General features: G+C 33.3%; 4 protein-coding genes across 4 annotated transcripts; all 4 read right to left on the bottom strand.

Moving 5' to 3' along the window:
* Nucleotides 1-6,984: 6,984 nt before the first annotated feature.
* LOC137810898 (L-ascorbate oxidase homolog) lies at nucleotides 6,985-8,875 on the bottom strand. The gene has a single exon (XM_068612391.1). The coding sequence runs from the start codon at nucleotides 8,788-8,790 to the stop codon at nucleotides 7,147-7,149; it is 1,644 nt and encodes a 547-aa protein (XP_068468492.1). The 5' UTR covers nucleotides 8,791-8,875; the 3' UTR covers nucleotides 6,985-7,146.
* Nucleotides 8,876-27,841: 18,966 nt separating this feature from the next.
* On the bottom strand, nucleotides 27,842-28,453 carry LOC137809185 (uncharacterized). Its single transcript, XM_068610322.1, has one exon. It carries the CDS (start codon nucleotides 28,451-28,453, stop codon nucleotides 27,842-27,844), a length of 612 nt encoding a protein of 203 aa, XP_068466423.1.
* Nucleotides 28,454-39,014: 10,561 nt separating this feature from the next.
* LOC137810897 (transcription factor Pur-alpha 1) lies at nucleotides 39,015-44,548 on the bottom strand. Its single transcript, XM_068612390.1, has 5 exons — nucleotides 43,749-44,548; nucleotides 43,629-43,676; nucleotides 39,930-40,070; nucleotides 39,580-39,822; nucleotides 39,015-39,487 (listed from the first exon to the last, which is right to left on the bottom strand). The coding sequence occupies exons 1-5, from the start codon at nucleotides 44,016-44,018 to the stop codon at nucleotides 39,335-39,337; spliced, it is 855 nt and encodes a 284-aa protein (XP_068468491.1). The 5' UTR covers nucleotides 44,019-44,548; the 3' UTR covers nucleotides 39,015-39,334.
* A 15,893-nt stretch (nucleotides 44,549-60,441) lies between these two features.
* LOC137810896 (RGS1-HXK1-interacting protein 1) lies at nucleotides 60,442-66,169 on the bottom strand. Its single transcript, XM_068612388.1, has 8 exons — nucleotides 65,935-66,169; nucleotides 64,155-64,221; nucleotides 63,500-63,577; nucleotides 61,715-61,767; nucleotides 61,395-61,531; nucleotides 61,239-61,303; nucleotides 60,851-60,909; nucleotides 60,442-60,764 (listed from the first exon to the last, which is right to left on the bottom strand). Exons 1-8 carry the CDS (start codon nucleotides 66,088-66,090, stop codon nucleotides 60,675-60,677), a joined length of 705 nt encoding a protein of 234 aa, XP_068468489.1. The 5' UTR covers nucleotides 66,091-66,169; the 3' UTR covers nucleotides 60,442-60,674.
* Between the last annotated feature and the right edge of the window lie 5,920 nt (nucleotides 66,170-72,089).

Here is a 72,089-nt window from a genome sequence, read left to right as displayed (position 1 = left end):
AGTACTTACATCTATTTTTGAACCTTTCTCGGTTATTATTTGAAAATCTCAATCTGTCAAAATGCTGCAGAAAAACAACTGTTTGTTTCCTCCTTGACAGCACTGTGAAAGAATTGATTTAATTCCTCTAATCTTTCTTATTGTTACAGATCTCAATTATGAAAGGATTATGAGTCAATAAAGCTGTGTTAAAAGCCTGATAATGTTTCTGGAGGAAGTTACAACATGTCATAAAGGAATATATTCCATAATCTTGAAAATTCAAGAGCCTTTATGACTAGTCAAAGATCACATGTGATGACCATGTGGTTTTATGCTTTTTCTGACATTTTCTGTGCAGGTCTTGATCTAGTCTTTTCTTCTTGAAGACTGAAACCCACTCATATCAATTGATTACAGTAGGGTTCAGTTATTCTATAAAATCTGGTGCAGTTGTTCTCTCACACAAAAACAATCAATTGAGTCATCTCTTGCAACATCTCTTGCTCTCCTTGTGTGAGATCTTTTTCCTCTTCTTTCTGTTATCATGGAGTCCACTCCTCCTACATCAAAGAGGATCAAAACAAGAGTTGTGAGGTCTGGACGGAGACTTGAGGGCTGGTTTTCAAGGGATAATGAGCTCATTGAGAGATATCATTTTGAGACACGCACAAAGGTGATCAACAACCCAAAATTTGTCTCCTTTGATTGGCTGAAAAGTCAAAAGCTTGACAATGTGAGAAAGCTTCTCAAAGATCAGTTGCTGAGAAGATTCTTGGAGATGAAGGGAAACATATACCCTGATTTAATTCGGGTATTCTACACCAACCTTAAGTTTGAAGGAAACAACCTTGTTTCTCATGTGAAAGGTGTAGACATGGAGATTACCCATGATGTGTGGGCTGCAGTAACGGGTTTAAAGTATGTTGGTCTAAGGATTAACAAAGGAAATCTTGGAGTAGTGGAAGATTTCAACAAAGTCCAGTACTACAAGAGCTGTTTAAAGAATCAACAAGCCCAAGTGAGAACTTGTTCTGTTGGAGGCTTGAAGTTAGATGAAAGGGTGCTTGCTCTTATTGTTACTTGGATTCTAACTCCAAGGGGGAGCAATCATTCTGTCTTAATAGAGGAAGATCTTGTATACATCTACTGCATCATGAAGAAGATCAAGATCAACTGGATTCATATCATCAAAGAAGATATGCAAAAATCCATGAGGTTAAGTGACTACCACTATCCCTATGTTGTTTTAATCTCTAAATTCTTGCTCTATTTTGAAGTGAATCCTAAAGATGAGACCTCTGAGTTGGTTAAATCAACACAAGAAATGAATAATGGCTCTCTAAGCAAGATGGGATTCACCAAAATAAGTGAAAGATGGGTGATCAAAGATGGTGATCATGGTGGTTCATCAAGTGCTGCAGCTACTGATTTTGATGAAGAAGATCAAGTTGCTGATATGGAAATGCACAATGAAGAACAACCTGCAACTAACTTTGAAGCTGGAACAAGTGCAGGACATCAAGGAGATGAAATTCCTTCCATGTCTTCTTTTGAAAGATACATGGTGAATAGGCTTGATGGCTTTGCTAAAAATCAAAGAAATCTCCATGATCTTTGTGTGACCAATTTCCAGAGCATTGACAACAGATTCCAGAGCATGGATACTCGCTTTATGACCCTAGATGAACAGATTGAAGTTGTTCAGAACCAGATCTTTGAGCTTCAATATGGAAAGGATGATTGAAGGAAAAACAACCGGTTGAATGCTCGAAACAACCGATTGTTTATGCTCTGTATCAGTTTAAGTGCCTTTGCTTTTAAATTCTGTTTTAACTGGAACAATTTATGGTTTATCTCTTCTTATAGTCTTTTTGTGAAGACAAATAGGGGGAGATTTTTATGTTGTGTTGTCTTTATTTCTGCAAACTCTCTTTTGGTTTAAGTGATTACTGTTCTGCTGCCTTGTTGTTGATATGCTGTTATTTCTGCTAGTTTTGGTTACTGTTTTGGTTAAGCAAAACATAAGTTTTGTTTTACTGCTCTAACCTACTGCCATAGATATTGTACATTGCTTAAACCTTGTTTTGCAAGAACTGCTTCAGACTCAATCAAATCCAACACAAGCAACCAGGGATTTGTCTTCATCAAATAGGGGGAGATTGTTGAATCAAGTGTGTTCAAGCTTTGAAGAATCCAAATCCTAAGTGTTTGATGGAAGGCTGGAGTTGCTTGTAATCCACTCTTTGTTGAATCTAAAACTTAAGTGTTTTCAAATCTTTTAAGTTTAAAGTGTTTTTCAAACTAAGTGAAAAACAACTTGTTGTTTTGTCGAAACAACCGATTGTTTTATACTTAGGTGTTTTTGAAAGAATTTGAAAACTGTTTTGGATGGTTGACTTGTTGTCAAACCAAAACAACCGATTGATTTGCTATTTCAACCAATTGTTTGTTTGGAATCCTAACAGAAACAGTTTTGTTAGTTAAATGAGCTTTCATTGATTTCATAACTGAATACACTCCTGCTTTAAATGCTTTGACCAAGATTTGAATACTATAAATATTTTGTTAATGTCTTATAACAAAAACAAAAACAAAAAAGAAAAATAGATTTGAGTTTTTCAAAGAGCTTTCAAGCATTTGAGTTTTCACTTTGAGCTTTGGTTATTCAAGAGAGAAGTGGAATATGATTACTCTGTATTGATTTCAGTTGATTCTGTAACAGTGTAATTCGTTCTGTAATTTGTGTACATTCTAGTGTTGTAAAGCCAAGAAGGGTTGTGTGCTCTTGAGGTTGTCAAGATCAACATTTTTGGTGTGTGAGTGCTGAGCCAAAGGAAGTGTGTTTCTTGAGGGGATCAAGGTCACTTCTTTGGTGGTGTGTGTATGTAATCTGGATTTGATTACCTAGTGGATTCCCTAGTGGATTCCCCAGTGGTTTCTGGGAAACAGGATGTAGCTCTTGGTTTAAGAGTGAATTAGTATAAATTGTTTGTGCATCTCTCTTTTCTTTGAACTCTTTAATTTCAGTTTTTTCTATTTTTTTTTACTGGTATAAACAACCGATTGTTTCTGTGAAACAACCGTTTGTTTTTCTGGTGCTTTATTGTTTTGAGCTTTGTTCTTGGCAAACTGAATTCCTAAATCTGGTTTCTTGCAAAGAATTTCATTCTATCTTAAAAAGTTTGTGAAAACTCCCTTTAAACCATTCACCCCCCCCCCCCCTCTAGTTTAAAGTCATACATTCTAACAAGTTGAAATATGAATGCACTCAATTTGTCTTTGTTTCATGGATTCAAAATTTTCATATTCTTTTTTCTTCATGCATATTTTTTTTTTAATTCACTTTTCAATTTTCGAAAAAAAAATGGGGTTGTGATTCAATTCATATGAACAGTTGCATTTTATTTTTAGAATTAAATGAACCACTATTCAAACAACTTTTAAATTGACACATTTTAGAGGTTTCACTTTTGATTAAGCTTTTTGAGATTAACAAAGGTGAGAACCCAAAGAAGATTCCCATTGGACACAAACTTAACCAAGTAGTTAAGTAAGTGTGGAGGTTCACTTCTAGAGAACAAAGAGAAAAACACAATATGGTGATTACGATGATGAAAGTAAATTTCAAAAATGGAAGGAACATAAAATGAAGAAAGACAAGTTATAACCAAAATTAAAAGACAAGCATGATATCATAAAGAGTAATGGAATGGATGGCGCAGAAAGAAAGATAAAAAGAGGAAGGGATGAAGAAAGATTATGGAAGAAGAAGGGTTGTCACGCCACTTGGAGAAAGGAGGCACTCCAAGATGAGTGATGAAAGAGACGCCACTTGAAGTGCTCACACACTCAAGATAAGACCCACTATGAGAACTCTCAAGTCTCACAAAAACACTCCTGCAGAGTTTCTTTACTATCCAAATTCAATGTGTGAAATACAAGAGGTAAGACACTCTATTTATAGGAGAGAGTGTCTTGGAGAATAAGATAGGATATGAGTGTCATTTGTGAGAAGCCTTCTAGAAGGTAGGTCAAAGAAACCCTAAACCTATAAGCAATTGTCATGAAAGGTGGGCTTGGCACAAGCCCAAATTACTAAGCACAACATACTCAAATTATTAAGCATACCCTACTCAAATTACTGAGAACACCCTACTCAAAATACTAAGCACACCCTACTCTAGTTTATTCTTCTATTTGTACCCCAAATTGAACCCAATTTATTTACAAACATTTTTTTCTTGTGAGAAAACCAGAAGAAAGAACATTTCATGCTCTGGTTTATGCCCAATTCTTCTTCTGCTGAGGTCCTTTCGAAATTTGATGGGCCTTGTCTTGGATGCTGAGATGACTGATCAAAGTGTGAAGTGTATCTTGTGTCCTTTGTCATCTTCTTGGCTATTTGGCTTGTATCACCTTGATCAAAATATTCCTTCCCCACAAAAACATTATTTTTTTTCAGATTCAAATGACACTTTAACCTCAACTTTGTCCAGTAATGTTACAAAGATCAAATTAACTCTAATTGATGGCACATGTAGCATATCACTTAAAGGTAGAGTTTTACCATATGTGATCTTTAGAAGAACCTTTCATTTTCCAATGACAAAAGTTGTCCTAGAATCACCGAGATTAACTTGTTCTTCTCCATCCCCTACACTTGTGTAGGAGATAAACATGTTTCTGTTTGCACGGATATGTCTGGTAGCCCCAAAGTCTACTACTCCCATTGGTCACAAGGCTCACTTGTGAAACGACTGCAACAATGGTATCTTCCCCTTTGACTATATTTTCCTTAGGAGGATTGTCGTTTTCGGTCGTTCTAGAAGATTTTGGAGTAACCGCCAGAAAAAAGGTGGAGACCGTTGGAAAAGGAAGAAGACCACTAAAATCGGAGGAGGAACGTGGAACAAGGACTTGTAATGTTTTAGAGATTTGTTCTGATCTCAAAGGCACCAGATCTGCAACCGAATCTAAAGGTAAACGGAAAACCAAAGTCACCAGAAAACTCACATTCTTCCACGACGATATTTTGCATCATTAGGAGATTTCTGCAACTTCTTCTTCGAATTGTACAAAAAAAAAAAAAAATATATATATATATATATACCGTGTTCTATTTACAACACCAAGTATCCAAAATATACAGGACACACATAAGAAAAACGTGGTTTAATGATCACGATAAAATAGTCATTTTATTGGACCTCTGTCTAGGCCTAAGACTCTATAAATACATTCATTCTCTGAGGAAGTACATCTAATCGTTCATTTATTTACTCACTTACAAAATCAGTTATATTCTTACTGATTTAAGCGTCAGAAAATCTTTTGCAGAGATCCCACCACTCAATAGAACAGTTTGAAGAGCTCACAAAACTCACACAAACACCTAAAAAAACGACAACTCATCTTCGGTAATAACTGTATCCAATAACAACTCTCAAAATATACTGCTTCGTGGAATTATGCACTTCATCAATTCACCATAACAACGATATATTCTAAAAATAGTTCAGTTTACCAAATATGTAAAATACATATATACTCTATTTTGTTTTCGTCCAAACATTGCTTTTGGTAAGACACTTATGTAAGTTTCGGCCCACTGGCTGCTTTGAAAGTTACCTTGATAATCAAAAGTCTACTTTCGATAATCTTCACGATGGTAGAAGAAGCTATATTGTGTAGAGTGTTAAACAAACTCTTATAGCTGCCTCTAATAAATGAAGCATAATATATAACTCTTTTCGTGCTAGCCAAAAAAATATATATAACTTTTTTCGTGGTCACTCCTCAGACAATATGGCTTAAAAAGTTTATTTCTTGTTTTCACATATGGTTGAAAATATTTCCGGTCCACTTTTACTATATATGTGTCAATTAAAGATACAAATATTATTGTATCATTGTCTCTTTTATATAATGAGATTATAATAGATTGACTGATGTGTTGGGCCAATTACTAATAAATAGACAATTGAAAGAATAATAAATTGTCATCCCATTAAACAAATTAATGCACATTCTCTCCAGTAATGAAGTATTCTACTTGTTTTCACATTTCATAATCTGTTAATGAATATTATGTTTTTAAAATTCCATCATGTGTATTAAGTTGTGAATGGTTTTGGTTAATTATGGTTTTGACATAGTAGAGATTACTTTGTTTTACTTGGTTTTGTTTGTGCAATGTAACATTTTTTTTTTGTATATCATAAGCATAAATATAAAAATACATTGGTAACTTAGAAATCAAACTCTTTTAATAATGTAGCGATTACGATAGAAAAATGTTTTCTATTATAAGAGAAAAAAAAACATTTTCTATTATATAAAAATGTGATAATTTATAGTTTGCTGAAAGATTATGAATTGTATTTTTTTTTCTTGCTTGATTTCTAATGCTGTATAAGAGAGAACTAGATGAGATGACACTAAGTCCTGATGCTAATTTAATAAACTTATACAGTTTATAAAAATGGAAGGAGGGCTCTATCAATAATAATATCTTTGGTTAAATATATGTATAGACAAATTTTTTTTACATTTACCATACAACCGTATAAATTATTATTTTATCGTTATAATATTTTTATAAAGTAGTGTCAAGATATATTTTATATATGCTTAATGAAACAATGACAGGTTAACATTTTTAGATGACATCCAATTCAATTAGACAATATATTAGTCTTTATTTAAAAAATTATTTATATTATTTTTTATTAAGAAAATATAATATTTGATTATTAAAAGGATCGTAAAGTGACAGAAAAAATATTGTAATAAACTTTTTCCGTTCTTAATTGAAGAGCTGGAGCCATGGAAATAACCTTTGATTTTACCGTACCATTATCTTTTTTTAGTGGTTCTTCTCCTTAATTTGAATTTAGCAAGCAAATAAGAACTAAGTGATTAACAGGCAGTTAAGTTTATTTTTGTAGATTTATTTGTGGAATCGTGAAAAAGAAAAAAGAAAGTAGGGTGGAATGAACAATATTATAATGTTAAAGGAAGGAGCATATATTTATGTATTTTTGTGAAAACATATTGGGAAAAGTAATAGGAAAGGGTTGATAGGTGAGTGACGAGAAAGATAGAAATGAATGCATGTCGTCTGAGCCTCTGATGATGAAGCGATGATCTGATAAGAAAACAAATTTAGGAAGAGTAAGGTGGTGGCTCAGGAAGATCCGTGACTATGCCGCAAAGAACCTGGGTATCTGGCATGTTGTACTCATCCCTGAGGGACCTGTTAGGAGACAAAACACTCACGTACAACTGCTGTCCTAGGTAACGGTTTTCGCCCAGCTCCGACCTCAAGTTCCACATCCCAGCGTTGTCGAATGTCAACATGATAGCAGACCAAGACTTGGGGAACACCTGTATGGTGTGTCTGCTCACACCATCAAGATTGTTGTAGTTCTTCCTCTTCTCTGGTGACCACTTCCCTGGCTCCATGCCCACTGCAAAGAAAGAATAGCCATCCAAGTTGTAAGACTGGGGAACCTTTGTGGGGTTCTCGAAGATGATTTCGATGAAGTCACGGAAGGTGGCGTTGATCACGTTGGGAGCACAGGCAAGGTCGCCAATGGGGGAAGCAGGGTCGTCGGAGATGATGTTGTACTTGAAGACCTGGTCGCTTACACCGTAGTACTCGGCGAGTTTGAGTGGGGTCTCGGGGTCAACGTGGGAGACACCATTAAGTCCGTAACGGAGTTTTCCACCGGTTCTGCTGAGGGTGTTAACGAGCTTGATGGTGCGAGTGATATTGATCTGACCGTAGTGGTAAGAGCCCTGAGGGTTGGGCCTGGCGGCGCTGGCAGTTAGGTTCCAACGGAAGGAGCGGAACTGGTTGAGAGACCAAGCCCAGCCTTCGGGTGCTGGGGGAAGCTCAGGGGAGGCGGGGCCTACACCGTTGGAGTAACGGATAATGCGCGTGGCACCGAGGGTCTTCTTGGCGAAGCGGGTGGAGGCGACCATGTAGTAGTCCTTGGGCTCCTGGTCGGCGGTTACGAGGACAGAGAAGCACTGTCCAACGTGGACGTCGAGAGAGTCGTACTGGTTCTGAACAACGTGTGAGCCTTCCATCTCAACGAGCTTCAAAGAGTGGCCTTGGATTCTGAAGTTGAGGGAGTCCTTGAGCCCCACATTACAGATTCTGTATTTGTAAGTCTTCCCGGGCTCCATGGTGTAAGCGGGCTCAAGCCCACCGTTCTTACCGTTGATGTGAACCCCGCTGGGCCTGCCAATGCTGCGTCCACTGTCCAAGAACTGCTTGAGGGTCTGGTGGCTTTTGCCGAACCAATCACCGATGAGGACCCAGAACTCGTCAGCGGGATCAGCATAGGGCACTGGGATCAACAAGCGGCTGTAGATTCTCAAACCACCGAAGCCTCCGACGGCGCGTTGCATGCCGATGGTGGGGTAGTAGAAGTAGCTGCCGATCTGGTCCTTAACTTGGAAGTGGTAGGTGTAGTTGGTACCTGGCTGGATGGGGCATTGGGTGCCCAAGGTGCCATCTTGCCATGAGTTTTTCCTGTGTTGGATACCATTCCAGGTGAAGAGAAGGGGCTCGTCGAGGAAGTTAAAGACGTTGATGACAACGTTGTTGTTGCTGGTGGAGTTGATTTCAGGCCCTGGGAACTGGCCGTTGATGAGGATGCCCTGTTGTTCCACACCCAATGGTGCAACGGTGCCATAGGTGACGTTCCAGGTGTAGTAGATGTAAGGATCTTCCCCACGAACTGAAGCTGCCATGAGGCATGCCATGAAAGCAATAAGCACACTGCTTACTCGACCCATTTTTTGTTTTTTTATTCAACCCTTTCCTATCTCCTTCCTTTATTTATTTTATTGGAGGAAGAAGAAGGATTGTTATTGGCTTCTTGCTTTCATCTGCTCCTCCATCTTCCCCTTTTATAACCCTACCTCTCCAACCATCTCCACCCACCTCCTTTCATCTCGCTCTATTTCCTTCCGCTTCTCATGCTTCGGCTTTAATTAGACTTTTTCTCCCCTTATCTTTCGCACTTTTCTTCCCATTCCCCCTTTCTCTCAGAAAAAACAAAACAAAACTCTTCAACACATCATTATTATTTCTACAATAAAGTTCATTTCAAATACTTTAATGTCATTTAATTCAACTATTCAAATAATATTTTTTATTTATTTAACAAATGGTCTTTTAAATAAACCAAATTCAGTTGAAACAAATAAATATCCCTCAATCTAATTTCCTGAAATTATATACGCCATTGATGTGAATACAAAACTAAATTTAAAACTTTCGCTGAAGTTTATTATTTACTGGTACGATTTAAAATTTTAAAAACTATACATATTTTAAGAAACTGTGTTGGTTTTAATTTTACAGCATCAAGTTAAAAATGAAATATAATATGCCTACCCGAGATCAGATAATAATAGTTATAAATGGATAGTCAACCAATGGAATACATATTTTAACGGTTTGGTTGTTATTATTTCTAAGAAAAATCTACCTTCACAATCTTCATCTTCTTTTACTTCCATTTCATATATATTTCTAATATATAACCTAATGTCGGAGACCAAAGGGCCGAATAGTCGATAAGACCAAGTAAACTTGAAAGCAGACGATAAACCACGATTAACTATAATTAAGTCAGTTTAATCATAAATCATAATTAAGGTACAAATGGACCTTCGCCTGAGTTCAAAAGAAGGTCCATGACAGCTGAAGCCCAATACAAGGCTATAAATATTTCTAATATATAACTCTACTGCCAGAGAGCAAAGGGCCGAACAGTCGATAAGACCAAGTAAACTTGAAAGCAGACGATAAACCACGATTAACTATAATTAAGTCAGTTTAATCATAAATTATAATTAAGGCACAAATGAACCTTCGCCTGAGTTCAAAAGAAGGTCCATGACAGCTGAAGCCCAATACAAGGCTATAAATATCTAAGGGACCCTGTGCCAGAGATAAGTTTTTGATCTCTAATACACCTACATATTATACCCGGACTGACTTGAGTGTCGGAGCACCTTCGCAGGTACCCCACCCCAGCGTTCTTGGAGAAGGAATTGCAAAACTGAGAGACGTCGAACATAGGAGCTGCGAGGACAAGAAGACGGAAGCTACAAGAATCATTCTAAGAGGAACCCGACCTTTGTAAGAACATTTTTTGCGCCCACCATGGGGCCGGGAAGAAACCCCTTTAGAGTGACCACATGGTAACAACAAGAAACATGACAGGAAACGACAGGAATGTGCACGTAGGAGAAACCAGCCAACCAGATCCCATGGCAATGATTTTGCAAATGAGGAAGGAGATGGATCTTTTAAAGAAGAAGAATGAAGAAGAGGTTCAAGCTATGAGGAGAGAGAACGAAGAAGAGCTGGCGGCGTTAAGAAGAGAGAATACACGGATGAAACAAAAACTCAATGAACCAACAGTTCTAGACACTATAGAAGGGGAACGTCCTCCGACTAAGAGCACCCATCTTAGAACTGAGGAGGTCGGCAGTTCCCATCAAGAGAACACCCGGTTAATTTCAATAAGCACCTTGGGAGCAGTCTCACAATGGAGTCCTTTTATGGAGTCCATTATTGAAGTGCCCTTGCCGAGTACCTGGAAGAATCCAACTCTTGACAAGTATGACGAAACCACTGATCCTGATGAGCATGTAGATGCATATGTAACGCAAGTCAGTTTATACACCGCCGAAGATGCACTGTTATGCCGAGTATTTCCAACCTCCCTCAAGGGAGCTGCTTTGAGTTGTTTTACCCGATTACCAACGCACTCCATTGAGTGTTTTGACACTTTGGTTAGGAAGTTTGGTGCACATTTTGCTACAAGTCGCCCCCACCATCTCACGTCCATCGCCTTGGTTAATATTCGGCAAGAAAAGACTCAATCATTGCGAACTTTTATGGAAAGGTTTGGCAAGATAGTGTTGAACATACGCAATCTAAGTTTGAGGTAGTCACGCATCACATGGTAACCGCTCTCAAACCTGGTTCGTTCTCGGACAGCTTGTGTAAGAAACCAGTTATGAATCTGGATGAGTTACGACAGAGATCTGCCAAATTTATGCAGCTAGAAGAATTGAGAGAATTTCACGCCAAAACTCGAGCGCCTGAAAAGGCCGAAAGAAGAATTGATAAGAACCGACCTATGACATCTGCAAGGCCGAGAGAATTCCCTAAGCCGGCACGATTTACTCGTTACACTCCCTTGACCACTGACAGGTCGAGGATCCTAGAGGAAGCTCTCAATGTCGACCTCTTGACAACGTTGAAAAGAACCAACACACCTCCATGCGGATCAAACTAAGCATTGTCGCTATCACCGAAATTTCGGTCATACTACGGAGGATTGTTGGGCCTTGAAAGATAAGACCGAGGAGCTTGTACAAGCTAACCATCTTCGTCGTTTTGTGCAGGGTAATCAAGAGGACAGAAGACCAAGGGTTGATGAAAGGAGGACAAACCGCCGAGAGAACAGAAGTAGGGATGACCGAGAAGACAGGGAACCACACAGTCACCGAGAGGGCAGACCCGTGCGTGGCGTAATCAACACCATCGCAGGAGGCTTTGCCAGGGGAGGGACGACTTACTCATCCCGGAAGAGACACCTTAGAGCCATCAGCTCTGTATACTCTATCCATAGGCGGCCAAGAAGAAGCATGCCGCCTATTCTTTTCACTGATGATGTGATAGCTGTCGTTTTGCTGTCAAATTAATATGATTCTAGCGTAGACTTGTCTAACACTAGAGAGATGATAGTATAATTGTGGTAAGATGACCCCAAGTCGTCTCCCAACGAATCCAATAGTAAAATCAGTTGATCAGGGTTTAAAATCTATCTGCAAGCAATAAAAGTTAGCAATAACAATAAAGATAAAAAGGGGGTTTGAGATAGTTGTGCAAAAAATATAAAAGAGATTAAAATAGAAAATAAAAAGCGGTTGATCCCAAGTTCTTCCACCATTGAATTCTTCACAGGTTCTCTAAAGATTAATCTTTTCTCAATCCTCCAACAGAGCTAAACCAGATTGAACATGCGCCGATCTGATTCAACTGAAACTCACCAGTAAAGCATGCATCTACTAGTTTAATCAATACCCATTTTGTTCCATGCGTATACTCCATGGGAATGCTTACCTTCTCTCTCTTGAATCATGCGCCCAAGAAATTAATTAGAACAATGCGAACTAACTAAGAAACCAAAGTTTAAGACAAGGAAGACTCTCAATCATGCGTTCAAGTACAACCTCTCACAAAAACTAGTTTTCCAGGAGATTAGACAATAAAAACAACTGCTATAGAGAATTAAAAATCGAAACTTTTATTGAACAAAACCTCAGAACTCAATGGGGAATTACAAAAGAATCAACCAAAAAGGTTTAGCCTTCCATGCGGAGGCAAAACAAAAGAATTACTAAGAAGAAAATAAACTAAGAAAACCCTATGAAGCTCTCTCTTTTCTCCTTGATGCTTGTGTCCTTTTATAGGCTTTTCTGCTCCAAGGATCTTGAGAGAATATTGTAGTTTATATTTTGTTAACCGTTTCTAAGTTTCCATCTTTCCAGAATTCTTGTATTTTGCATAAGATTTGCTTCCAATTCTGTTTCTGAGATATTGTAGATTTTATTTTCTCTTTCTTCTCCTCAGAATTTGTTTTCTGTTTTGGTTCAAGAAGCAACTTGGACTTTTGCATATTTGGCCCATTCACAAAGGTAGATGCTTCCTCCGGATAATTTACTCTAAAAACACAAAATTAACAATAATAATAGTTAAGGCCCAAATAAACCCAATTTTAAGAATATTAATTAAAACAATAGATTTATTTATTATTATAGTCCAATAACCTATGAATAAGGCTAATGAGTGTGAATAAATATATGCTCATCAAATACCCCCACACTTATCCTTTTGCACTCCCGGGCAAAACACTCTAAGGTTTAAAAAGAAAAGAAAAACAATGCAAATAACAAATAGCAAATTCTAAGGATGCATAATGATAAACATGATATAATTTCAAGAAATCAAGGAATCAAGAAAAATGTGAATGGAAATTCCTATATTTTAATATACAAGCAGGTAATTGAAGTTAAATGTTGAATCAAAATTGACAGAACTTCACTGGACACTCTCCAACTCTCAAGTGTTTAATAGGGTTTGTATTTACACTCAGCACCCATGCAGACAAACACTACCATATGCTTAGCAAGACTCTAATATTCATAACAATCGGAAAAAAAAACATGCAATCAAAGATCAAGAGGTCTTCATAAGGGATGTAATTAGGCTAAGGTAAAGGTAGGTAAAAGTGGGAAAATAGGCTTAAAAACCATAGAAAAACAAAGGAGCAATGAAGGATAGGTCTAAAAATAAGTGTAAGTATTATGACAATTCAACTCCTCTTTTTATTTCAAGATATAATTTTTTTTTCATATAATAGACAGTCAATCCAATGTATTAGAGGATTCACTCTTATTTTCTTTATTTTGCTTTGCTTTTCTTTTTCTTGTTGTATTCTTTTTTTTCTATCCCTTTTTTTTCTTTTTTTTTCTTTAAAACCGAAGAGGTAAACTATGGAAATGACATACACCCCCACACTTATTCAAAAATCTATTCCCAAATAATTTCAAAGCTCCTTTATCTTCTAATGTAGAGACAAACATGGTTTTTCTTGTTTTGAGGCTTGTAATGAGGGTTAAAAATAAGAAAAAGGCTATAGGCTCAAAGGGCTAACAAATGGATTATCATAAAGGTAGGCTAATATGGCTAGTGGATTAATTTAAACAAAGAATGCCTCTATCATATCAATTCATGCACGTAAATCACAATTGTAAAACAAAGAATCAAGCTAAGTTCTAGAGTATAAGCAAACATGAGTGAAAACACACTAAAAAGAGTATTAAATGATATATCAATTAAGGCTCAAAACTCACTAGGGACATTCTATCAAAAGATTCAACCCAAAATTTCTCATAACCAACTCATTTATCAATTTTTAAGAAAATCCAAACAAAAAATATCAAGAAACCAAGATTTTCAAGAATTATACAACATGTCAGCCATTAGTCAATCCTAAAGAACTTATTTATTTAAAAAAACAAAAATAAATTCAAATAAATAAAAGAAAAACAAAAAACACAAAAACAAATCAACAAAAGATAAATCCTAAACTATCATTCTCCTCCCCCACACTTAAATCATACATTGTCCTTAATGTAAAATCAACAAATAAATGTGTATAATAAAAGTGAGAGAAGAAGTACTCCCTCATTCAGCTTGAGGGAAGTGGCAGTTGCAGCTGTTTCAACCATCCCCTCTACAGTATAAGCCAAGACTCTTCATCCACAGTGGTGTAGAAACACTATTAGCTGGAGCATCTAACCAAAGCATGCAGTACCTTGGTAAACTATGTAACAAAAATATTATGATGAAGAAGCCTTTTAATAGTGGATGGAACTGGGGTAGGTCTGGAGGGCGTGTGAAATGGTACAGTTTCTTCCATGAATGGATGATGGTACTTTCTAGAGTATAGATGGAAGACAAAAATTTATTCATCATAGACGATCTGATATGGTTAGCTGTTTGGGGATCGTCTAAGGGTGGTGGTCTAAGGCTAGACAGTCTAGCTAGGGTAGACGATCTAGTTGGGGTGGGAGATGGAATGAAATGTAAGTTAGAAGGTGGTGGTGGCTGGTAAATGCTGCTTTCAAACGTTCCAATTATGGTAGAAGGTGTAGCCAGTGGAGATGATGGAATGAGTGATATGGGCTTCACCTTAAATAATGGAGGTTGTACTCTTTGAAGCTTTAAGGATGGAAGAATAATATCATCTTCTTCTCCACTAGCAGTGTCTACTTGAAGGATGGGTAATGTCTGCTCTTCCTCTTCTTGTATTACCTCCAAAACTATGTCAGAGCCATCTGCTAGTGCGCAATCTTTTTCAGTAGATTCGGCAAGTATAGCAGCATCAACAACTTCTTTATCAAGACCTGCATCACAAGAGTTAGTGCATTCTATCTCAACATCTGTACATTTAATTGGATTGGAGAAGTTAAAATCTCCTAAAAACTCAAACACATTTTCATCCTCAGTATTTATGTGATGCACTAAATGATCTTCACATGTCACAACTTTTAATTCCTCATGATTTAGCAATGATTTCTCCTCCATCAGTAGAGGTTGGACAATAGCATTCAATGGTGTAGCAATCTTAGGTTCAGCTAGCTCAGCTTCATGCAAATCATTCGGATTAACTTTAAAAACAGTTGATATGCCTCACTTCTTTTCGAGAGTGTCTATGGCAGAGGTAGGTGCTTCAAGGTTAGACATTCCATCAGTGTCTGGATCAAGAGTTATATCTGGATCATGAAGTGATTTCATCTCTTGAACATAATCTGCAATCTCTCCAATCATTTGATCAGTTTTCTCTCTTCTTGCTCAACATCAGCCTCCTTTTGCATTAGAATTTTTTTAGCCTCCCATTCTTGATCATATTTCATGTTCATCTCTTCCATCCGCTTCACCAACTCTTCTAAAGTTGGTTCTTCCTTTTGAATTGCAATTTTTTTAGTCGCCCATTCTTGATCATATTTCATGTTGACCTCCTTTATTTGCCTTGGTTCTTCCTTTTGAATTGCAAATTTTTCAGCCGTCCATTCTTGAAATTTTGTGTTACTCTCCGTCATTTTCCTCATCAACTCCTCTAAAGTTGGTTCTTCAAGATTACGAGGAGTATTATCAGTTTGCACAAATGGTTGAAAAGATGTTTGACTTTCATCAAAATAGTTTTGCTGATAATATGATTGTTGTTGAGGTTGCTCATAAGGCGGTTGACAATATGGATTATAACGTTGAGGCTGCTGAAAGTGAGGTTCGCATTGCTACAGAGGTTGTTCATATTGCTGATAATATGAATTATAATGTTGAGGCTGTTGAAAGTAGGGTTCACATTGCTGCAAAGGCTGCTCACATTGTTGATAATATGAATTATAATTTTGAGGCTGTTGAAAGTAGGGTTCACATTGTTGTAAAAGCTGCTTATAAAACTGTGAAGATTGCTGCAAATATGGCTCACAATGATTATCATAATTGTAAATTTGTTCAGCTAATTTTCGTTCCATTTTAGAATTGAAAATAGGGGAGATATGTAATGGACACCAACACCTATTAGACGCCTTAGAGCAAACTCTTTTTTTGTTTAAATTGAAAAGCAAACCAAGTAAACTCCCAAGAAAGAGAGGTGAGTCACAAGTAGACAAACTTAGAAACCAAGTCTTTCCTAGCCAGAGTCTTCCCTGAATTGCTTTCAATATTAAAAAATCAAAGAGTAGCAATTGAAGTGTCTACCCTAAATGCAAGATCCTATAAAAATAAAAACTAATGCAAATGCTACACTTAATGCTTAAAAAATAGTTAAAGAAAAAAAAAGATTATGTAAAAATAAATAAATAAATAAATAAAATATAGAAAATAAAAACAGTAAACAAAAACAAAAATAAATAAAGATGACAAAACAAAGTAAAAGAAATAACTAAAAACATAAAAGATATAAAATAAAGTCAAAATAAGATAAAGATAAAAGATATAAAGGAATAAAATAAAATAAAAACAAAATCAAAACAAAATAAAGATAAAGATAAAAGATATAAAGAAAGAAAATAAAAACAAATCAAAACAAAATAAAGATAACAGATATAAAGAAAGAAAATAAAACAAATCAAAACAAAATAAAGATAAAAGATATAAAGAAAGAAAATAAAACAAATCAAAACAAAATAAAGATAAAAATATAAAGAAAGAAAATAAAATAAAACAAATCAAAATAAAATAAAGATAAAAGATATAAAGAAAGAAAATAAAAACAAATCAAAATAAAATAAAGATAAGAGATATCCTAAATATTAGATTTTTTATTTTTATTTTTATTTTTTATTTCATTTTTTTATTGCTATACTAAATAAATAAAAACTAATAGGAAGAAAATACAGGTTAAATATTCAGAAAAAAAAAATTAGGAAAAAAAATTATGCAGATAAGAAAGAAAAACCTAATAACCAAAATCAAATTGGATTCCCCGGCAACGGCGCCAAATTTGATAGCTGTTGTTTTGCTGTCAAATTAATATGATTCTAGCGTAGAGTTGTCTAACACTAGAGAGATGATAGTATATTTGTGGTCAGATGACCCCAAGTCGTCTCCCAACGAATCCAATAGTAAAATCAGTTGATCAGGGTTTAAAATCTATCTACAAGCAATAAAAGTTAGCAATAACAATAAAGATAAAAAGGGGGTTTGAGATAGTTGTGCAAAAAATATAAAAGAGATTAAAATAGCAAATAAAAAGCGGTTGATCCCAAGTTCTTCCACCATTGAATTCTTCACAAGTTCTCTAAAGATTAATCTTTTCTCAATCCTCCAACAGAGCTAAACCAGATTGAACATGCGCCGATCTGATTCAACTGAAACTCACCAGTAAAGCATGCGTCTACTAGTTTAATCAATACCCATTTTGTTCCATGCGTATACTCCATGGGAATTGATGAGAATCAAATAAAGGAGGCTTTTATTAATGGAGGAAGAGGACATCCACCCTCACATTTGAAGTTCTTCCTTCTAGTCTTCTCAAAATTAAAAGAAGACATAAAATAAAGATGAGGCCCAAGCCCAAAGCCCAAGCCCAAGCCCAAGAAGGCCAAAGCCCAAAGAGCCCAAAGCCCAAAGAGCCCAAGTCCATCCCATGAGGGGCAAGGCCAAGCTTTGAAATACTCTTGTATAGTTTTAGGAGGTGTGGTTATTAAATAAAGGAGTGTGAAAATGTAAAATAAAGTCACATTACCCATGTGACTTAGGAGAGTGGTGTAGGTGTAGTTTTTGGGAGGTGTCATAGTAGAAAAAGGTCACACCTCCCATGTGACTTGTTTTTTGTGGGAATTTCAAATGAGTTTATTTGAAATTTCCCACCTATTTTTCAGCACCTTAGGCTATAAATAGAGGTGCTTCCTTTGTAAAATTCAGATTGGAATTAATCTAAGAAAACTCTACTCAAATTTTGAGAGAACTTTGGAGAGCTTTTGGAGCCTTCTTCTCTAGTCTTATCTTGATGGATCATTGGAGTCCTCAAGTGGCGGCATCACTCTCATCTAGGAGCATTCCACACTTCTAGTGGCGAGATCATCCAACATTCTTCCATCTTCATGAGCACTCTCTTCTCCTTCCTTTCTTCTCTTTCAATTGTTCATGTTGTCTTGTGTTCTTGAGTTGTTTGGTTCGGCTTTTCTAATTTTCCAGCACCTATGTTTTGTTCTTTGCCTTTTAATTTCATTTTGTTCGGTTGAAATGTGTTCTTATGCAATTCTGTTCGGTACTTCTTAATTCTACCTCTTTTGTTTGGTTCAATTTGACTATAATTGGTTCATCCAAATGAGTTTGGGATTTGGTACTAGTTTTTGGTGAGTTCTTGTCTTAGAACAATGATCCAACTCTAAGAAAAGTGCCTCTATAATGTCCAACTCAAGGTGATTCCTAAGAAGGTCAAGAACCTTTCTCTTTATGGCTAGTGGAATCACTTCATGTGGTATCATGAGTCTTAGGTTCTTCTTGTTTAATTGTTGAGTTGTGTGCACTTTAATTTCAAGAGCTCTTTAATTTTCTTGCAATTTAAGTTTCTGTTTTAGAATTTTAATTGAGTATTCTTGCTGTTTTTCTTTTACACCAAGTGCTTGTGAAAAGGTTTATGGCACTCATAATTCTTATGAGTATGGTTGCTCTTTTGGAATGGCATTATCCTTCCTAGAGTTTACCTTAAGCTTCCTTTCACTTGTTAAAATTTGTGATGTGTCTTTTAATTTTGTAATCATGTCAAGTTTTGTCTTAGTCATGTTATTCCATATTTGTCATTACTTCTAGTAGTACTTTTATTGCTTTGATTATTTCTTGCTTTGGTGTCATATAATTTTCTGAATTGATGTTGATCCTTTGTGCATTTTCTTTTTAGAATTGAGTTCATACTTGTATTCTAGACCTATACAAGTTCCAATACATCATTTTCTATTATGTCTTTGCTAGTTCATCATCCTGTTTTTTATTCCTATTAGGAGTCCTCTGTTTCTGAAAAAAAAGTGCTTACTGTTTTTCCTTATTGCAATTGATTTACTTACAGGAAAATTCTGAAATTCTGGATTTGAGATATTCAAAGTGTTAGAAAAGAATAGAAAAAAGAATCATTCAAAAATACGAAGTACACAAAAATGATAAATAAAATAAAAAAAGTGTACAATTCTGCCGAAAAAAATACAGTAATCTGGCAGCGATTTTGAAAAATTTATTTCTCTCAATTGGCTTACTGTTTTTAATTGATTCCAGTGCCATTATTGAGTTAACATCTTGAAGTTTCTGTGGTTTAAATTTCATAATCCAGTTCGCTCTACATCATTCCAGTTAAATCAGTGAATATCAAGCACAGTTTGCCTTTTAAAAAAAAAAATTTCCAGTAGCTAATTTTTTTGTTTTCTTCATCTACTCTAGAACTTTTCCTTAAGTATTCTTTTGTGTGCCTACTTTTCTCATTGAGTTCTTTATTTTCTTGATTGTCTTTCATTCTTACTCTTTGAGTTTGTCTCACATATAGTATTCCTTTTGCAATTACCTTTCCTTGCTTATACCTTTTCTTGTTTGTCTTTATTGTTTCATTGGTTTTGTGGTGGTTGCTCTTGAGATTGGTGTGCTTGCTTTGACATCTTTCATTTGAGGATTCCAAGGCCTCAAGATCAGATTGGTGCAAGGACATTATTTCTTTGAGAGTGACCTATTTTCTGCCTCAATTCACTTTGGCAATTTCATTGCCAAGCTCACTGTTTTTTGCTAATTTTGTTTCTTAACTTGTTTGCTGTTTTTGTGAGTTTGCTGTTTTTCATTTGCAAAATGGCTGGCTATTCAAGTGGTGCATATTACAAGCAGCATTCTCCTTCCAAAGTTTCAGTCCTTGGTGAAGAAGAACATAGAAGAAGGTGGCATCACCATCATTCTCATGAAGAGAGCTATAACCGTGACCAAAGATATCACCAAGTGTTCAACATTGCTTGTAAAAAAGTCCCTAGTTTTAATGGTGATAGTGATCCTAATGTGTATTTAGATTGGGAGACTAAGGTTGACCATTATTTTCATGTGTATAGGGTCCAAGATGACGATAAACTTAGGATAGTTTCTTCATCCTTTTTGGGCTATGCCAAAGAATGGTGGCATAAAATTGTAATGGACATTATATATCGCAAGAAACCTCCCGTGGTTTCTTGGAATGCTTTGAAAGAGTGTATGCGCGTGAGGTTTGTTCCTCCTTCTAAGAAGGAACACTTGTTGAAGTTCCAAAGGCTTCCTCAAGGACATAGGATGGTAGAAGAATACATTAAAGATTTTGAAACAACTTTGACTAAAATGAATATGCATGCTAATGAAGAGTCAAAGCTAAAATGGTTTGTACGTGGTTTGAGAAGAGATATTAGAGAAATTGTAGAATTAAATGAGTACTCTTCTTTAAAGAAAGTGTTTCGCCAAGCCATCAAGGTAGAATCCTATCTTTTGAAAACAACTTTCAAAAATACTCATGATTATAATTTCTACAACTCTTCTAGGAAGGATGCCAACAAAATGTCTACTCAAAATTGTCCTTCCAATTTTTCCAAACAAACCATGTTTCCAAAGAAAGTTTCTACTACAAATCCTTCTAATCCTAAGTCACCTACCCAACCTTCAAATATCAAATGTTTTAAATGTTTAGGTTTTGGGCACATAGCTCTTCATTGTCCACAAAAGCAAATCTTAATGATAAAAAAGGAATAATCACAAGGATTTTGGCCAAGAACTCTGATCTATTTACCTAGACGGCTGCTGACATGCTGGGAATAGACCCCAAGATTTTTTCTCATAAGCTCTCGGTCTGTAAAGAGGCAAGGCCGATAGCTCAGAAGAAGAGAAGGCTTGTAGGAGAAAGAAGGAAGATTGCAGAAGAGGAGGTGCACAAGCTTCTGGAGGCAAGATTTATCCGAGAAATACACTACACTACTTGGTTGGCAAATATAGTGTTGGTCCAGAAGAAGAGTGGGAAAGGGCGGATGTGTACAAATTATACTAATCTTAACAAGGCTAGCCCAAAAGATGCATACCCCCTACCCAGTATTGACTGACTAGTAGATGGAGCAGTTGGACACAAATTGTTAAGTTTCCTTGACGCGTACTCTGGGTACAACCAAATACCCATGTATCCGACAAATCGGGAGAAGAGAGCCTTCCAAACCAAAAAAGCTAATTTTTGCAATAAAGTCATGCCTTTCGTATTAAAAAATGCGGGTGCAACTTATCCGAGGTTGATGGATCGGATGTTTCAAGAGCAGATAGGAAGAACAATAGAGGGATATGTTGATGATGTGATCGTGAAGTCTGATAGTGTCCAACAAAACACAATAGATTTAGCCAAGGTCTTTGATCGATTAAGACAATATGACATGCGTCTTAACCGAGGATTTGGTGTGGAAGGAGGAAAATTTTAGTATTCATGCTAACTAGCCGAGGCATTGAAGCAAACCCAGATAAATGTCAAGCCTTGGAAAATATGAGAAGCCCGCATGACCTGAAAGAGGTACAACGACTGGTGGGAAGGCTGACATCCTTGGCTAGATTCATCTCAAGGTTAGCAGATAAGATAAGATCAATCCTTAAGCTCATGAAGAAGGTCGAAAATTTTTTATGGAACGCAACATGTGAGGAGGCCTTTTCGGATGTCAAACAGGCCTTGTCGACGTCGAACTTCCCCTCGTCCAAAGGGATGTTATAAAAATAGGCAGCCTGGTCAAGAGTCTTTTGAAAGCCGAGTTCATGTTGATCTATGACGTTGTTCTCAGCAATCACCAGATCCTTCAAAAGCTTGTCGATCTTTTCCTCAGACCGATAGTTTGTAAGGGCCATGTTCGAAAGGCTTTCTTTGAGCCCTCGGATCTCATCATCTGCTTTATCGGCCACTTCCCTCCCAGTCCTCTCAGCCTCGGCACAAAGACTTTTCGATTAATGTTGGCCTCAAGGTCTTTGTTCTTGGCCAACAAGTTGTTGTTCTCTTCAAAGGCCGATTGAAGTTTGGCAGCCGAATCTTCTAACTGAGAGCGCAAGCTTTCCACCTCAGCTGCGCTCTCATCCCTCTTCATCAAATCGAAGGTCATACGTTTGCCGAGGACAAGAGTCCGCGAGTAAAGCTCCATGAAAGCATCATGGACTTGAGAAGGTCGAGCCGACAAAAAGGAGTCCTGCTCATAAGGGCTGAGAGTCACCCTCACTCCCTCGGAAACTCGAAGGTCATGGCTGAAAAAATCAAGGTCGCTTGAACTCGAACCTCCGACACCTCGGCCTCTTTTTGGGAACTTGCCCAAAGATGAGTGTTCCCCGTGACGCCGAGAAGAACGACCTCGGTCCTTCCCGTGATCATCATTTGTTCTCTTCTTCGGGTTGACGGGAGGACAAGAGGTATCTGGTCCCAACACCACAGCTGTTGGAACAACCGCCTTTGCAGCAAGCGTGGAGCTCCCGGCACCTGCCTCAGCAGCCTGAGCCCTTTGTTGTCGCTTCAAGCGCAACTCCTTGAAATAGTCCTTGTTCCCACCTGTCAGCGTCAAGCCCACCATGATATCTGCAAGTAACCAGGATTAAGTTGAATCTCAAAGTAAAAAAGAATCGAGACGAGTAAAAGGCACATACCATCAACATCAGCAATTTTACCAAAGGACAAGTAGGCACGGACGAGAGCCCGAGTTGGGATCTGGCAGGGAAGCCCATCCAGGACTGATAGTACCTCCAGGTCGTCCTCGGTCATCAGGCTTCTCGACCACATATAAAAATGTGTCAGATCTTTGTCCAATAGAAAGGGAACCTAGGAGTCTCACCATAAAAAAAAAAATGATTGACCTTCCTCCTCAATCCCAACCTTACAGAAACCTTCTTTAAATCTCTTATAGGAAGTGGTAAAAGGATGAAGGAAGCTATTCTTTGTTTGGTCGACTAAAGATACCGAACCTATCCGGTCTCCCGGCCTTGTACCGAAAAAATGTAAAAATGACCTAGAAGTGGGCTTAGGACTAAGAACCTCACAGAGCAACCGAAAAGCCTAGAGTGCAACCCAACTATTTGAATGCAACTACGTGGGAGCTACGTTTAAGACATGCAAAACCTCCATGGTAAACTCATCAAAGGGAAAGCAGACATGAATTTCCGAAATCAAACAAGAATAAAAATAGAAAAAATCTTTGGCTTCTTTCCCTCTACCCAGACAAACGGTTTCAAATTCTCGACACCTATGCAATGCAAACGCACCATTCGGCACACCCTCTAAAACAATATCAAAACTCTCTACAAAATCATGAAACATTGAAACATCAGTATACTTAGAAAAAACCTCACGAACCCTATTGTCCACCCACACGTATTCGGCCTCTCGAGTTTCCTCTCCATGATATGCACTCAGGGATGATAACGTAACAGGTTCAGGATTATCTCGGCTTGAAGAGCCGAGAGCCCGAGTAGAATCCTCAGTACTCTCGGCATCACAAGGCACAACATCTATAGCCAGTGGCCTTTCCCTACTCGAACTCCCAGAATCCGAATAAAATAAAGTGGTTACAAAAGGAGAAAACATGGTTACCTCAGAGAAACTCTTCAAACGAGTACACACAATCAATGAAAGGAGTATTCGGTTCTCAGATTCTCGGAGCTAATTCACGGTTAACACGTGAGAAATGGAACCCACCACCACCACTATTTATAGGGGAAGGAAAAGGCGAATACGAACCGTCACACACGAACTCCACCGTTGGATCAACTCAATATAAACAAACCAGATCACGCGAACTCATGCCACCTGACATCACGTCACATCCACATGCCTCGAGTAAACAAAATTTTCCATTAGGCTTTCAGAACATAAACAGATTACACAAACGGATTATGAAGAACACACTCAAAACTAGCTCACGACCTCTTAGCTTCTCGGCTTCTAGGCTATCTAAGGCTCTACGGTACATTTCCATAAATTCACTCGAGCCTGGGGGCATATGACTTAGGAGAAACGTGTTGAATCAAGTGTGATCAAAAGCTTTGAAGAATCAAAATCCTTGTGTTTGATGGAAGGCTGAAGTTGCTTGAAGTTGCTGCTGTGTTTTAAAGTAGGATCTGGGTAGTTTATCTGTGTAATCCACTCTTTGTTGAATCTAAAGCTAAAGTGTTTTCAAATCTTTTAAGTTTAAAGTGTTTTTCAAACTAAGTGAAAAACAACCTGTTGTTTTATTGAAATAACCAATTGTTTTACTCTTAGGTGTTTTTGAAAAGGTTGAAAACTGTTTTGGTTGGTTGACTTGTTGTCAAACCAAAACAATCGATTGTTTCGTGCAATCAATCGATTGTTTGTTTGAAAATCCTAACAAAATCTGTTTTGTTAGTTGAGTGTGCTTTAAATGTTTTTCAAACTGAATGCGCTCCTATTTTAAATGTTTTAACCAATATTTGAAAGCTACAAATAGTTTGTTAATGTTTTATAACAAAAAAATAAGAAAAGAGAAAAACATATTTGAGTTTTTCAAAGATTGCTTTCAAGATTTGATATTCCACAATTCAACTTTGGTTTTCTCAAGAGAGAGTGGAATAGGATTATATCTGTATTGATTTCAGTTCATTCTGTAACAAGTGTAATTCGTTCTGAATACTTTGTAAATTCTAGTGTTGTAAAGCCAAGAAGGGTTGTGTGCTCTTGAGGTTGTCAAGATCAACATTCTTGGTGTGTGCTGAGCCAAAGGAAGTGTGTTTCTTAAGGTCACTTCTTTGGTGGTTTTGTGTGTAATCTGTAATTGATTGCTTAGTGGATTGCCCAGTGGATTCTGGGGACTGGATGTAGCTCTTGGTTTAAGAGTGAACCAGTATAAATTGTTTGTGTATCTCTTTCTTCCCTTAAACTCATTTAAATTCAGTTGTTTTTGTTTTGCTGGTATAAACAACCGATTGTTTTTCTGGTGCTTTGCTGTTTTGTGCTTTGTTTCTTGGTTAACTGAATTCCTAAACTGGTTTCTTGCAAAGAATTTCATTATAGCTTAAAAAGTTTTCGAAAACCCCCTTTAAACAATTCACCCCCCCCCCCTCCCCTCTCGTTTAAGGCCATACATTCTAACAAAACGTACACCCAAAGATAGAGCAAACTTTCTTTCTTAGACTCTACATTACATTCCCACAATTTCACTCGAGCCTGGGGGGCAAATGTACTACCGGGAGGCCGAAAGGCCGAATAGTCGATAAGACCAAGTGAACTTGAAAGCAACCGATAAACCACGATTAACTATAATTAAGTCAGTTTAATCATAAACCATAATTAAGGCACAAATGGACCTTCGTCTGAGCCCAAAAGAAGGCCCATGACAGTTGAAGCCCAAATAAAGGCTATAAATACCAAAGGGGACCATGTGCCAGAGGTAATTTTCTGACGCCAGAGGTAATTTTCTTATCTCTAACACACCTACATATTATACCCAGACTGACTTGAGCGTCGGAGCGCTTCGCAGATACCCCACCCCGCCGTTCTTGGAGAAGTTCTTGCAAGACAAAGAGACATCGAACACAGGAGCTGCGAGAACAAGAAGACGGAATCTACATGAGTCATTTTGAGAGGAACTCGACCTTTGTAAGAACAATAACAATTATACAATAACATTAAAATAATATTATTTATTTATCATTATTTTCACTTTTTAATAAAAAATATAGTTATAAATAACATATTTAATCACGATTTTTCAAATCATACTTATTCTTCCGTTTTATTCTCAAATATCTAATATCCCACTTGGAGAAATTTTATAACTGCACCTCAATTTGGTGGTCCACCACCTTTCTAAAGAACATCTCTAACTTGAATTCCACAAACTATTATAAAAGTAAAAATATAGACCCTTGCATGTATGTGTATATACTTTTATAATAATAAAAAAATACAATTATAAATTATAATAGTTAACAAAATAAAAATAATTTTAAAGAATTTATTTTTATTAATTTTATAATATTATAATTACATAATATTTGAATATAATTCTTGTTTATAATACATAACTTTTATAAACAATAAAGTTAATAAAATGAGTTATATTGATAATAAATTATTTACACTATAAACAGTTACAAATAGATTGGTAAAAAAAATTATTTTTAAAGTTATAGAAATTATAAATTATTATTATTATTATTATTATTATTATTTTATCATTCAATAAAGTATAGTCAAATTTTTTTATCTTAATATGGTTATGAATTTTAAATTGGTATAGTTTTTTACATCATAAATTAAAAAGTCATGCTTATTTATCTTCAATTATATTATATATATATATATATAGATGGATATCATTTAAATATTTATTTTTAATTTTTTTTTCAAAATTATACATCAAATAATGTCCATATTTATTGAAGTTTTAGTGTAATAAGTTACTATTTAATATTATTGAGCCTTTGGGAAATTATCTTAATAAAATTATTTTTATTAAGTTATTATCATATAAAAATATTATTATTAGTGTAAAAGATTTTTTTTTCTGTTTTTAGGATCAAATTACATTACATAAAAAGGTTGGAATGGACGAAGTAAAAATTAAAATTTATTTACATTGTATTTATAACTAATGTAAAAAATATTTTTTAGATTTAATTACATCATCAAAAGATGTAAATATGAATTGTACCCACCTGTCATATAATCGGAGATACTCATATTTCAACGTGACTATATATAACTGAACTCCTAATGTCATAAAGTTCTTCATGAGTATTAAAGGTCGGTTCAATAAGTTTTATGAAATATAATAGTTATCTTAATGGTTATCTTAAATCCACCTAATAGTCACTATTCGAAGAGTCTATAAATGCAACTCTCATAGTTAGTGTTCTTATTGACTTAAACATCACATATTCCTTCTTTTTTAGTGACCAGTTAAAAGCTTACTCCCATAGGAATACAAACACTCTCACTCCAGAATTCTCCAAGCTCATTTTTTATAAGAATATGACTATTTTTATCTTGGATAAATATTGTCCAACGTATATGGACTTCAACGTCTCAAGTCTGCATGCTTTGTTCCTGAGGACCTCCGTTACTCTGAAAGAACCAGTCCATGCGGGGGAGACCTGACGTGAAACCAATGGGATTGCCTTCTCCGGTACCTGGTGTCTTTTCTCAAGTCCTTGCTGTACTCTGCCCACTATGCATATGAGTTTTTGAAATTAGTCATGTTTCTGCACAAGGACTGAATTGATCACCTGATCGATCACCTCTAGATACAAACTAAATGACGTGATTGGTTGTGGTTTGCACAAGACTAGAGGGTTGGCTGAGTACTCCTTCAATCTGATGAACGCCTCTTTACACTATTGGTAAGGGAGGTTGCCCCCTCCTCCAACTGGTGCAAATCCAGACAAGACAGACATGCGCCTCGCCAGTGCGCGCCTTTCTGGGTTTGTCTTCATACCACGCTCAGTGAGAAAGGAACCCAAAAACTTCCCTGGTTCTATTCCTAACGCACACTTCTCGGGGTCCGGTTTCACCTTGTACTCAGCTATCTTTTCGAACAGACCTTCTAAGTTAATTAGGTGTCGTTCCTTCGCCCTTTGATGGATAGGTCGGACCTTGGCATTCAGATCCTGCGTCGTTTGATCAAGGGTGTCACTAAGCTTGGAGACCTTCCTTCCAATCTCTCTTTCCCCTAGGTCGCCAAATGGATCATGTCTGCTCTCATGGGCTATCTTCCCACGGGAAATTCCTGCTTTGGTTCAGGCGGTTTCGGTGCAACTGACCTCGGGTTGGGGGACCTCCTCTGTGTACGGTGGTCTAGTAGTGACCATGAATATTCCTCTCTTTGTTTTGAGGTTGTTCTCGTAACATCTCTTGGCTTCCTTCTGATCTGATTTTATGGTAATCACCTTTCCTACCAAGTCAGGAAGCTTCATCTTCATGTGCCTCGTCGACGGCACCGCCCCTAACCTATTCAGCGTAGGTCTACCCAACAGCATGTTATAAGCAGAGGAGGCATTCACGACAAGGTACCTGATGCTCTCCGTATGAGACGCGGTACCATCTGTGAAGGTGGTCCTCAGCTCTAAGTGTTCGCGCACCTTTACCTGGTCTCCTGCGAAACCGTACAGACAGCCACCATAGGGCCTCAGCATGTCAGAGGATAGTTGCAGTTTGTTGAAAGACGTCCAGAACATTACGTCTACCGAGCTTCCCTGATCCACTAGCACACGGTGCACCTTCCTTCCTGCGGTTACCACTGAGATCACCACCGGTTCGTTGTCATGGGAAACAACATCCTGAAGGTCGGCCTTGGTGAAGACAAGGTTGACATCGAAAGCATTGTCGGTCTTTTGTGCTTCTACCGACATCACCGCCTGTGCGTATCTCCTTCGCTGAGAAGCAGTACAACCTCCTCTCGAGAAACCTCCCGCGATGGTGTGAATCTCACCATGCACGGGGACTTCGTGCCCCGGGCCACCCCCTGTCACCGCCACGTCCTCGGTCCCCTGCTTTTCTTGCAAGTAATCCCTCAGGAGACCGTTCTTCACCAACTCATCTAGTTGGTGTCCCAGTGCCAAACAGTTGCGTATGGGATGGTTGAATGCTTGGTAGAACTCGCACCAGGCGTTTTGTTGGGCCCGAGCCTCTTGTCGGTCTCGGGAGGCGCCATCAGCCTCTCCACTACATTTGGGATAGCGATGAGGTCCTTTAATTCTACCACGAACTCGTGCCTTGGTGGCACGTTCTCCCTCTCACATCCCCTGGTTTGAGGCTTCCTCGGTTGATAGGGTTGCTGCTTCACGGGAGTCTTCTTCTTTGTCGTTGCCTCATGCACCCTTAGGCTTTGTTTGGATAGAGGTTGTGGGTGAGTGGAAAGTTGAGGGTGTGGGGGAGTGGAAGTGTGAAGAAAGTGTGGAGAAAGTTGAGGGTGTTTGGATTGGGATATGTTAGGGTGGATGTGTGAAGAAAGTTTATTGGAAATTGTGAATGATGTGATAGTTGTGAGAGTATTTTAATATATTTTGAATAGTGTAAATTGTAAAATTACAAATTTACCCTTGTATATAAATAAATAGGAAAATGAAATATTAATGTTAAATTTTGTTTGTAGATAATTTTAATATTATTAATGATTATTTAATAAATTTTATGTTATATAAATATATATTTGTTATTAATTATGATTTTGATTACTATTAATAATAACATTAATATAATTTAAGAAAAGATGTCATGAACATTAATTAGTTGCAAAAATATATAAAGTCATCATTACATTTGATGTAGAGAGAGATAAATACATGTTAATTTGAAATTATGCAAATTATTACAATATTTTTTCTAATTTTTTTAATTTTAACATTAATAAATTATGTTAAATCTACAAAAATTAAAATCCTAAACATTATAAATTTTGAATTCCATTCTGTCAAAATAAATTTTTTAAATAAAAATTTCTATTTTTTTATAAACAATTAATTTTTTAAAAAATAATTACTTTCTACATTTATTATTAAAAAATCAGATTTCTTCTCAAAAGTTTGACTGGTTTTTTTAATTAATACAAATTTTTTATAAAGTTTTTAATTATAACATTAACAATTTATGTCAGATATAAAAAAACCCTACAAATTTTTAATTCCATTATGTAAACATATTATTTTTAATTTCTATTATGTAAACATATTCATTTTAAAACCTAATCATTATCTACATTTATTACTATAAACTGAAATTTCTTATCTAAACTTTTTCTGCTTTCTTAACTTACTAAAACATTTATTTTGATTTTGTAATTTATAATATTAATTTATAAAAGCCCTACACATTACAAATTTCTATTTCTAGTTGTAAAAATATTCAGTTTAAATAAATAATTTTTTTTCTTATAAATAATTAAATGTTATAAAAAAATCACTACAACATTTTTTTAATGTTTTTAATGATAACATTAATAATTTATATCAAATCTAAAAAAAAATTAACTAAACATTATAAATTTTTATTTCCATTCTGTAAAAATATTATTTAGAAATAAAAAGCTATTTTTTTAAAACAATTTAATTTTTAAAAACTAATAACTATCTACATTTATTATTAGAAATTTAAATTTTTTCTCTAAACTTTTTCTGCCTTTTTAAATTACTATAACATTAAAATAAATAAATAAAAAATTAAAAAACCTGAATAGAATGGAGGCCCTGTGATTTATGGTGGCATGTAGGAGAAAAGAGAAAAGAAGGGTAGAAAAGTAATTTTTTACATCTGATGTGGCACTTGCTATGCACTCTCCCCTCTCTCTTCATTTTGGAGAAGATGCAAGATCCACTACACTTTCCCTGCAGTCTCTCCCTCACCCGCACACATAACTTGAAGCAAACGAGGTGGTACTGTGACTTCCATCGTCGCAAACAGTACCACCCCTAGAAGCAAACGGTACCTTAGGGTTTGAGGGTGACCAGTCGCACGCGGGCACATGGGAACCACGCACGTGCATTTCTTGTTAACTTCTTCCTCTGCCGCAATATGAGCCACTGCGCGGCGCCTTATCTCGGCGAAGGTCTTAGGGTGGTTTTGGATAAGTGACTCGTTGAAGGGGCTTAGCACAATGCCCTTCCTGAACGCGTTCACCATCATCCTTTCGTCCTTAAGGTTCAACCTCACTACTTGTGCTCCAAAGCAGTGGAGGAATTACTTCAAAGACTCTCATTGATATTGGCTTACGTCAAAGAGATCATAAGAGATAGACGGGGGAGCCCGATTCGCGATGTATTGTGCTCCGAACAGCTTTGTAAAGTTGTGGGAACGACGTTACATGGCCATCAGGGAGGTTGATGAACCAGTCCGTCGATGTTCCCGTCAGATTGCTCATGAAGTACCAGTGAATGTCACCTTGGGCCCTACAAGCGTGGCTGGTATTACGACATCCATGATTACTTGCGAGAACGGCGTCGGGAACTCCCTGGGCGGCGGCATCGCAGGTTCTTGATCTTCCTCCTCACGCTCTCCTACGCGATTTTGCAGATCCCTACGCAGTTCCTCATTCAAACGGCGCAGTTCTTCGCTCGTTGCTCGCGACGCCACCATGTCAGCCTGGATGCGTTCTTGGTTTGCTCTCGACGCAGCCATCTCTTCCTGAAGGGCTCGCATCGTCTCCATAACTTGTTGCAGGGTGAGGCCTTCTCCCCCATCTGGTGCAACAGGTCCCTGCCTCGTACTTCTCATCTCTTGGATCTGTTTGGTTCTTGCTGGTGGGACAATGTTTTGTATCGTGCCCCACGGTTGGCGCCAAATGTTCCTGTCGGTTGACCAAATACGCCTTTGTGCGTCGACGTCACTCTCACGTCCTGAATCCCTGGGCTTCACACATGTTTTTTTCCTGAAAACACAAAGACAAAGGGCGCCTTAGAGTTCGTTTGCACTCCGACGCTCAAGTCAGTATTAGGGCTAGGAAACACCAAAATTGTATAACTGTCATTGTGTGTGTTAAGCGGCGCAAATGAATAGCGTACCTTGCTATGTTTGTTGCTTTCCTTTTTATAGACCGAAACTAGGGTTTCCTCTTTACCCAAAATGGGCTTTCTGAGGGGGTGGGCCCAGCACTGTTGTTACCCTACTCTTAGCATAACCTAGCGCGTGGGTTCCCTAACTGGAGTGCAACCTCTGACGGGGTGACCACCTAGGTGCCTCCTTGTGCACCTGATCTCTGGGGTCACCCGCCTTTAGGAGTGCCCTAGTTGTTCACGTGTCATGCATGCAGCTCATCTCTGGAACGCGACCCTCACAGGTCATATCTTTCCAGTGACTCTATACTTGTGTTACGCCTAAATGCGTCATCCACTCTACACGCATGGACTCTCGTGACCTAGGCTTCTCCCTTTCTGATAACTGGTGTGTGGTCTGAGATCCACCTCTCGTGGCCCAGCTCTGTTGTTCAGGTCCCAATGTCCGACCTCTCCACACTGTCTAATGGCACGTCGATACATCCTGGTGACCGATGTTTGACCACCCTTTGGCTCCTTGGCGCACGTGCCTCGCGAGATACTGGCCCACGCCGCTAGGGGACCCTGCTTACGCGGTACCAATATTACCAGTGGTCAACGACGCCCGAGGACTTGTCGGTACACATATAAAATAAGACATGCTACCAGTATTTTCCTGGCCTAAGTCAGAATTAAGATATGGTTCATGACGGGGTTTAGGGTTTAGAGTAAGGCTCAGTTGACGATCATTCCTAAAGGTTCACATTCATTATTAGCGAGATTCCTGGGAACTTATCAATTATCATTATTAATTTCCTTAAACATACATAATTATCTTGATTTTATTTGCATTTATCCACATTTAAAGTCAGATGTGTCCAACTCATTTAATATACTTTTTAAACACTTAATTTGATTGCAGGATATTATTATAAAATCCATTTATGGCTTATAAAACCATTTAATGCATTCTTAAATGGTCCTTATCAGTAAAAGCCTATAAATGGGCAATGACAGGAAGTGTCTAAACTTTTACATACTAAATACACTGATTTTATATTTTTTTACACTGATTTTATACTTTTGCATGACTTGAGCGTCGAAGAATCTTTTGCAGATGGAGTCCCCCATCCATTCGAATCACTGTTGGCAGAGGAGTCATCTGACCACCACCTCGAGAGTTTTTTTACCTGATTCTCGTTAAGAACACTACCTAAAGTTGGAACAAAATTATCTAATTTAACCTAAATGAATTAAACAATAAAATAAACCTAGCTATACTATTTATGTTGAAGGATATAAGTTACTATTTGCTGCATATCATCTTTCAACAATGAAAATTGATATTGAAATACTTGAAACATTTTACTCATGTTATTATGTAATACTTACAAAAATAAACTAAATTTAACCAAATGTTGAAATGGATTACTTCCATCCACGAATCTGCAATACTCACACAATATAAAATGTAGTAGTCACATTCAAAAGAGTTAACTTGCTTATTATACTAAAGGGAAAAATAAATGACAATATTATTTATAAAGTTTGTAGATAAAATAGTTGGTGTATTTTATAAAAAATTGTCTAACCTTAGGGAAAATGAATTATAATGATCTTTTTAAGCTAAAAGTTCAACATCTCAAGGTTTCAATTAGTACTTCAAGAAAAATTAAGTGGAAAACATTATCACACTTCAATTGTAAGACCATATAAAACAATAACAAAAATTATGTAAGACACAAGTGTTTCATCTAAGAGATGATACAACACTATGAAATCTTTTCTCAGAGTCTGATAAGGCGCATTAAAAAATAGATGAAATGTTCAAACAAACATCAGACGATTCACATAGGCTAAACAAACCTCATATTTAAAATTAAATATTCATGTGCTACTAAAGTTGTTTTCTTCATCAACTCTCCGACACAAAGAGATTATCAATTTTGACCTAGTTATCTACCATGTACATAAGCCACATCAATCATTAAATAAGTGTTATCGATTATCAAGAATGTTGTGACAAGAAAGGAGAAAAGACCAAAAACTGCATTAAATGCAACAATAACGATAAATCTTGTTAGACGTAGAATAGACATAAAAGCTCAAAATGTTAGACGACTATAAACAATCATCTAACAACTACCTTCTACAACAAACCTATAAAAAGGAATTTATCAAGAAGAAGAAAAAGGCAGACATGTAGTGAGATATATAGAAGAGAAAATATGAAATGTCAAAAAAGGTACTCACATGAAGAACACTCCTCCAAGCCAAGAGAACAAACCATGCGAGTATTATGATTAAATGACAACGCACACCTCAGAGCGGATCCTTGAGCTGAAAGAACGTTAATGTATTAGGATCCTGAGAAACCTAATAGAAAACACTTAAAGTACTAATCCATCTACCTAGGAGAGTAGGTCAAATCATTTTGTATACGTTGAAAAAGAAAAGGAAACAGAAATGTGAAAAAATACGGAGAACAGGAGTCGCCACTGTAGTTTATTGGTTTTTTGATCATGATGGGGTTTTTTTTTTTTGGTTTTTACCAAAATGGGGTCCGTTTAAAAAAAATTACAAATTTAGGCAAGTCGTACCTGATTGGGACGACTTCATATGCAGAAGTCGTACCAATTAGGCACGACTTCTGCCATGTCATACTGAAGTCGTGCCAACTTGGCACGACTTCTGCCTCGTCATATTGAAGTCGTGTCAAGTTGGCACGACTTCTGTATGACAGGGCAGAAGTCGTGCCAACTTGACACGACTTCTGCCACGTCATAATTTTTTATTTTTTTTTTAATTTTATTGTTTATATATTGTGTAGTAAGTTATGTAATGTTAAAAATTAATTTGATACATAATTTTCTAAGAGTGTTAGTTTTAAGGAACAAAAAATTGGATAATCGTTCGTTACCCTCCCAAATGAATTTAGTAACATGCTTATTTTGAAGGCGCAATAGAGACATATCACAAGGTAGATGACGTCTGGATGCCATAAAAAATGCTTCTATAATTACTGTAATTCTTTTCAAATAATTAATTAATTGTAAATAATTATATATATTTTAAATAAGTCAAATAATACCGTAATTATTTTGAAATAATTAAATAATTTAAAAATAATTATATATATTTTAAATAAGTCAAATAATATAAATAATTTGACTAATGTAGCAAATCACAAATAACAAAATTATAAACAAATCATAAATTATGATTTTTTTTTGTCTGAACTAATAATTATTTTTATCACAAATCAAATAATACATTTTTCGTAAACCTGTTTTTTGTTCCTTAAAACTAACACCCTTAGAAAATTATGTATCAAATTAATTTTTAACATTACATAACTTACTACCCAATATATAAACAATAAAATTAAAAAAAAAATTATGACATGGCAGAAGTCGTGCAAGTTGGCACGACTTCAGTATGACAGGGCAGAAGTCGTGCCTAATTGGTACGACTTCTGCATATGAAGTCGTCCCAGTTAGGCACGACTTGCCTAAATTTGTAATTTTTTTTAAACGGACCCCATTTTGGTAAAAACTAAAAAAAAATAACCCTATCATGGTCAAAAAACCTAGTTTATTATGGAAAACTACAGAAAAACCATAAATGATGATTTGCAAAAATAAAGACAAAGTTCGGGAGTTAGTTACGTGTAGGCAAGGTGTTAGCACATTACAACACCTGTTCGAAGACAATATATTTCATTGAATACGCAAAGTGAATGTGCTTTCGTAGAATATTTATTTTTTCCAAAAATAAAGAACACAAATGCGTATGAAAAAAAAAATAAGTTTTTCAATTGAACCTGGCAAGGATTTACTTTGATCTACGTATTTCCATTCAAGATGAAAAAATTGGGCCTACATAGTGTTTTGGGTTGAACTATTTGAAAAAAGATTATGCCAGTGTGAGTTGGGTTTTTGAAAATGGTAAAACCAAAATTTTGAAAACCGTGAACCACAATGATGGACCTTGCTCTTTTGTATTTAAAGAATCACATAGTTTTAGGTTGATATTTTAATTTTTGAAATTTTATATTTTTTGAAATTTTTATTTGTCATAATCTACGCTGGTTAGAGTGTTCGATTATGTATAATACTCCTTCATAATCATACATTGAGCGGAAATAGTGTAAACGTTGACTTCTTACGTGAATTTTATTTAAGAAGAAAAACTTATTTTTTTTACTTTTACTGAAAAGGTGTATTGAGTAAGAGATGATGCGCATGATCATATTATATGTTTCTTTGTTCAGAAAGAGGTGACATGGATACAAGTTGAAAAGAGGGGGCTGCAAATAGTAAAATTTTTGGGCGAGCAAGATGGGCCCAGACTTTCAAAAGAAGTGAACATACAAAATAAATGTGAGTGGCAAATAGTAACGCTGGACAGCAGAAAGGATCCAATTGAAATGTGATGCGATTTAAAGGGCACATGATAAATACCACTTTTTCCTACACCTCCATACATTTTTGTGTCACTTCCATATTTTTTTATTTCAAAAATACCCTTTTATAAAAGAATTAAAATATAATTTAAATTCTGAATTCTATAATCCAAAAGTCTTGAAATTAGGGATTAACTTCCGAATTGCTATTCTCAACTTCTAGATTATGTAATTCGGAATATATTTTTTTTAAACATATTCTGTATTACATAATTCAGAATTCAATTCCAAATCTGAGTTAGCTTTCAGATTATGTAATCCAAAATATATATTTTTTTAAATGACTTTCGATTCTATAAATCCAGCTAACACTTACGGATCCAAAATTATTTTCTGGATTATATAATCCATAATATTTTAAAAAACGAAAAACACTCCAATAAGTGGCAAACCAATGTAAGGAAAGAGTGGAGGTTTAGGGGGTGCCGAGGTGAGATAAAATGAAAGAAGAAAGAAGGTGAAAAAGGTGTGTCAGATTTTAAAGAATAATTTATTTTTTTACTAAAGGAAAAAAATGTATTTGAACATTTAGTATGGAGGTGCTCCAAGAATGTATGGAGGTGCAGGAAGAAGCAGCCTATGATATAAAGGGGTATGAGCTAAACAAAAAAGGCCCAAGTTTAGAACCCAAATCTGATAAAAAAAAAACTACACGGGACCTCATCTTCATTTCTCTCTTTTTTTTAAAAAAATGAATAAATTGGCTAGAATAACACCCTATGGGCTGCTTCTTCCTGCACCTCCATACCTTCTTCTCTCACCTCCATAGATTTTCGTATTTCCAAAAATGCCCCTTTGTAATATTCCGGATTACATAATCCGGAAATCATTTTTCAAATTTGTAATTAGCTTCCGGATTATATAATCCGGAAACCTTTTTTGAGATGCATGATTACTTTCCGGATTACATAATTCGGAAGTCTTTTTTAATTTCCAGATTATGTAATCCGGAAGTCTTTTTTCAAATGCGTTTCCGGATTACATAATCCGGAAGTTATTCTATGGGGGTGACACAAGAAGGATAAAAATGTATTTTCATGTTGTGTATGGAGGTGGCATAAGAAGATATGGAGGTGCAGGAAGAAACAGTCCACCCTATGCTGACTGGTTCAGTACTTCAGCCCAGATTTTGTTTTCTAAAGAAACCCATTTTTTATGCAAAAAACAGTACAAGTTTTCTTTTACTTTTTCTCTTATTCTTTTGTTTTTTTTTATCCGGGTATTTAACGGGATCTCAACTAATTTACTAACGACAATGTCCCATTCCAGACGATCAAACACATAACCTCTCCGAGCCCCCGCATCCGCGGTTCATCCCATAAGAGTTTACACCCAAAAAATAAAAGTGAAGCCGCAACAAATTTGGATACACCCAATAGAAGAAACAGTCCCCAAATCAAACAGAATCAACAACAAATATGCAATCTGACGTATCTTGTCTTTAACAAATAAAATCAAGTCATAAAAACAGATAAAAAAAAATACTAGGGTTTACATGAATATAGTACAACAATGAATTTTGAACGGAACTCAAAACCCCCAAAATCAGCTTTATAAATATAGACCCAAAATTAGGAGGATATTAATATAGGCCCAAAAATTTATGAATACAATTTATTATCTAAAAAATACACTTAATTTTGTATTTCTCTAAACTCTCACTAACTTGCATCGAAAAACATTTTATAAGTGAATCACTACTTAGTACTTCATCAATAAAGCTTGACAGCCCTTCAAATGAGAGATGAACTCGTCCAAAATCTCGGACATCTATCACGAATGGCTCTGGCTCAATTTCGATAAAAACATTTGTCCCCTATGATGTGCTCACATAAAATTATTCAAATAATACAATTTTTATTCAAATAATATAATTACAATTTTTATGGTACTCACTAGAAGTCAGACTATTGTGTTGAGATTGTCATACTGTGTGATGGACACAACTTTCCTAAAGGCTGTGAAAGCTCGTATGGAGATTATCCTACAAATGAATGAAACTAGCATCAGATAAGTTTGACAAGGATATGAAATTACTACGAAATCAACACCGTGACAAAATGCAAGCTCACTGAGATCAAATACAAGCTCTTTACGATAAAACTCTTTTACTACAAGATTGAACCACACATCGATCATAACAGCGTCAACAACCGCAAGTAGAACAAGTGGTCAAGTCTCATCCCATAATCCCTAATAAACCAGTTGAAGATACGGGTCGAGAAGCACAAAACATTCGAGATAAAAAGTTAGTTGCAAAATCACGAACGCAACAGATTTCAAATTGCAATCAATCCCAAAGTCCTGGAGAGACAGTAGACTTGACACAACCACTAGGTCAAGTCCAAGAAACACGAGTCAATGAGCAGAAGATGCCCTTGAAAGCATTGTCAACTCCCCATTGGTTTTCATCCCTTTATCCCTAAAGTTATGCAGGCTCAACTCTCAAATGGAAGTGACCGAGTATTGAAAAGTACAAAGACCGCTTGAACCCCCTGACACACATAAAAGCCTACATTATTGAAGCTAACCTTTTTTCTGATGATCTTAGAGTACACCGTCGATTGTTTCCCATTGCCCTCAAGGGATCAACACTCAAATAAGCAAGAGAGAGCCAAAACTCAGCTTCAGTGAGAACACAAGGGTAAAGGAAGAAGAAAAATGACAAAAAAAATGTAGAGAAAAGGGGAAATAGGCGCCGGATTTGGGAGATGAAAGCGAGTGAGGGGTGGGAGGGAAAGGGGCAGACATAATAAAAGGGAAGAAGGGGTTGTGAACAGTAAATTTTCAAATGAAATGATGGGTGAAAAAAGAGAAAAGAGGAAAAGCCAACATTTTTCCTCTAACAAAACCTCTGAAGAAACCAAACCCTACAAAATTATAGCTAAATCACCAACCTACGTTAACATGGTAGGCATGCGTGATTGAAAAACCTCCGCATGCATGAGAACTTAAATCCATGTGAAATCTGCTCAAGGAATGTAAAATAAACAATCAAACATTATTACAGATTGTAGCTTGGGTGCCAAACTATCCAAACAAGTACAAGTCTCTGATCCTTTTTTCTTCCGTTATTCCTATTCATATATTAACCTTGCCAAGCAATTCAAATTATTCTGCTGACCAACCAGAGTTTGCATTATTTCAAAAGCATTAATGGAAGAACAATATGAGAAGGAGAAGGAGGCTAAGGGAAAATAAAATAAAATAGCACAAATCAGACTCAGACAACACCCATTCTTATCCAATTGAAACCTTGGCAGAGGGACTAATTATTGTCGCAGAATACCCCAAGTTAGCATTCATCTTTGAGGGGGATCAACTGTGCGAACATTAGCAACTGCCATTCCCTCAATTCGGTCCTTTGTGATTTCCACAAAGTGACCAACAATCTCATGAAACTGCTTGAGCCCTGACAGGGGAAGAATGATGGAGGATCGATCAGATCCGGCGACCTGCAATAAATAACAAGAATTTACAGCAGAAATTCCTCTTCCCATGGTATATAAAACAAAGGAAAAAGACAAAAAAGATAATGACAGCACACCTCAGATATTCTTAAGAAATGACCCCGATTATTGCTCCCAAGATCAAAGAAGAATCTTTTCTGATCAGCCCTGATCACTTTCGAGACCCCCAAGTTACCAATTTCATCCTGAGGAGGCAAATCAACAGACCTGTCCACATTCAACTCAGAAGAAGTTGCAGGTTGAGTACTATGACCAGATATGAAGCCAGCACCAACATCATCCGAAAGTCCGACAAGACGCTCTGAGGATTCAGAATTTTGCTATAGTGGAATGCAAACAAGCAAATAAGATGAAACAAATAAAAACGGATTCGACTACATTTGTGGCTAAAACGGAAAAAAAGTGTCTGATTTCTAAAGAAGGAAACCTGATTGGGTAGAATGAAAAGCCTTGAGGCTTCATTGATCTCAGCCAAGATGTTCCTGAATGCTGCCCATCCTTCATCCCTAGAGCTTCCAGCAGGAACAATTATAGTGCTACGGTTTCTGCTGACAGAAGCTTCAGACACCTTCAAAATAATAAATAAGAATCAGAATCTTGAATAAAATATACATATGGATAATATTCATCATAAGATAGAAGTTCCGAAATAAAGTAAATATGGAAGCCAAAAGTCATGAAAATCAGGGTAACAGGTTTTAGAGGGACTTCATATATATCTTCATCATTTTAAAACATTTTTTGGTTGATATAAAGCACCAATTATAATAATTGTTTGCAGAAGTTTGTGCACATTTTCTTAGCTTTGATTTTGGTAGACAGAAGTAAATGAGAATTAGACTGGAAATAAAGATGTTTGATATAAGAGAAATAGAAAATAAATATAAAAGAGAGAAATAGGAAAAATAATAAAAATTAGAAGATAATAAATTATCAGGGATTAAAAATGGAAAATGATTTTGAGGTAATTACTATTTTCCACCCATTTGAAGTAGAAATAAAAAGGTTCACACCTTTTTATTTCTCTCCTCTCTTCCAAACAAAGGATTAAGGATATACTTTTGGCAAATTCAAATGCAAACTATTAATACCAATATAAAAGATAAAGAGATTGCAGAATAGAGTAGTTGACAGCATAGCTTCTGTCTGGTTGCCAGATTGGTTTAATGTTCTGCCTATGTTCCTCAGTGATGCATACTCTAAACCTTAATTTATTCAATTGTTTGGGGTCAATAATAAACGCTGTTACATAAAAAATCCTTACATCTTTTCTCATTTTGTAATTCTACGTGTAGAAACAAACAACAGCCAAAAATACGAAAATCCCAAAACTACCAATACAAGTTTATCTGGTCTTCAATAACCTTCCCACCCTTACACTCACATTGTAGGCACTTAAGTTAGTAGGCTACACAAGGACAAGTCTGAAATATGAAACCAATTTGGCAATAAGAATAAGAACATATTTGGGAAAGATGATTTTTTTAAATTTCAACATTTTTAGGAACTTTTTGTAACTTCATTTGCTTGTTTGGGACAGCCACAAAATTAAAAAGATTTTTCCTGAAAAATAAGCTGATTTTGTAAATCAGAAAATTTGTCTTATATTTATTTTTCAACATCCCTTCTCCTTTTCAGTTTCACACATACTTTTTTGCTAAGCTGATTTTATATTGCCCTTCATCCAAACAAAATTAACATACAATCATATATCAGCAAACTTATTCAAACAAAATCTGATTCTGTTTACAATTAATTGTACATATAATCAGTTGTTGATTTGAAATAATTCAACTTTTGTAACTATTCCAAACACACCCTGAGAATAAAAATGGACGTAGATGATACCCCTTAAATAATGCAAGATTTTACCCAGACAGGATACAAGACATACTGCACTGGGCATAAAGGAGCATGAGCTTGTTTGATTTAGCTTATTTGGGAGGAAAAAACTTTTGTTTTGCCAGGATCCTACAAGAGAATTGGGAAAAAAATTATTTCCACAAAAATAATCCAAGCCAGACATGCGCAGAATTCCTTGAATAATTCACAGCAAAACACCTCCCCCTTGCAATTCATATGTACTTGTAGGAATTGGTTCTAACCAATTGCCAGTGTAATTCCTAGAAATGACGAACCTATGACTGAAGATGGAACATTCTAATTTGTCAGAAATCTCCTATTTTGCAGGTTGTTGTCCCAGGGTTTCCATCTACCACTCCTGCCAGCAAATTGAGGAAAGAACCATGACAGAAGATTTAATTTTGGTGGGAGGTACGTGATTGAGAGGAAAAATTGAGAGAAGCTTTCTTCAAAGTCTGAATATGAAAGAGCTTTGCAGGAGTGACAGGGAATACAAATGAAAAGGGATGACCAAATGACAATGGGATTTGGGAAAATGGATGAATTGAAAACTGGACCATTGATTGGACTTTTGAGGAGATTAATCATCCATTACATGTTGACAGTATTTTATAATTTCAAATATACATTTGACGGTACCTTCTTTTTGTGTCTTTCTCTGATAGCATATTTGTTTTTTATTTCCTACTTTAAGAATTCTTTTAACTGTGTTGAAACTAGAAGATCTTATGCAAGTTACACCCTTTTAAGTTAATTGTAATTCATAATATTTTATATTTTAACTAAATGATTTTTTTATTGAATTGTATAGATTAATATGTTAATATCAATTTGTACCACAAACCCAAAAAGTGTATCAACAATATGCACCCCTCCATGTAATAATACTTCTCAAGGTTTTGAGTATTCAAACCCAATAACTGTTACATTCTATCTTGGTGTCAGATGAGAGAAATTAAAGGAGGAAAAGGATTTAGAGAAGGGGGAGGAGGAAGGCAAAAAGGTTGATGTGTTGAACATGGAAGTTTCAGATTAAAAAATTGTATAAGTATAATATAAGTAGCGTGAGTTGGAGGTTAAGGGAGTGTTTAAAAGAAGGCCAAACTTGATAATGGAGTTTGGCAATTTTGCATAAAAAAAATCCCACAGAAGCAAGCCAAACAAAAACTATTAAGCACACATCTAAACTAAGCTTCAAATGTTGACGCCCATGACAAATCAGAAATTCTGCCAATGGCATGATTTCTACATAAACTTCCCTGTAATGAGTTCTCTCTTTCTCATTCTAGACAAGGCTTAACTGACGGAGTCCTAGCCATATCAATCCAACATCTTGGCATGCAAGATTTTTGTTTCCACTACTACCATAATAATTTAACTAAAAGTCCACAAAGCACACTTATTCTCTCTATTTTATTATAACCAAGAAGACTGTGAAACTCCTAGAGCTCACAGAAACATTATACATTTCAAGCAACCAAAATAGGAATGTCTAACAAGTTACCCAGACTTTACCACACAAACCAAATTAAAATTTGTTTCCATTTTCTACTTTGTGATAACAAATCGTCGTTCAAAACCCTAAGGTTATTAATGCCCCAAGTCCCACCCTGTTACAGCTCTCTGCCGTTCCTCTTCCTCATTTTCTGCCTTTCTTGTACATGTTAATTAACAGCTTCACTATAATAATTAAATTTCCTTTCGTATCACGAAAACACATATATCCCTAGATCATGACAATATAGAAAAGCTCCCCTACATACACATCCAGAGTGTATAAACCAACAAACAAATATTAAAACTTATCTTAAATTCAGATATATACACACACAACCCCCCTATTCTAATTTTCGACAATAGAAGTAAAGCATTCCAAGAAGGAACCATTATTTTGACACAGCCAACAGACCACTATCAACCATCTTTTACCAAAAATACTACAGCCACAAATATAAAAAAGCAGCATAAAATTAGGTGAAAAAATGCAATACAATACACTTAAAAGCTTAACCTGTAGCCATCGAAGCCAAGGCAAGCAATTAGAACTAAGTTATTGTTATCACACACTACTCAACTTCCGCTTCATCTCACTTCAACCTCATTTTTACTTTCTATCCCTCTTTTCATTTTCCGCCACGTCTTTCTCTCTTCAGTTATTCTCACTCTGTACACACAGTTTCTCTCTCTTCCTTCCCCCAAAAATAAGGTGTATGTTAAACATTTTCCATTTCAATTCGAGCATAGAAGAAAGGGAATTAAGTACCTTCAAGAAACGCCCCCTCCGATTCTCACCAATGTCGAAGTAGAAAACCTGAAAAAGAAAATTAAAAAAGTGATGAAGAAGCGAGGAAAAGAGTCAAGTAAGGAGGTCGGGTTGGATTACCTTGGTGTCGAGCTGCAATTCCTTGCTGAAGAGGTCTTGATCTTCGGAGTTAACGTAGTAATTGAAGAGATCGAGGAACCAGGAAATGCCGGAGAAGGGGACGATGATGGTCGACCTAGTGGCGGAAGTCTTCTCGGAAATCTTAAGGTAACGGCCGCGAGGGTTCTCCTTCAGATCGAAGTAGAACAGCTTGTGCTCGACCTGCAGCGTTTTGCACAGCAATTCGACGTCGTTTCCGCCACCGCCGCCACCGCCGGAGTTGCCCTCCATCGCCGCCAATAATAAATCTGGATGTGGTCGCAACAGATCTGGGTGGGCGAGTGAGTAGCTAAGCACGCATGAGGGTTTTTGGTTCGCGAGTTTCACTTCAATTGCAACGACGGTTACACTCACTCTCACTCACGACGAAGTCATGAATTGGAGACGTTTTCGTTTTCTCCGATGTGGAGACGTTTTCGTTTTCTCCGATTTGGAGCCGTTGGATGGTTAAACGAAGCCTCTCTCGCTTCGCAGATCCACCTGATGGGATCTTTTCACCGCACGACTCAATTAGTGGCAATTGGGAATTACTTACTGGGTTTCTAAGTTTCTATCATAAATTCATCAAATTTAGCCAAAAGTCAAAGAAAAAACCCAAACCCATTTTTTTTACATATAAAAAAAAAACGCATGTGTGAGTCCCAGATGTCATAATTTAATTAAAACTTAAAAAGCCCTCATCATATCTATCCATTCAGAAACATGGTTCCATTTAGAATATCATTGCCAAGAAGGAAGCTTGTCAAAACAGAACAAAATATTTTTTTTTTTTTCCTATTTTGTTCTATAACCTTCACAGATATAGATATAATATTAGGATATTTAATTAATGTTCACTGCTAGTTTTAAATCTTTTTCTAAATGAATATTATTTAATATGTGAGTTTTCTTATGGTCAAAGTTTATCATAAATATATATTTTTAATGCATGAGTGTTATGTTTAATATTTATCAGATCATTTATATTGTGATAGAAGGTTTTTTATATTAAGATAATATAAAAGAAAAAAGTTACAACAGAAACAAATTGAGAAAATACATTTAGAGAAAAAAAAATAGATAAAAGCTTTGAATTGATTGAAATGCAAAAGGAGATGGGCCCTAGCCGAGTATAGCCCGTTGTTGCAAATAATTATTTAAAGATAAGAGATTGAATATCGTTTTCGACTATTGAAGGTGCTTCCAATTTATTAAAATTAATTTTAATAGAAAACCAAAAAGATGGCTTATAGTTTATTAGTCTAGACAAAAGAAAGGCTAAAAATTTTAAAAAAATATTATGTTTTTCGGGATTTTAATTTTGGGTGTAAAAACAAAAGAATGAAAGAAAGTTGATTTAATTCAATTAGCAAAAACGATAGGTTTAGGACTTTATTTTTTCACATAAAATTCGTATTGCTCTATTTTAATTCAATTTTATTTCTCCCTTTGTCTATTAGATTTTGTAGTTTACAATCACAAATTAACAAGCTTAATTTTTATTTTTTTTATACATAAGAATCATGATTAAACTTCCTACCAATTACGAGTATCCAATGATTATCGATGGTAAAAATAATTGTTAGATTCTCCGCACATCTGTAAATAAAATTGACATGCATTCACAAAATAGATCAGATTTTTTAAGAAGTTTTAAGAAAATAGAATGAAATAAAAATACATATATTCAAAGTTTCATTAAAATGCTCAAATCAAATATCCATAAGCTACACTAAATCTAACTAACCTCGACAAAAAGACAAAAAAGGTTTACCATATATTAAAGAACAGGTAACAAAAGATTAAGAAGAAGAAAAATAGAATTATAGCAATGTTTAAAGAAATTTAATCTTTCATTTGAATAATTGTGAAATTTCTAAAATAATTTTATTTATAATATAAAATATTAAACTCGGTTTTTCTCCTTTACGTTCATATTTTAGAAAATTGTTTTCATTATTATGAGTTTTCATTGGATTATTATTGTTGGTTAATATATAAAACTTCTCTAACTTATCCAATAAAATGATTGGTTGATATAAGGTCTATTAGGATATAAAATAATACTAGTGCAAATAATACATATTACATTAGTTCTAGGAGATATATTACACCGGTTCTTTCATCGATATAGATCTCAGTGATGCAAAATGTTAATAAAATATTACATCGATCGTAAAAATCGGTGTAATAAATACCAAAATTTGAGTAAAATAATTCAAAACAAAAGAAACATATTACACCGATTGGGACAAACAACCGATGTAATATGTGCATTGAGTACGTGAAAGTCTTCTTACATTTATAGGCTAAATTTTTATAATAGTGAAAGATTTACTAATATAGTTTTTTTCTATTGTGGGACAAACAATCAATGTAATATGTGCATTGAGTATGTGAAAGTCTTCTTACATTTATAGGCTAAATTTTTAGAATAGTGAAAAATTTACTAATATAGTTTTTTTCTATTGTTGTTTAGCAAAAGATTTTTACTAAATACTTTGGAAGCTAAAGATTGAAAGAATACACAAATCACATATAAGAGCAATGTTTACATTTGTTGATTCAACATGCTCTTGTGAACTCATGACTTGTAGGAAAAAAAAACTACAAACATTATGGGTATCTAAGGTGGTGGCAAAGCATTCAAAATCTTTGTTAGGCCGATAATAGTGCCAATAATCAAAATTATTAACTCGAGATCATATACAAATGACAAATAAAGTGAAAAGAGTTCCATGTATCTTGAAAAGGGAGAAAAACCTAGCTATTAATGTTCAATTCTCATTCAAATAAAGTTTTTTTATGTATCTATGTTTATTGTCATTTCCTATAATATATTATTTCCATTGTATGTGTTACCCATGATAGTATAAATTAATTACTTAGGAAGTTCACGAGTGCAATATGATGATCATGATGTCTAACATCTAAAATTGTAAACCTTTTTATTGGTATACCTTTAGTAGTTTTCTCCTTTTTGGTTTTTATGTTGTGTTTATGTTGCATGTATAAAAAAATAGTTGCATGCATGTAAAGTAATAAATGCATTTTTTTTCTTATACTTTTCCATGCTTTTAGATTTGCATGAAGAATTCAACAGGAGAATTTTTCTTCTCTTTCTTTTACCATCATGAAATAAAATGCTCATACCAACAAATAAACCTTTCTCTTCTTATTCTTCTTTTATCTTCTTTCTTTCGTTCAACATGAAATCTTCCAGTAATGAAACACAATCTTTCATGGATTAATCTTTAAATCCTTCTAGCCCTTATTAATTTCATCCTGAAGAGACCCAAGAATGGTTATTGTTTCTCCTTAAATGAATGAGACCAATTATCATTCTTGGAGAAAGGGCATGAAACACGCTCTTCTATAAGTTAAAATTCATTTATGGAAGCATCAGAACAATACAACACAGTGACCCACTCTTTGAGCCGTGAGAGAGATGCAATGTCATGGTTCTTTCTTGGATCACTTGTATTCTATCTACTTAAATTTCTCAAAGCACCATCTACATCGACATTGCCAAGAAACTTTGGGAATATCTGAGAGAGAGGTTCTCCAAAGGTGACCACTTCATAATCTCTCATATACTCCAAGAAATCCTTTGGTCTGTATGAAGATGATGTTTTGATGTCTTATTTGGGTATAAGAGTGAGGGTTGTAGGCGGTTCTTTTCGGTTTTATTTAAGTTCTTAGGAGTTGGCGGGGTGTGTGTTGTGAACAAGGTTAAAGGTCGTGTGTTTTGTATAAGGGTTGAGTCACCCCTAAAGTGACTCACATTTATTCATTGTTTATTGCTGATAAAAAAAAATACTCCAAGAAATCCACTCCATTAAACAAAAAGAAAGGAGTGTAATAGAGTTTTATACTGACCTTAAAATCTTAAGGGAGGAACTTGAATCTGTAATATCTAATTGTATATGTAATGTAACGTGTAGGTGCGTCTTATCTAAAATTTCTACTAAATACAAAGATTTAGAACACATGATATGTTTCTTAATGGTCTTTGTGAGGTTTAGAATACTATCAAGACAAATTCTCCTTATGGAACTGCTACCCAACATCAATCGGGTTTTTTCCTTGGTCGTCCAAAAAAGAAAGACAACTTACATGTAATGTTCTAGTTGAGGTTAAAATGTTGGTAAATACTATCAAAAAACACTCAACCGAAATAGATCATTTAGCGACTGACTTTAGTGACCAAAATATGTTGGTCAGAAATTGTGACTGAAATGGTCACTAAATGACAATCATCGCAAATCAGTAATCAAAACAACAACAAAATAAATTTATAGTGACATTAATTTACATAGTGATGGAAATCGCGACCGATAGCTAAGATTAGGTCACTGAATTGGTGGCTATATAAATTAAGAAAAAAGTATTGTTTATGGTGACTAAGTTGGAAACCAGAAAAATGTTATCTTAGCAATTGATTAGGTTTTGGTTGCAAAATGAAAGTGTTGATTTTTACAATTGAATTGGTGAACGAATTAATTATCATTTAAGCAACAAAATATGCATCGACAACTTAAAAATGTTTCAATTTTTTCCAAATTAAAACTTGTTTACCTTTGCCTAGTAAGGAAGTTTTTCATTTCTGATATAGAATTTGAAACTTATATATTATAGATTAATTATTTTTAAATTATTTTTTTGATAGAGGGCCTACATCTTGCAAATTTTGAAGCTCTAATATTTTTATGCTTGTTATTTATGAGATGTGCATGAAAAATATGTAATTAGAGTAGAGTGCAAATTACATAATAATGCAATAATAGTACTAACTACTGTGTCAATACTACTACACTCTCTATAGTGTTTCTCTAATGTTGTGCATTTCCTCTACTAGTGCAGTGACAATATTGTTAATATTGCATTTGAAACTTTTTAATATGTGATGTTCATGTATTGGTACTAAATATATGATACTTTTTTGTAGGTTTTGAAACAATAAAGCAATAGTGTTTAGTGGAGAAACAATTTATCCTTTTTCGCGCATCAAAGGTTTAGATTTTAATTCAGAATCTAACTTAACAACATTAATTTTTGCAATTATGTGTTACTTTACTCTGTTTATACCTTGCATGTAAGCGATTATGGAAGATAAACTTTAATTATGTTATTCTTCTTAAACTAAGGCTCTATTTGGTTTACTTTTTCATTTTTAGCTTCATGTTTTCATTAACAATTATAAAATGGGTTGCTCTGTTTTTAAAGTTCATTTTGTTTCACCATTTCCTCTTTGAAAATAGGAAATAAAGTGAAAAATTAGTAATGAAGACTATTTTTTTTATTTAACCATGCTTAAATTTGGGTGTTCATTTAACATGGTACAAAGTGGGAGGGACATGAGGTTGACTAGGTTATTTTGAGATGAGATGATAAATTTTGACATGAGGTTGACCTTCAAGATGGATGGAGATAAAAATTAAACAAGGAAACTACATGTTATGTTACCCATTTAGAATGTTTTTGTATGGTCCAGAACTATTAATTGGATTAAATTAATTAAAAGGGTTATCTTGTTGTAATAAGAAAATTGGTCCTATCCTTTATGTGTGTGGCTTGACTTTGATTGTTTCTCTTTTTCGGTCTTTGTTTGTTTCTTTGTCTTTTTGCCTCTTACATAATGAAAACAATTGGAGGATTCAAGGAAGAGAAAGAGGTTGTAATCCTAATTATGGTAAACAATGAGTCTATTTTCACAAAATGAATCACACCATAGATAAATGTTATTCTAAATATGGATATTCACCATGGTACAACGTAATTACATACGGATTCATATAATTTTTGTATAGTTTTAATAAGTTTTTTAGGCTTTTCCAACAAAACTTACAAACTTATGTATGCATTAAAAGCTATGAATAAACTTTAAAGATGGACATTTATGATATCATTGAAGTGTCATTAAAACTAATAATTCGTGAATAATAAAAGTTCAAAAAAGTATTATCTAAGTTTAACAATGTAAATTACAAAAATGTGAACATAATATAATCCAACCATAATAAATAACATCATAACACAAATCCTATCTCAATAGTGCCTAAATTTTTTTTCCAACACCCCAATAATCACTATAACCAACAAACGAATTTTGTCGGTGACGAAATAGATATAGACAATTCAATGGCTATTTAGTGACAAAATAAAAATCATTCGATAAATGTTTTGTGACTAGGCTTGTTGTTACCATATAATTTCTATCACCAGTTCTATCACAAGTATATTAGTGACCGATTTAGTTGTATAGTGACCAATAAGTGTGGTCACTAAAATGCATTTTTTTGTTTTGAGTTTTTAAAACATAATTCAATTATCTCTTACTTGTATTTTGCATGTTTTTCACAAAAGGAAAAGACTACTATAAGACTATGGAAGAAGTTTGAAAGCTTGTAATTTACAAAGGATATGGTGAACTCTTTATATTTAAACCAAATGTTATACTCATATAAAATAAGTAGTGAAAAGACAATTAGTGAGCAACTAGATGAGTAAAAAGAACTAATTATCTATTAATGTGCAAATTGAAGATGAGGATCAAGTGTTGTTATTATTGTGTTTATTGCTTAAGATGCTTGATCAATTCAAGGAAACTATGAAAGAGTGACTCTCTCTTGTGAAGAAGTTCATATTTCTCTTAATTTGAAAGAACTTAAGAAGAAGTTTGAGAAATCTTATATAAATGGAGATTGATTGATAACAAGGTAAAGAATGTCCAAGAATGAGAATAAGAACAAAAGAAGGTCTAAGTTTAGACAAATTATAATGGAGGTAATGTTTGAAATATTAGGTGTTACCGTTTTAAAAAGAAAGGTCAGAAAATAAGTTTAAGTCTTGATAGGAAAAAGATAGTTAACAAGCTTGATAGACCGTCTGGTTTTGGTGGTACAATTCTAGTAGAAGATAATTATGAATCATCGAAAGTTCTAATAATGTCTAATAGTACTAATGATGTTGAATGGGTAATGGACTTAGGGTTTTCATTTCACACTACCCTTAATCGTTTATGGTTTTAGAGGTTTACAAAACTTGAATGAGGGTTTATTCTTCTTAAAGATAACAAGTCATGTAAGATGACTAGTATTGGAACTTTAAAGTTCAAGTTGCATGATGGAACTGGGAAGTTGTTAGATGAGTTTAGGTATGTATCTAACTTGAAAAGAAATTTGATATCCCTTGATAAGATAGAGGAGAAGGAGTATGTATGCAAATGTGAGAAAAAGGTAATGGAAATGATTAGGGGATCCATGGTCATGATAAAGGGCACGAGGAAGAATTACCTACATGCGTTAAAAGCTACTATAGTATTTGGCCCAACACCTACTACTAAGCAAATCGCCTTGTTCAAGACAAATTAATAAGGTTCAATTTAGTGATTTAGTGGTTAAGATCTATCAAACATGAATAAGATCAAAGGAACTCATATTGTTCTTATTTTGGTTCAAATTCTATTTATTCTAAACAAGATTAGTGGATGTTAAAATGGAGTTGAACTGAAAAAAGTGTTGTTTCCATAAAGATTATTCATTAGGAATCAAGATTAAAGCAAACCAATGAAATGAGAGAGAATGATCACGACAATTTCTTCATTAAGAGTAAGTTACAAATGGAATGAATGACACATACTTATATAGGATATCTTAAGAAAAGATGAGGTTTATTACTTGTTTGGTTGGTTATTTTAACTTTCCAAACAAGACTCTTACACGGAATATGAAGATATTATGATTTGATTGGTTCCTAGACTTAATTTGCCAACCAAGATCCTTGTTTTTTTAAAGTTAACCTTATGTTCTATATTTCTATTTTAAAGAAAGAAAACATTTTTTTTTCAAAAAATTACAAAAAAATATTAAAAAAGTGTTTCTCATATCTTCTTATAATTATAATTTCTTGTGTATTTCAATTGTAAATTTTCCTTCATAATCTCTTAAATTATTTTGTAAACTCCTTCTCTTTATCTATTCTCTTATGATGTAACTTCATCTTTTTTGTGACAGATATAAATTAGGATGAGATCACAAACTTAAGATAGAAAAGGTAATTTAAATCCAAAATACTTGATTTGATAAAAAATCATATAAATATTTTTAATTTTAAAATTTGAATATTAAAATGGATTTAATTAATAAAACAATAAAATGATAATTACATAAATAGTTTTAATATTGTTTACTCTATCATTTCAATTCTGTAATATAAAAAAAAAATCATATAAATATTTATAATTTATAAATTTCAATCATCAAAATGGATTCTCAATAATAAAAGAAAATAAAAAAAAATTACATAAATATTTGTAATTTAAATAACTATCTCATTTCAATAGTTCAATATTAAAATAAATTATATAAATATTTAAAATTGCAAATTTTTCCAATATTAAAATGAATTCTCATTAATAAAACAAAAAAAAAGAATAATTAAACAATATTTTTTAATTATTTTTTAATCTATGACTTAGTTCCAATTAAAAAAATTATATAAATATTTTTAATTTTAAAATTTGAATATTAAAATGGATTTTAATTAATAAAAGAATAAAATAATAATTAAATAAATAGTTTTAATACTGTTTACTCTATCATTTCAATTCTGTAATATAAAAAAATCATATAAATATTTATAATTTATAAATTTCAGTGGTTAAAGTGGATTCTCATTAATAAAAGAAAAGAAAAAATAATTACATAAATATTTTTAATTTAAATGACAATCTCATTTCAATGGTGTAATATAAAAATAAATTATATAAATATTTTAAATTTTAAATATTCAATATTAAAAGGGATTCTCATTAATAAAAAAATAATTACATTAATAAATAATTATATTATCATTTTTAATTTTAGAATTCAAATATTCAAATGGATTATGGATTCTCATTATTAAAACAAAACCGAGATAACTATATTTATATTTTTAATTTCAAATAATGTATGAAATTAATTTCAAATAAGAACTTAAAAAAATATTTATTAAAATTTACTAGTAGAAAGGTTCTTGTACTTGTGTATTTGTATTTTTTATTTTTATTATTTATATATAATTATATTTAATATTAAAAATTAATAAGTATAAAATTTATAATTCATTTCATTTAAAAAATATAATTGAAAATTTAACTTCAATAAACTCACTTTTATCTTTATACATAAATCACTTTAAGATCTCATTATCAATTAGACACATACGAATAATAAACAATTTAATTAAAAATTAAGAGAGAATTAGTTTAATTAATAACATATTATTTTATTGATTTTCAAAAAAATATCATAAATTGATTATATATATTCTCAAAAATGAGGAAAAAAAATTATTTAAACACGTAATAAATTTTCAATTTTCAGATAATAAAGGAAGAATTAGAGTTTTTTTATGAAATAATAAAATTATTTCAATTTACATATAATTATTTTTCTATTTTATTTTTAATTATATTTTAAAATAAAATACGTTGTATTATAATAAATATATATTATTATAGAGAATTATATATTTTATTTTTCTATTTTAATTTTCTTAAATTTTAAAATATAAGACATTATATTATAAATAAAAATGTAAAATATGGACATAGCACACGTGTGTGTTTGTTTGTGCTAGTGTTTATAAGATAAAAATAACAATAAAGTATGTAAAAAAATATAATTACAAAATGCAATCTAATTTTCATAGACTATGTTATTAATTATTATAAATCACATTACAAAAGAATATTACTTTTTTTTCCATTTTTTAAATTTTTTCTCTTTTATCTTTGTGATTATATCTATCATATAAAAACAAATGTATACACCTATTTTATGTTAATATAAATAATAACTACTTGAAAATTTCAAGTATACTATAAATTGAATCGGGTAAAAGTTATCAAGATATGAGATTAGTAAAAGTTAGCCATGTTTAATTTATTGTTTAAGTTAATAACATGATTGACTTTAAAACAAAATCATATAAGTAGAACAACCAATAAGTAGATATTAGGTAACAAATCCAATATTTTTTTTATCATTGCTTTTTAGAGAACTATCAAATGATAAAAAAGGAAATCACATCAACTTTATCAAATACCAAAGATATTTATGATAAAATAATCAACAATCATAGAATACATATCATAAACAATTAAGAAAATCACTATTGACCGAAAGACATGATCCCATATGCTATCAACAATATCCTAGTCAGCTACAATGTCATCTTTAAATGGAGAGCACACCTGCCAACACAAAAATATAAAATAACTACAATTATCCATTATTCAAAATAAATTATTAATCCTAATCAAATCAAGAAAGCCGTTACAAAAGGGTTACTTCCATATGGTCTATACAGTATCCCTAAGGACTGTGATCCTACAAACAATTTCCTCTTTCCCTTAACCTTGTTCAAATCAACATTTCTAAGATTATTATTTGATTCTCCAATTGTGGCAGACTTTTCTTTGCATGTTTTATATGAACATTTGGAAGGTTGTTGCATTGGCTAAGAAGAATAAGAGCACACTGAATAAGAATTATTAGTGTGGTCAAATATCCAACTTTCAAGTTCTATTACCCTTTACAATCTTCATGTCAGGTTTTGTGTTTCCCTTAGCAACAATACTTACATCACTAAAACCATGTCCCACAAACCACATCTTGAAGGAAACACTTTTCACCTAGAAACTCTCTAATGTCATCATTTTGGATGCCTTGGAAAAATTGAAATAGTAATTGAAACAAAACAATTATATTCAAATTATATTTTAATATATTAAGCAAACAAAAATAAGATATAAAGCACAACAAATTCATTTTATATCTATAAACATACGGTGCTTGGTAAAGACCATCAAATGTTGGTCATATATAAATCCTTCAGTATGTATGTAGGGCTAACCGTGCTCTACATGTCCATTCAAGACAATAACACATTTGTTTTCAGTTCGGCAATATATAATTCAATTTTTCTTTTTATATTCCTATTTAATTTCCATTTCACTTTTACTTTCAAAATTATGTTTATGTTCTAGTAATTAAAATAGTTTGGTTAGGTAGTTTACTTTCTATTTTCTATTTTTTTTTTCAATTTCAGCTTTTAATTATTACTTTTGTTTATATTTTTTTATTTCTGCAATTAATACAAGTTTTTGTAGTCTAATTCATTTCAAGTTCTAGTTTACTTTATTTTCAATTTCTATTTTCTTAATTCTTGCTATTTGAATTAATTTATCCATGCTTGTTATTCTATTTTTAATACATTCTTGTCATTCTAGAAATATGTTCTTTAGCATTGCATTTCCTTTCACAGTTTCTAACTACTTCATTTCTTATATAGTTAGATGTTTGCACATTTATATTATTTTATAATTTTATTTTTAGTTAAGCTCATAAAATCATTTACTAAAGAATTAAGAATAAAATAATAACCTATCAATTAATTACTTTCTGTTAAGAACCTCAACGACTGAAAAAGGATTCTATCTCTTATCTCATATTAAAAAAAGTTTAGGCCTGCAATGTAATACATCTAGGTTAAAAAAAAATAAGAAAATTACATTATATATGGAATCTTTCGTATATAGTTTGTTTTACCACACAGTTATATACATATTTTTCAGTAGGTAATAAATAATAATTACATGGATATTTTCGTTTGTCTGGTAAAATTATATACAAAAATATCTGTATGTAAATCGAAAAGTTATATATACGGATTTGAAATTCACGTGTAACATTTATCTACAAAAGTTTAAGTATGGAAACACGGAAACATTTTGTATGTAATTTGTATGTAATTTTGTTTTATATATGAATTTGATCTCTTATATATGTATTAGTGTTGTATGTAATTTCAAATTTTTTTGTAGTGTGTGCTCCCCTTCCATCTTCAACTGCATCTTAGTTAAGTAATTTGTGTTCACTTCTAATATGAGTTGGATTGACTCTAAACAAGATACACAACATTTAAGAAGGCTTAAAGTCATCTCAATGGAGGATAATGTCATACAAAAGAGAAGCCAAACTCATTGAACAATGAGTGTCATGTCCTTATCACAAACACTTGGCGGAATTGAAAGGAAAACAAGAACAAATCAAGAACACAAATAGAAACACAATTGAAATATGTAATTAACTAAAACTGGACAAAATTGAAAGAGGAAACATATCTACCGATTAAAATCATCCAAAGAACACAATGAACCAATTAGAAACTCAAGAACAACACAAGAACCAAACTAAACGGTACAAATTGAAGAACAAGACTTAAAAGTTGAAACCACCGAATGAAAACAACAAAGGAGATGAAAAGGATTGTGACTTAGATGGTTGAAGACCGGCTGGAATGAAATTGGAGAATGATCACGCCACTTGGTGATGGAGTTCCAAGATGAGTGAAGGAAGCCGCCACTTGTAGCTCTCCAATTGTACCCAAGATGAGACTATGGTAAGGAGATCAAAATCTCACAAAATGCTATCTCAAAATGAGTAGAGTTTCTCTATATCAATTATCCAAATCTGCATTTACAAGAGCCCAACCTCTCTATTTATAATAGAAGAGGGCTGAAATGAAACAAAAATGAAACTCAAAGTTCCCTCCAAATTCAAATGCAAATTGGCGCCACCTAGTCATGAAGTAAGTGTGATCCACTTCCTATTTTCAGCACCTCCTAAAATGCGTCTACACCCCCCCGAACTATTAACACTTTTTATTTAATATTCACACCACCTACAACTATACAAGAGTAATAAGAAGTGTCATTATTTGATGCTCTTTTCCCAATGCTCTAGCCATGCTCCTAGTGATTCTTTTCCCAATCTGAAGTTAATCTTATGTAAAGAAAAGACTTCTGAATTATGTAATCTGAAAGCTAATTATAGGCTTCTGGATTAATCCAGAAGCTAATTCTGAATGTAGAAAAAAACTTTCGGATTATGTATTTCGGAATATTAAAGAAGAGTATTTTTGGAATACAAAAACTTATGGGAGTGGCACAAGAAGGTATGGAGGTGCAGGAAGAAGCATCCCACAAGGAATAAAGTGGGTATACAGGGCTTCTTCTTCCTGCACCCCCACAATTTTAAATATTCCAACATTAACCTTGACCTATAATTTCAAAAGGGACTACCGGATATCGGGATCCGGTAATATATTCCGGATTCATGAATCCGGAATTGATTAAATTGTATTTTCCAGATGAGGGGGTGTTCTGGAAGGTAAAAGGTCATAAATTGTTGTTTTCCAAAGTGCTGAATCCAGAAGCCTAAATTGCATTACAGATTGGTGGATCCGGAATTGTTTTTTTGTGTTATGGATTCCTGAATCTGGAATGGTCTTTTTGAATTATGGATTGTTGGATCCAGAATAATGTTTTTGACTTATGGATTCATGGTTCCGAAATGCAATGATTTTGTTTCATTTTTTATTTTATTTGTAGAAGCATGGACAATAATGATGAATTTGAAGAAGAATTATATGATGGGGTTTATCTGTGGGATGATGATGATATTGAGAAGTCATTATTCACGTTCTTCATGTTTTTCATCTTCATTAACATGTCTTCTTCTAATAGAGGCTGTGGGACGTAGACGATCACCTTGTGAACCTCCTCCCCTAGTCTTAATCATTATTGTTCAATTACACCATTCAAGTTAAACCAAATTACAAACTAATGAATAAGATGTTGAACCAATACAAACAAAAAACTGCAAATATAAAATTCTATTGAAACTAAAAGAGAGAGAAAAAAAGCATTGTATCATTTCTACTAAACAAATATAAATAAACTATAGACCAAAAAAAATATTAAAAGAAGAAAAAAAGAAGGTCATTGCAAATCATATTTGAAGATAGAAAAAATCTTTTGATGAAGTTTTATATGTTGAAGAAAGGATGACCATAAAAACACAAATCCGGATCCACAAATTCAAGATTTTACCGGAAGCAAAAATTCGAGATTTTACCGTATTTTGTGATCTGAAATTGTATCGGATTCTATAATCTAGAATGGAAAAAAACACTTACAGAAACAAAAATCCATAAACAAAACGGATGTGCAGATCTGAAAACAAAGAAATTTATTTATCTTTGTCAAGAGCACTACAAAAAAATGTGAGATTGAAGGAGAAGGATTTGGAGGTGTCGCACTGCTGCTAGAACATGAAAACGTGTTGCTGCTGGAACATGAAAGACACGGCTGTTCAAGAGAGCATCCTTGCCTGCACCTTTTTAAGGTTTTTTTAGGTTAAGAATATTTTTGGAATTTTAAAAACTAATAAGGGCGATTTAGTCTTTTAATAAGAGTGTAAGTAATCGGTCGGGGGAAAGAAAAGGACCGCCTTTAAAAAAAAAATGTGGGATACAGGAAGAAACTGCCGGTATACAGGCTGACTTGGCCCATTTAAGGCTTATCCATGAAGCTTGTTTAAGGCTTTTGCTTACTGCAACAAATTTCAATATGCATCTTATTACTAATGTAAAATCACTAAAATGCTCTCTTTAATTTTAAATAGAGGTGGAGTTACATGTCAAAATATATTCCAGAGTTAGTATTTCAAAATACATTTCTGAATTTAGATTTTTAGAATATATTCTCATATTAAACTTTTCGGAACTTTAGGGCAGTCTTTGTCGAATATGTTTTCGGATTTGTTTTCTAAAATTCTTTTATAGAATATGTTTTTAGATTTTATTTTTCTAAATCTTTATTAGAAATGTATTATTTGTATTTTAATTTTTTCTTTTTAAGATGAGATTTTGGTTTTTCCATTTTATTTTTAAATTTCATTTCCAAAATGTAAAAAATTTGTTATGGATTTCCTTTTCCAAAATGTATTTTTCAATTCCAAAATGAAAGACAATTCTAGAATTTTAAAAATTGATTATGCAGGAAGCAATTGCCGTATTTTAAATGAACATCTAATCAAAATAAACGAACTATTTTTTATCTTTTTCTTCCTACACCTCCATTTTTATTAACTGCACCCCATATTAACAGGAAAATTAAATAAAAATACCCTTGCTAACTGCACCATGTTACCATGTTGTCGCCTGTATATTCCAAGAAGTTTGTTCCAAAAGATTGTGAGCAAATTCTTCTTGCATACCAATTTGAATCTGCACTCTATCACCTTTTTAATTTTTCAAAATTATCTTTTATTTTGAATTTAAAAATCTGAAAATCAAAATCTTATTTAAAAAATTAAATTCGAAATAAAAAAAATGCATTTCAGTAAAGAAGAACCAGAACACAGAATCTGAAAATTCTGAAAAAGGATTTCCAAAATTTATAAATCCAAATCCAGAAATGTATTCTAAACAAAATTGTAGAAATATTTTTTATCCACATCCCTTTTCATTTAAGGTCATTTTCATCATTTTGTAAAAACATTTTAATTATTTAATTTGCAAATCAAAGTTTAAATTGATATGGCGCTGAGAACATTTACCAAAAATTGTGTTCCTCAAAACTCGTTCCAGAATATATTTCATGCATTTCAAAAAATGTGTTCTAAAAATTCTATTCCAAAATTCTTATTGTGAAAATTCTGTTATAAAAATTATATTCCAAAAATAATATTATGAAAGGTCTGAAAAACTTATTCAAGGATATTTCTCGAACAGATAATCCAAAACCTTTTTTTCTAATTCCATATTTGGTTCCCGAAGTTAATAGATAAATCTATTAGTTTGCAATCTCGTCAAACTTTATTAAAAAAACATTTTTTTTGCAAAATTATATAATTTCTTTCTTTTATATTGTTAAACTAAAAATAAGACAAAAACATTATTATTGTTTTGAAAACCAAAAAAAAAATCCCAATATTTAAATTGTTTGACTCAATAATTAATACTGACATTAACATAATATTCACAACTTCTTAATTTTCCAGCATATGATCCAACACAAGTTTCTCTAAAATTCTATCATGTGACTTTTTCTCACATCTATGAGTGATAAAATAAAGTTGAGGTTTCATTTTCACTCCTACCACTCACAAGGTATTTCTTACAATATTTACAGTTATCCCTTAATTTCCCATCAAGATGTTGCATAGGTTTTTCAAGATATAAAAATTTCACATAGTAGAAAATGATTCCTAACCCTTTTATTTGATATTTGAGACTCAGTTAGGTTTATCTACATTAATCTCATTGGATGAAATATTTTTATCTATATCCGCATCAATAATTTTTAAACATATGAAGTCAACAAAACCTCAAAAAAGTTCACAGTTCATCAATTAAAACTAAAATAATTAAACCAGTACTAAATATTAGACATTTTCATTTGGAAAATAATGAATGTTGTATGTGTTTTTATTTTATTGCATATCCCGTACTATACTGTTAAATACATAAATAGGAGATTAACATGTTAAAAATTCAAAATGAGATATTATCGTGTTGTTAACACCTCAATAATCATAAGGTCAAATTTACATCAAACAGTTTTAAAATCTTTAAAATTCACAAATGGATGAGACTCAAAATTCTTGTATATTTATATTAATATTTTAAAAAAATCTAATTCGCATGTCCTTGTTGAGCCAAAGAGATATCCACCCCTAAATAGGATTAAGTAAAAGAAAAGAGTAGATGTTTGGGTTATTAGATGATAGAAAAAGAAGAGAAAAGCAGGTTTTCTTCCTTTTGCAGTTGGGTAAAAAAATGAAGAACATAAACTGATATATATTAATGAAAAGTATTACGTAATTTGTTTTATTGTTAAAATATTACACTCCATCAAACATACTGTGAGCTTGAAATCAAAACAAGAAATGCCCCTGGACATGGGTCAGTATTATACGTAAAGATATCTACTTAACAAGAGAATTTATTGAGCAAAACCTGGTGATGGGTGTGCATCAAGAGAAGGTCTCTACAACTTGTTCATTAATTCATTCATACAGGAACCCCTAACTCGTTGATCTTCACAATCCGTTTGTTCAGCGCAGATCTCTGATCCTTCAAATTTGAAACCATAGAAGCAACCTGTCACGTTTTTTGAGGCAGAGAGAAATCAATAAGAAATGAACATTACTGAAATTTGGGGAAACACACAGATATAGTTTGCTTGCCTCAGCTCGAAGTGCCAGAGCTTCACGATTTGGTATATACCGCAGCTTGTCTAGCAAATCTAAATCATGATAAATGAAGGTAAATCCCAAGGCCACAATATATATAACACAATCGCCAAAGCAAATATAAGGCATGATGGAGCTCCGGATTTTCTTCTTTTCAAACAAAAGAGTGGAAAAAATGGGATAAAAAATTGTTAATTTTGTGTATAAAAGAATTTATAGACTGTTGAAGTAATTATTACAAGAGTCAATAATTTTAATTACAGTGATTCATGATTGGATGACATCACTACAAAAGAAACTTCTACATTATCACTATATTCTAATTAAATTCAACATTTTATCTCAAGTTACTTAAAAGAAAGAAGAGAGAAAGATAGCATACCAATAGCGCGGTTTTCAACCTTGTATGCTGATTTTGCCAGCTGTTGAAATTGGCTTCCAGCGCTCCTATATACGTTTATTTAAATTAATAAACTTCAGGCATACTTTAGCAGTAATAAAAAGGAACGTCCTTTCTTTAACTAATAATAATACATACAGTAGTTCGGAATGCCCGTATTTCATTTCCTTCTCAGCAAGAGCTGTCCTTTGAAGCAGTTTTCCACTCTCCTTCTTCAGTAAATCCACTGAAAGGTTGAAGTCCTTTACACTCTTCTCAGTTCTAGCATACCGTGCCTACGTGAAAAGGTGAAAGAATATCAGAATATGCACTGGAGAAATATTACAATTTTTAATGCAGAACTGGTAGGAAGTAAAGATACAAATAAGGAAAGTGCACGTGATGCATCAGAATTGGAAAGGAGCAGTACGTAAGAACATAGGTAAGGGAAGCATCTTGATTGTTCAACCGAGTAATACCTCCTCACTCTGGAATCGACCTAATGTTTGACGAAACAGAAACCTTCTTGGAGCTGCAAAACCAAAAAACAATTCAATTTGATTGAAACAAATACAAACATCGAGACTTGGGATACAGTACAGTAGAGTCATAATGATCGCATTTTCCACAAAGAGATGCAACAAAAGCACATACATTTATACCACACTATATCGGTCAGCTACACAAATCAATAAATGGCACTGGGGTATATCAAAAAACAATTCAAGCAAAGCTATTTTTAAATGGTTTTTTCTATAGTTTTCTCAGGTCTAATACTAAACCCTTAGTGTGTCTTACATCAGTTCCCCTTAAACTTGAATTTTTAGCACATTCTTGAAATCTTCCACTCAGTATTCAAAGATATTTTGAATATTTTAATATTTGAAAACATTGAAATTATTGCGTCTTGACCTCCAAAACTGAGCAATTAAGATCCCTACCACGAGCATCATTAAGAGATTGATATCTGAGTCAATCAATCAATATTTTTAGGCTAAATTGCTCTCGCAAATCTCTGGACTATTTACTAAATTTTAATTAGGCTAAACTCGTTTTTCAATTGGATTCTTAAACTTCATTTATTTTTTTAATTGAACCACTTCATCTCCCCGCAATTATGAAAAATATATAACAAGGACCTATATAGGTTCTGAATCCAATATCACCACATATGGAGATTTGCACCGAGTATTAACCTCTTCAGGTTTTGAATCCAGTATTTTCAACCAAATATTCACACCTCTGCAAGTCCACTCAACCCAGATATTTTTTCACAAATTTCTCTATGACTTCACCAGATAACTTTATTGCAAACTCACATCTGACTTGAACAATTAATTTTTTGTAACAGCAGTTAGTCGGAAGGACCCAATTAAAAAAAGAGTGTCAGGGTCTTAATTGAAAATTGTAAAATAGTTCAAGAACCTACATATATCAATTAAATCTATTTTTTAATACTGAAAATTCCAAAAGCTGGTGTCTAAAATGTCATTATACTGTTGAAATTTTTCAATAGGATAGCTTACTGGAATATATTTTGATTTTTTTATCCTTGATTTGGCATATCATCTTCCATATATATTGTGATTTCTTGATTGTATAAACTAAAAGCAAGTTATTCATTGAAGTCTTCATGTGGTAAATCAGGTGCCTTTTGAGGATCTATGATTCATCAAGATATTATAGTTTGGTGGAGAAGCCCTTCTACAATGATCTTCTACTCTAGACTACCATCCCGCCTACAAGAGCAAGTTTGCCTTCTTTATTTTAGTGAAGGCTCGAACATTATGTATGTCTCTGTGATGCGTGTTACACATAACAAATCTTCAGCTCATGCCAATTACATTTCTACTCTAAGCCTCACCATGTCTTCAATACCACTAGACGCAAGGAAAATAGAAAATAGCAGCTTCGTAGCAGAATTACAGCCAAAGTTGGGAAAAATATATCAAGGACTAATTCAAATTAATTGTATATTACCAAGTCTAAGCCAGATTATACAAGTCCTATCTAAACCCAACTTTTCAGTCATTAAAAGTTCAAATCTCATGTGACTACAATCGAAACTACATTAAAGACAAAACCAAAAGCAAAACAAGAAAATAATCTGAATACATAAAGAAAAAGCAGTGTTCCTGCATTATTTTCCCAAGTTTTGCTACAATATGGTAATTTGTATCAAGATGCATAAATATTGAATTAAACCTAAGAAAAATCGAAATGCCAAAGTAAAATATATGTGAAAATGATAGGAAAAATGTTACCTCGCATAACCAAAAGAGCAGCAGAAATAGCTACTCCTGCACCTAAAGCTGGATTCTCCTTTACAATCATCAATCCATCTGCAAACGTAAGACATAAGAAGATACACCAATGCTATGTAAAAGATCACCACAGAACAGAAACATTCAGTTGTTTTATGGCCACCAACTTATTCAAAGATTAATAACATTCAGTGTGTTAGCTCATCTATGAAAAATAAATTTAAAATAAGATTGATGACATTTACTCCTCCTGTAAAATATAAAATTCAAAAGATATCCGCATTCCTCTTACTGCTAGACAAAAGACTCAAGAATCCTTTACTACCAGGGTAAGAAAAAATTAAATACAATAAAAGCAAGGAAAGGCTCAAGTATAGAAAGGGTGCATGATCTTTCTGCAAAAAATAAACCTTGAAGAAACAATTGTTAATTGAATATCAAATAGAAGCCATAAACATAAGCTTTGACATAACAAGTATAGGTACCAAAGAAATGCAAGCATATCCAATAATTTTTTTAAACAATCGCATATTTTACACACTGCCATAAAACTTTAACCTTACTTTTGCCAAAACCTTGATTAAACCAACAAAAAAGATCATAAAAGTTGAAAGACACAACCAACACTATATCAATAGTATCAATTTTTAATCACCTTTAACTTTATTGAAGAAAGCATCTTCATATGTCCTATACTGTGATGCTGCTTCTGGTAAAGAATTCTGCAAAAGAATCATGCATAATCAGATGAGTTTTGGAGCCATTCATATTTTACCAAGGGATAAAAAAAATAAAGCTTCATTACTTAGACAGCAGGTTAAATCATATGATAACATGTCATTAGAGTTCCAAATTAGTTCAGAGCTTCAATTTCCCATATGACTATAAAAAGAATCAGGAAATTAAATTATAAGTTTAATTTTAATGCTTGAGTGAATAATAAAAAAAACAAAGTATAATATAGCTGCTATAATTTTAAAATTAAATAGATATAAATAACAGACTTAATACATTATTACAAAGACAGAGATAAGGTGGCATAGTGTTTCACTCAATGAAAATCAGGATAGCAAAAATAATAGTGATGGTTACGGCAACGTGAGAAACAGAGTTAATGGTGACAGTGGCAAAGGTCACTTGCCTGCTGATGAAGATAAATTAGGATTAGCAGTAGCCGCAATAATGATAGAGTGGTTATGTTGACATTTGCACTAGTAGAAGGGCAAAATGTATCAACAGCAGTGATATGTCATGTATGTTATACGGAACCTGTATATAGCACTACATTATCTTGAATACCACAGCATTCCCATCCTCTAAATTCGCACTAAATTATTCTTTTGTATCTTCTTCTAAATCCCCCCTCTAAATTCAACTGCTCCACTGCTATGGCCAGGGAATCTTGGTTGCTGCCCAATGGTATCTATCTTCTACACTAGTAGAGAAAGAAATAGAGCACGTGCTTTCCAACAACACTTTCTTAAAGGGTCATATTTGAGCTTTCCGAAAAACCCTGTTGTAAAATACTAGGAATTATGTTTAGTTCAGTCTGACAAACTTTTAAGTTTTATAAGTGGTTGACATATTAATTCAAGATTAAAATAATTTAAATAAAGTGAAATAAAAACAAATAAAAGTTGAAGATATGCACAGTTTTACATTATTATTTAATTATTTTATAAATCATTATTAAAATGAGAGAGTCTCTATAAGTACTTTATCAATAATTTATGAAAGAGTGAATTCTAATGCATCACGATTTTCTTTGTTTGTTGTTTCCATAGAATTCCTTCCTACAAGCGATATTTCTCCACTCATTGATCACAAAGGAGTCTAGAGAATGTTGTTGAAAAAATGATCATGACAATAACTCAAACAAATAGAAAAACACAAATACTTATAGGTAAAAAAAACATTTGAAATTGGAACAGAGAACTCTCCTGCTATCACAGTTAAGATTGAGAATAGTATGAATGAGAGAGTTGAAAAGTCTCGCATATTTGGGTGAGATTGTTTATTGGGAATGACCTTTGTACCTAAAAATAAAAATAAAAACTCACAAAATCCATACAGATTCAATCAACAAATGAGGTGATTATTTTTTTTTTGTCTTTTAAGATCTCAATTGAATATTAAGTATCATGTAATGGAGTAGTGGCCACAGATAATTCAACCCTATAGTGTAAAATTGTGCCATAACCTAGTCTCTCCGTGAATAAAACTGAAGGCAATCCTTTTGTTACTCTCATCTCTTTTCTTTCTGTTTGATTCCAGTAAATAAAGAAGAGAGGAATGTAAACCCTCACTGAATTCGGCATCCACCTCCTAACCAACTACCAAAGAAATTCAGCAAACAGGGAATATTATCCCTCCACATTGCGTATAACGCAAATAACATAGAAGATTCCTATGAGATGAAAAGAGGAAGGGGAAACCTGAAAGGCATGGAACTGTGTTGAAGAGCTATGTTGCACAGTCCGAGCAGATTGAATGGCAGAACGCTGAAGATTCTCCGCAATGGTGGCCAGCGATGGAGCGGCGTCCAGGGACGCATCTCCGTCTGAAGAGGTCGACGAATCTGCCTTTGCCATTGTCCGATAGTGCGTAGGGTGTAGGTTGCGCTGCACTGTATACAAACTATGCCTAGTTAACAAGCACACATTATTTAATTAATTGCATTTTAGCGTGTATTAAAACAATAAGTATTTTTTTAGTTGAAATTATATCAAAATAACTATTTTTAAATATAAAATAAATAAATATTTTTAATAAATAAATTGTATAATTTATTATAAATAATCTAATGTGAAATATAAAGACCAATGGTTTGGTTTGAATGATATTGAACTCAAACCTTTTATCCAAGGATTAGGATTTGACCAGGGTGATTCTCTTGTACTATATTCTACCCAACACATTAACATAAAATGTCAATTTTATTTTTAATGAATTAAAAAATTTGTCTTTGGGATATTCATATTCGTAAGTCAAATCACAAAGTTTTGGATTTATAAATCCAGAACTAATATGTTATTTTCGGATTTTACCATCCAAAAGTTTGGACAACATAAATGACATTCTGGATATCAAGATGTGTAAGCAAACATAAATGAGTTATGAATCTCAATCCTCAATATCGTTTACAGCATACCATTCTGGATATGAAAATCCAGAACTCATAACTCACTTCTGGATATGATCATCCAAAAACTTAAATAAAATACGAAAATGACCTTCCGAATTTTGAAATCCGGAATGTATAAAAATCACTTTCGAATTTGTACATCCGTACGCAAAAATGAAATCAAGGACAATGTTGGATTTTAAATTTTGTGTTGAGTGCATGTCATGAATGATATGGTGCAGGAAGAAATTGCCTTTGCCTAGTCAATAGATGTTTGTAGAACTAACATGGTTGTCTAAAAGATCTCTTGACATAGAGTATTTTTATTTATTTGTAATTATATTAAAATTTAATAGCCTATATAACTTTGAGTATATTTTAAAAGTTAACAAAGAAAATAAATAAATTTATATATATATAGTTATGATTTATCTAATTTTTTTATAGGTATTTTGATTACAAGTTTAAAAGTTAACAAAGAAAATAAATAAATTTATATATATTTATATATATATAGTTATGATTTATCTATTTTTTTCTATAGGTATTTTGATTAAAAGTTGTTAAGACATGAGTGAAGTTTAAAATAACATGCAAGTTTTAACTTATATATATGTTCAATATATTTATTTAGATGATAAGGAATACTAACATGTTTTGGTATATTTAATAACTTACTAATACTAACTTATGATGTATTATTATAAAATTAAAATAAAACTTTGAAGATTGAAAATGTACAAGATGCATATTATTTTCAAACAAAATCTCTAAACAAGTGCTACAAAGGCTTAAACGTAAACTATAAATCTAAGACTTGTCATACTCAAAATGTTATATGCACATATGCACGAGATAACAACTTATGAGACGCAAAATAAAGAAAATTACAATATGTAGTCTAGTTGAAGAACTACAAGATGCTAATGCAGTTATCCTTATACTCATTTGTACACAAGTTTAACATAAGACACATTGTAAAATGTATAAAAAATTTATCAAGAACATATCCTAAAGATGATTCTTGCACAATACAAATATCATCTAAGTTTGTATGCTCAAAATGATATTGTCACAATAAGAGAGGAGTAACAAAAAAAATATTGTCTTTTCTACAACACTTTGAGTGTTATTGTGAAATGTATCAATCAAAAGTCAAGCATATTCAACAATTTGATTTAGGACGTCTATAGAAGAAAACTTTTAACCTTAAACTCTAAATGCTACTAATGAAATTAAGTGAAAACCATATGTCTTACATGATTTCTGCATGTAAAGGTGAGCCTTAAAGCTTCTAAGTGCTAAGCAATTTTTATGTGTCTAATAGACCACTTAAAGTGAGTTCATTTTGTAAATTTTTCTCAATAAGTGAAGTTAAAACTTAGAAGCAATGATTTTTTATTTGTAATATCTTCTTTGTGAAAGTTCCCTCGTAAACACCTAACAATTTGTTATTATAGCATAAAGAGACTCTGTGGATTTAGTCTAAAGAGGTATTGTATACTCAATGTTCAATCTTAGACGAAGATTAGTTGATCATCATGAGTGATTTTATGTACTTGTTGCAAGTTATAAGTGGTAGTGATACTTGCAATCATTTTTTTATTAGTGAAATCCTTTTTAATTTGTAAAGGAAAATTGAACTTAACTGAGGTTTATATAACTAATAAAAAGTTGTTCAATATTAAGAAGGGGTGAATTGGTGTTTTCTATTATATTTTTCCATTTAACAAATTTTGAAAAATGTTTCTTAAAGCACTTGATTAAGGAGTTAAGATTCTTGCAAGGTAATGAAAATAGGGGTGGTGATACGGGCTGACCCGCCCCATGCTAGGAGTGCAGACTCATTTCACTGGTCCGCGCCGCATAAGAAGTAAGTGTGGGCCTGCAGGCCAGCTCGCATAAGAATCTTTTTTGAAAAATTAAAATTTCGTTAATTATAAAAAAAACTTATTCCTGCTATTGACAAATAAATTTTTTATCTGTGTTTCAATTCATTTAATTAAGATAAAAATATAAATTCAAGTATGAGTGTTGTTAGAAGGCTTGATTAAAAATAATTAAAGTTTTACTTTGCATCTATTTTTTCCTATATATGTGTGTAAATGTATAAGAGTATCTTATCAAAGTTTTGCTACAAAATATTTTAATGAAGATGACTAATTTTTTAACTATCCTATTGAAATCTCTTCTTTATACTATTTTTTATTAAAAAAATTTAAATATAACACTTTACTTAAAACTAAATTCACTATCATTCTTAATATTAAATCCTTTAGATGATTAAAATAAAACATTCATTTTTTTAGTACATTAAATTCAATTTTTTAAAATAAAATAAATCAAAATAAAGGTCACACTGGAATAATGGATGAATGGGGTATGATTTTTTTTACAAAAAAAATAATTATTTTTTTATTTATGCAGACCAACTCGCCCCGCTGTTGGCCCGCGGGCTGCAGGTTATGCGGGGTGGGCCAAAGCGAGTCAGGGGGCTAGATTAGTGAGTCCGTCCCGCACTTTTTGGTAATGGGCCGCAGGACGGCCCGCATAGTCCGTTGGACGGCCCCCGTTGGACGGCCCGCATAGTCCGTTGGACGACCCGCATGGCTTGCCCTGTATTGTCACCCCTAAATGAAAAAGGTACAAAATAGATAAAGAAAGAAATATTGCTCAATAAATTTTAGACTAGTTTGAACCAATCGATTCTATATCTAGTATCAACCAACTTAACATTAGAATGATTGTATTTACTATCTTCAAATGTTTAGACTACAACGACACTACACATGTGAAACATGCAATCACACTTCAAGACAATGCACCTACAATTCCCTTGAACAACCTTCAAAATAAAAATACCAAGTAATGCAAATACACACTATAACAAATACACCAACCAAATGTATAACAAAAGTTTATAAGAATTCATAAGATATTACGACTAATGGATCGCAAAAATGTATAACAATGAGTAATCAAGTAAGAAGATCACCATACAACCATCAAATTGCTCTTACAACAAAAGAGTGTTTTTCACCAAGTTTAAAGCTTATTGAAGATATTATTGAATGTTTAATAGATTTTTTAATGTAATTTGTATATTTCAAGAAATATTATAAAACATTAATCGATTATTTTATTCTTTGTTATTTCTGAAAGCAAACCTACAATAATATAAGCGATTAGGTTTTCACCTAATCAATTATTTGTGCAAGCAAAGTTTTTACATTTGAGAATGATAATTTATTATTCTAAGTGATAATAAATTATTCTAAGTGATAATCAATTATTAGTATAAGCAATGTAAGTGATAATAAATTATTCTAAGTGATAATCAATTATTAGTATAAGCAATGTAAGAAACTTTTTATACAATTGAAAACTTAATTGATTATTAATAAAGATAATTAATTATCAATGAAAATGATGGCTTTGAAAAAATAACAACACATAATCGATTAAACAAAAGGATAATTGATTATTAGTGAAAGGGATGTTTTTAAATAATTTGTGTTGATCAAACCATAATCAATTATTAATAATGACAATCAATTATATAACTTATGATAATAGATTATTGCATGTAATAATTGATTAATTTGTTCATAAAACCTTTTCATAAACAATTTTCGAAAATCATAAAAAACTTTGTAAGTTATGGTGACTTATGCTTGTTAGCTATGTGAATGATTTACACACATTCAATCATGAAAGCTTGTAACATACAACACAATGGGTCAATCTGTTGAACCAAGTGGTGTTCAAGCTTTGAAGAATCCAAATCCTTTGAAGGATGTTGAAGCCTCTGCTGTGCTTGATGTTGCTGTGCTGGTTTAGCTTAGTTCTGGGGTAGTTTGGATGTTGTAATCCACCCTTTGATTAAATCTAAAGCATAGGCATTCTAAATTTTTGTGAAAGTAAAATGTTTTCAAACTAAGTTAAAACAACTGATTATTTTGTCGAAACAACCGATTGTTTATACTTAGGTGTTTTGAGAAAAAGATTGAAAATTGTTTTTAAAATGGTTGAACTGTTAAGAACCAAAACAACCGATTGATTCGAGGAAACAACCGATTGTTTGTTTTGGGACCATAACAGAAAAACTGTTTTATCTTTGACTGAACTTTAAATGATTTAACTGCTTACGCTCCAGTCATTAAATGCTTTGACCAATCTTTAAATGCAATTTAAGAGTTTGTTAAGATTTGATAACAAACTACATCTTTGAATATATTCAGAAAAATAGTTTTTGACAATTAATCTTTGACAAGTTTTTGCTAAGAGTTTTTGAGTTTTTCAAAGAGCTGAGATTGCTAAGAGTTTGTGATTGATCAAAGTGTATGGAATAGGATTCTACTTGTATTGATTTCAGATTATCTTCTGTAACAAGTGTAATCCTTGTACTCTGTTAAACAAGTTTTGTTTCTGTGTTTGCTGAGATTGGCTATGTGTTCTTGAGGGGATCAAGATCAACAATCTTAGTGTTGGTGTGTTGGCCAAGGAGAGTGTGTTTCTTGAGGTGTTCAAGGTCATTCTCTTGGTTGATGTGTAAGTGATCAAGGTGTGATTGCTTAGTGGATTTCCTCAGGGTTTCTGAGAAGACTGGATGTAGCTCTGGGTTTGGAGTGAACCAGTATAAACAACTGTGTACAATCTCTCTATCCCTATCTCTTAAAATTCAGTTTTGTTATTTGATAACTGGTATAAACAACCGATTGTTTCGATAAAACAACTGATTGTTTTTCCAGTATTGTGCTTTTGCTTTATGTTTTGGAAAAACTGATTTCTTAATCAAGGTTTTCTTGAAGTATTTTCATTCTAAGCTTAAAAGTTTCTAAAAAAATTTCTTAAACAATTCACCCTCCCTCTCGTTTAAGGCCATATATTCTAACACAATCTTCATCATCAAAATCTTTAAACACCTTCATGTAAGAACTTGATCAACCGTTTGAGGTGAACTAGTACAAATCAATATTTTCACTATTAATGTCTATTACATGAGTTTTTTAACTTTTGGTCATCGTATTAATGTCTATTACATGATTTTTTTTAACTCTTGGTCATTGTCTAAATGTTTGTAAAAATTGTTGTGAACCTATTTCTTAAACTATCATACGACCCCTATTAGTGTTTTACATGCCTTATTGCAAAAAAACGTTTTAATGATACATATATGAGTGAGTAATTAAATTAATGTGTGATCTAACATTAACATTCTCACATGTGTTTTGTCATCAAAATCTTCTAATGTTATCCTTATATATGCTTGAAAATTCATCTATTATATTTACTATAAATAAGCATGTGATTAAAGCCAAATCACAATTTAGTATTCCATTTAAAGAATAAGGTAAATCTTTAAAGGTGGATATTTTTTCTAATCAAATTAATTTTATCCAACAACATTCAAAACACTATATTTTCTTATTAAAGAAAGAAAAGAGTCCAACAACATGCAAAAAA

Source organism: Phaseolus vulgaris, chromosome 2 (genome assembly GCF_000499845.2).
Source record: "Phaseolus vulgaris cultivar G19833 chromosome 2, P. vulgaris v2.0, whole genome shotgun sequence".
In the NCBI taxonomy this organism is placed as follows: domain Eukaryota; kingdom Viridiplantae; phylum Streptophyta; class Magnoliopsida; order Fabales; family Fabaceae; genus Phaseolus; species Phaseolus vulgaris.
Note: the sequence above shows the minus strand (reverse complement) of the source record. Positions and strands in the feature narration are given on the sequence as shown.

What these genes read in the sequence shown, in the direction of transcription:
- LOC137810898 (XM_068612391.1), bottom strand. Translation starts at nt 8,790, where the DNA reads ATGGGTCGAGTAAGCAGTGTGCTTATTGCTTTCATGGCATGCCTCATG.
- LOC137809185 (XM_068610322.1), bottom strand. Translation starts at nt 28,453, where the DNA reads ATGTCGGTAGAAGCACAAAAGACCGACAATGCTTTCGATGTCAACCTT.
- LOC137810897 (XM_068612390.1), bottom strand. Translation starts at nt 44,018, where the DNA reads ATGGAGGGCAACTCCGGCGGTGGCGGCGGTGGCGGAAACGACGTCGAA. An exon ending in AATTGCAGCTCGACACCAAG is followed by an intron (nt 43,677 to 43,748) that starts GTAATCCAACCC and finishes TTTCTTTTTCAG; the next exon opens with GTTTTCTACTTCGACATTGG. An exon ending in GGAGGGGGCGTTTCTTGAAG is followed by an intron (nt 40,071 to 43,628) that starts GTACTTAATTCC and finishes ATTATTTTGAAG; the next exon opens with GTGTCTGAAGCTTCTGTCAG.
- LOC137810896 (XM_068612388.1), bottom strand. Translation starts at nt 66,090, where the DNA reads ATGGCAAAGGCAGATTCGTCGACCTCTTCAGACGGAGATGCGTCCCTG. An exon ending in TACGGGCATTCCGAACTACT is followed by an intron (nt 61,304 to 61,394) that starts GTATGTATTATT and finishes AAACGTATATAG; the next exon opens with GAGCGCTGGAAGCCAATTTC. An exon ending in GGTTGAAAACCGCGCTATTG is followed by an intron (nt 60,910 to 61,238) that starts GTATGCTATCTT and finishes ATCATGATTTAG; the next exon opens with ATTTGCTAGACAAGCTGCGG.